The sequence below is a fragment of the Erithacus rubecula genome, assembly GCF_903797595.1.
Source record: "Erithacus rubecula genome assembly, chromosome: 6".
Lineage (NCBI taxonomy): Eukaryota > Metazoa > Chordata > Aves > Passeriformes > Muscicapidae > Erithacus > Erithacus rubecula.
This window is the reverse complement of record NC_136688.1, coordinates 12,641,386-12,712,887: the sequence shown is the minus strand read 5'-3', so window position 1 is coordinate 12,712,887 and position 71,502 is coordinate 12,641,386. Positions and strand designations below refer to the sequence as shown.

At 46.9% G+C, this 71,502-nt stretch overlaps 1 protein-coding gene and 1 long non-coding RNA gene across 2 annotated transcripts; one reads left to right on the top strand and one right to left on the bottom strand.

The window, feature by feature from the left end:
• Positions 1 to 50,436: 50,436 nt before the first annotated feature.
• Positions 50,437 to 51,606, top strand: LOC306803726. The gene is made up of 3 exons (XR_013774678.1): positions 50,437 to 50,524; positions 51,032 to 51,172; positions 51,585 to 51,606. It is a non-coding gene; the product is annotated as an uncharacterized lncRNA (long non-coding RNA).
• Positions 51,607 to 64,258: 12,652 nt separating this feature from the next.
• DHCR7 (7-dehydrocholesterol reductase) lies at positions 64,259 to 71,179 on the bottom strand. Its single transcript, XM_079307979.1, has 7 exons — positions 71,035 to 71,179; positions 69,981 to 70,203; positions 69,331 to 69,421; positions 68,472 to 68,685; positions 67,814 to 68,018; positions 67,166 to 67,297; positions 64,259 to 66,577 (listed from the first exon to the last, which is right to left on the bottom strand). Exons 1-7 carry the CDS (start codon positions 71,130 to 71,132, stop codon positions 66,113 to 66,115), a joined length of 1,428 nt encoding a protein of 475 aa, XP_079164105.1. The 5' UTR covers positions 71,133 to 71,179; the 3' UTR covers positions 64,259 to 66,112.
• Between the last annotated feature and the right edge of the window lie 323 nt (positions 71,180 to 71,502).

Below are 71,502 nucleotides of genomic sequence, written 5' to 3'. Positions count from 1 at the left end.
GGCCAGGCAGAGAGTGAGATCACTGTTACATCCGCCCCAGTGTCCAGCAAACCTCTGAGTTGAGTCTGAGACGGGTTGGCACCTGAGAGAGTCAGAGTACACATCATTTGTGGTCGCTGATCTGAGACATTCATTGTCCAGAAAACCTGTGGTGGTCCTGTGGATCCAAAGCAACCGTCTTTGCGATTTCGCTGATCAACCCTGAGAACAGACGAATAGAAAGGCACCAATTGGGCAATTCGAGTTCCCTTTGGGATAGTGACAGGAGGAGAAGGCGTAGAAACCATGGCATAGATTTGACCTGTGAAATCAGCATCAATGACCCCGGGGTGGACAAAGATTCCCTGGAGGGTGGCACTGGACCGCCCTATGAGCAGGGCACTCAGGCCTTTGCCCAAAGGTCCAGTGGCATCCAGAGGGATCCTGTGTACACCAGTCGAGTCTAAGATGACTGTGGCTGCGGTGTATACATCCACTCCGGCTGACCCCCGGGTGCTGGCTGAGTGCTGGCTGAGGAAGCCTGGGGTACTGTTTCTATCTGAGCGCTGTACCCCCAAGCGCTCCCCTGCCCGTTTCCCTGTCAGGAGGAGGGTTTTTTGATCTGCATTGGTTTGCATAGTGTCCTGGCTTTTTGCACTTGGCACACAAAAAGGTAGGCATTTAGGCTTTCTTGCCTTTAGGTTTTCCCTGTTTATAATATCCACCTCCTGACATCTTTTGATGCTGCCACATGGCAGCTGCCAGGGCAGAGATCTGATGATCTATAGTCCCCACTTTTGAACATGCCTGTATCATGTCAGTTAGTGAGGGATCTCCTGGTAGAGACTGTATAATTTTTGCACAGTCAGCATTGGCATTATCTTTGGCTAGCTGTTTACACAACATCTGCCTGAGAGCATCATCTTCGACCTGTTTCTCTAGGGCTGCAGCCACCTTTTCTACAAATTGTAGGAATGGTTCGTTAGGACCCTGAGTAATCTTCACATATTTTGTTTTAGGAGCTGCAGCTTCTATTGTTTTTATAATTGCTGCGAACCCTATTTTTTGGCATTGCTCAAGAATGGGAGGGGGCCAAGATGCTTGGAGGTCAGGGTTAGAGAAACGAAACGTACCCATCAAAACCTCTCGGCCTATTGCATACCTAGGGTCATCCTGGGGCAGCCCCATATTGTCTGCAGCAGCCCTATCAGCCATTTGCGCCCAGGTGTCCTCAAACACTCTGAACTGCACTGGCTGAAATAGCACCTGTGCTATATGCCTTATATCATAAGGTGCTAACAGGTCTGTATTTAATACTCTAAGAATCTGCATGACCTGGGTGGAACCGAGTCCAAAGCGTGCTACCTTATCTTGTATATCTTGGACAACACGCCAAGCAATTGGGTCATGCCGGTCGAGTTGACCTTGCGCCCCTTTGAAGACGGGAAAAGCCTGAGCCCCTTCCGTCCCCCGGGTGTCCCCATCACTGCTTTGCGACAGGTCATCCCCGGGGGCCGGGTAGGGCCCCGCGGGGTCACCCTGGACGCTTCCCTCCATCTGGAAAACTCCTTTTGTTGGCATTCCCACCTTCTCTAAGAGGTCCCAATCCCCGTTTTGCAATGCCCGCAACCTGACAGCCTCCCAAATTACGCGGGGGTTTCTGCCGCGATTGCTGGCCGAAGGGACACCACGCCTCCGGCGGGGATGTGAAGGGACACCACGCCTCCGGCGGGGGTGTTGTGGTTCGTCGGCGTCTGTGGCGCTGGAGTGGGATGACGAAGGCGGCGACTCCTGCCCCACGGAGGATGTCGCGGCGGTCTCCGATCCCGTTGAGACAGGGCCGGCCGCGGAGGCAGGAGCGGCGACCTTGTTTGGGGCCCGCGCGGCAGGACACGCCCCTAGAGACGAGGAGGATCCCGGCGGCGTCCCGGGAGGGTTGGTGGGGGGACCCGAAGCTTCCGGGATCGTGGGCCGTGACGTCAAGCGTCGCGCAGGGGGTAGCGATAGCCCCGCCCCTGCGGCCGGCTGCCCCTGCCGTCTTTGGTCTGGGGGGGGGCCCGCCGGCAGCCCGGGACCCATTCTCGCTGCCGGGCCATTCGCGGTGCGCCGCGGTTCATCGGGGATGGTGACATAGGGCAAAAACGCCTCCCAGATGGCCGTCGCGATCGCGAACGTGACTTGCTCCACTACCTCCAGTGTAATAGCTGGCATTTGCACTGTCTCTGCCGTTACCGCCCTCCGGGGAAAAGGACGCCGCGCTACCTTGGGGTGCGAGCGGGAGGGGCTGTCCTGACTTCGGGGGGTTCTCGGAGCAGTCATCGGACTCGCCCTCGCTCCGTTCAAATCTCGCCTCATCCTCCACAAAACTCTGATGAATAGTCCCCCAGGTAGTAAGCAGCGGGCACACTGAAACATCTCCTTTATGGAGAGCTGCACACAACAGATTCCCCAGCTCTTTCCAAACGTCCATTGAAAAAACTTCTCCTTCCTCCTCTGAAAAACCGCGCTCCTTTGCCCAAGCTAGCAAGGCAATCAAATCTTTATCTGGGATTTGGATGTCTAAGTCCTCTAGAACATCCCTCCATAATGAGATAATAATTTCCTCTTGTTTGGATAGATTGTTCCCCATTTTAGAACTTTTCGCCTAGCCGCTAGTTTGGAGGAAGGAGGGGGGGAGAAACAAAGTACCTTCTCTCCGCGGAAAGAGGAGCGGTCGCTAGGGCGCTCGCAGTCCGGGGTTGCTCCGCTCCGCGGGGCTGCGGGGCTCCGCGGTCCCAGTTCGCGCTGTCCTGGCGAAAGACGGTCTCGGCTCCCGTGAAGGACGATCTCGGTGGAACCTCCAATTGTCGCTATTCGCGATACGGTCGCGGAGAATAACGACAATGACTCCTCCAGCTAGCAGCAAAGAGAAGCCACTTTATTGTGAAGGCGAACCACTTTTATATTGTGGATCGCTGAAGAAGAGAGGAACGGCCGTCCATTGGATAGTAGAAGAAAACAGAACGTTCTCACGGATCGTGAGAACTGTTTTTCCTTACTTTCTGAAAAACAGCAGGTGCTTAATCTTGTTGTGAATTCCTTCCTGTTTTTCCCGAGGTTTATCACCTTGGGAAGATCCAGGGAGGAACAGGCAAACTGCAGCAGACCCGAGAGAAATTCTCCTTAGCATGAGAAAGGAGAAAAAGGCCTCAGGCCCTTGCAATTTTCAGCCTGTGGCTTCAATGAAGCCCACACGAACAAGCGAGAAGCAGAGCAGCAGAGTGTTCTGCGCAGTGTACTGTGTGTCAGTGAGTGACTCCTGCTAAGAAGGAAGATCAACGTGCATGGTACTCCTAGAAGAAGCAGGGCACACAGAGAGGTGCACTTTTCTCCTAAGCCACCTCTAGCACAGCAGTCTGTCTAGCTTCCTGAAAGAGTAGCTTGCACTCTTTCAAGTCTGCAAAGCGAAAGTGCACTTCAAGCTAAAGAGAAAGCAAGCGCACCACACAGCACTTCTCCCTTTCCACTGTACAGGCCAGTGTGTTCTCTGCATTTCAAAGCCTAACAGCAAGATCCTGTTTAGCACAGGAGGCTGCATGTAGAATTTGCATGTAGTAGCAAAGTTAGCTGTGGTTGATCTTCCTTCTTAGCAGGAGTCACTCACTGACACACAGTACACTGCGCAGAACACTCTGCTGCTCTGCTTCTCGCTTGTTCGCGCTTTGTGTTTTACAGCGATTTCTCTCTACCAGAGGTGAATTGTCTATACTGCTCACTCAGTACACTCTGCTGCTAGCTTCTGCTACTGCCAAAACACGCCTGGCATGTGCACTTTTCTTCTAAAGCCTCAGTTCCATACCAGTCTTCTTTCCTTCTGCTAACACTGCCATACACTCTTGGAAGCCTGCAAGGAGAAGAGCACAGAACTAGGAAGAAGGAAATTCAACTTCCCATAGCTTAGCTGCTGCAATACATACTCTTCATGCAGTTTTCTGTGGCAAATAAGACGCTTGTTAATCCGGCTGCCATATGCAGAGATGACATTGGTATGTTCAGTGCAGGGCCAGGAATGCTGTGTGCTGTGCACGCTTTCTCCTAAGCATTACTTTCACTACTGTGCTGTTCGCTCTGCAGGCTTCAAGGAGTGCACAGCACTCTTCCAAGATGCAGGGCAGATCTGTATGGAACAGAGGGTTTAGAAGAAAAATGCACATGCCAGGCGTGTTTTGGCAGTAGCAGAAGCTAGCAGCAGAGTGTACTGAGTGAGCAGTATAGACAATTCACCTCTGGTAGAGAGAAATCGCTGTAAAACACAAAGCGCGAACAAGCGAGAAGCAGAGCAGCAGAGTGTTCTGCGCAGTGTACTGTGTGTCAGTGAGTGACTCCTGCTAAGAAGGAAGATCAACGTGCATGGTACTCCTAGAAGAAGCAGGGCACACAGAGAGGTGCACTTTTCTCCTAAGCCACCTCTAGCACAGCAGTCTGTCTAGCTTCCTGAAAGAGTAGCTTGCACTCTTTCAAGTCTGCAAAGCGAAAGTGCACTTCAAGCTAAAGAGAAAGCAAGCGCACCACACAGCACTTCTCCCTTTCCACTGTACAGGCCAGTGTGTTCTCTGCATTTCAAAGCCTAACAGCAAGATCCTGTTTAGCACAGGAGGCTGCATGTAGAATTTGCATGTAGTAGCAAAGTTAGCTGTGGTTGATCTTCCTTCTTAGCAGGAGTCACTCACTGACACACAGTACACTGCGCAGAACACTCTGCTGCTCTGCTTCTCGCTTGTTCGCGCTTTGTGTTTTACAGCGATTTCTCTCTACCAGAGGTGAATTGTCTATACTGCTCACTCAGTACACTCTGCTGCTAGCTTCTGCTACTGCCAAAACACGCCTGGCATGTGCACTTTTCTTCTAAAGCCTCAGTTCCATACCAGTCTTCTTTCCTTCTGCTAACACTGCCATACACTCTTGGAAGCCTGCAAGGAGAAGAGCACAGAACTAGGAAGAAGGAAATTCAACTTCCCATAGCTTAGCTGCTGCAATACATACTCTTCATGCAGTTTTCTGTGGCAAATAAGACGCTTGTTAATCCGGCTGCCATATGCAGAGATGACATTGGTATGTTCAGTGCAGGGCCAGGAATGCTGTGTGCTGTGCACGCTTTCTCCTAAGCATTACTTTCACTACTGTGCTGTTCGCTCTGCAGGCTTCAAGGAGTGCACAGCACTCTTCCAAGATGCAGGGCAGATCTGTATGGAACAGAGGGTTTAGAAGAAAAATGCACATGCCAGGCGTGTTTTGGCAGTAGCAGAAGCTAGCAGCAGAGTGTACTGAGTGAGCAGTATAGACAATTCACCTCTGGTAGAGAGAAATCGCTGTAAAACACAAAGCGCGAACAAGCGAGAAGCAGAGCAGCAGAGTGTTCTGCGCAGTGTACTGTGTGTCAGTGAGTGACTCCTGCTAAGAAGGAAGATCAACGTGCATGGTACTCCTAGAAGAAGCAGGGCACACAGAGAGGTGCACTTTTCTCCTAAGCCACCTCTAGCACAGCAGTCTGTCTAGCTTCCTGAAAGAGTAGCTTGCACTCTTTCAAGTCTGCAAAGCGAAAGTGCACTTCAAGCTAAAGAGAAAGCAAGCGCACCACACAGCACTTCTCCCTTTCCACTGTACAGGCCAGTGTGTTCTCTGCATTTCAAAGCCTAACAGCAAGATCCTGTTTAGCACAGGAGGCTGCATGTAGAATTTGCATGTAGTAGCAAAGTTAGCTGTGGTTGATCTTCCTTCTTAGCAGGAGTCACTCACTGACACACAGTACACTGCGCAGAACACTCTGCTGCTCTGCTTCTCGCTTGTTCGCGCTTTGTGTTTTACAGCGATTTCTCTCTACCAGAGGTGAATTGTCTATACTGCTCACTCAGTACACTCTGCTGCTAGCTTCTGCTACTGCCAAAACACGCCTGGCATGTGCACTTTTCTTCTAAAGCCTCAGTTCCATACCAGTCTTCTTTCCTTCTGCTAACACTGCCATACACTCTTGGAAGCCTGCAAGGAGAAGAGCACAGAACTAGGAAGAAGGAAATTCAACTTCCCATAGCTTAGCTGCTGCAATACATACTCTTCATGCAGTTTTCTGTGGCAAATAAGACGCTTGTTAATCCGGCTGCCATATGCAGAGATGACATTGGTATGTTCAGTGCAGGGCCAGGAATGCTGTGTGCTGTGCACGCTTTCTCCTAAGCATTACTTTCACTACTGTGCTGTTCGCTCTGCAGGCTTCAAGGAGTGCACAGCACTCTTCCAAGATGCAGGGCAGATCTGTATGGAACAGAGGGTTTAGAAGAAAAATGCACATGCCAGGCGTGTTTTGGCAGTAGCAGAAGCTAGCAGCAGAGTGTACTGAGTGAGCAGTATAGACAATTCACCTCTGGTAGAGAGAAATCGCTGTAAAACACAAAGCGCGAACAAGCGAGAAGCAGAGCAGCAGAGTGTTCTGCGCAGTGTACTGTGTGTCAGTGAGTGACTCCTGCTAAGAAGGAAGATCAACGTGCATGGTACTCCTAGAAGAAGCAGGGCACACAGAGAGGTGCACTTTTCTCCTAAGCCACCTCTAGCACAGCAGTCTGTCTAGCTTCCTGAAAGAGTAGCTTGCACTCTTTCAAGTCTGCAAAGCGAAAGTGCACTTCAAGCTAAAGAGAAAGCAAGCGCACCACACAGCACTTCTCCCTTTCCACTGTACAGGCCAGTGTGTTCTCTGCATTTCAAAGCCTAACAGCAAGATCCTGTTTAGCACAGGAGGCTGCATGTAGAATTTGCATGTAGTAGCAAAGTTAGCTGTGGTTGATCTTCCTTCTTAGCAGGAGTCACTCACTGACACACAGTACACTGCGCAGAACACTCTGCTGCTCTGCTTCTCGCTTGTTCGCGCTTTGTGTTTTACAGCGATTTCTCTCTACCAGAGGTGAATTGTCTATACTGCTCACTCAGTACACTCTGCTGCTAGCTTCTGCTACTGCCAAAACACGCCTGGCATGTGCACTTTTCTTCTAAAGCCTCAGTTCCATACCAGTCTTCTTTCCTTCTGCTAACACTGCCATACACTCTTGGAAGCCTGCAAGGAGAAGAGCACAGAACTAGGAAGAAGGAAATTCAACTTCCCATAGCTTAGCTGCTGCAATACATACTCTTCATGCAGTTTTCTGTGGCAAATAAGACGCTTGTTAATCCGGCTGCCATATGCAGAGATGACATTGGTATGTTCAGTGCAGGGCCAGGAATGCTGTGTGCTGTGCACGCTTTCTCCTAAGCATTACTTTCACTACTGTGCTGTTCGCTCTGCAGGCTTCAAGGAGTGCACAGCACTCTTCCAAGATGCAGGGCAGATCTGTATGGAACAGAGGGTTTAGAAGAAAAATGCACATGCCAGGCGTGTTTTGGCAGTAGCAGAAGCTAGCAGCAGAGTGTACTGAGTGAGCAGTATAGACAATTCACCTCTGGTAGAGAGAAATCGCTGTAAAACACAAAGCGCGAACAAGCGAGAAGCAGAGCAGCAGAGTGTTCTGCGCAGTGTACTGTGTGTCAGTGAGTGACTCCTGCTAAGAAGGAAGATCAACGTGCATGGTACTCCTAGAAGAAGCAGGGCACACAGAGAGGTGCACTTTTCTCCTAAGCCACCTCTAGCACAGCAGTCTGTCTAGCTTCCTGAAAGAGTAGCTTGCACTCTTTCAAGTCTGCAAAGCGAAAGTGCACTTCAAGCTAAAGAGAAAGCAAGCGCACCACACAGCACTTCTCCCTTTCCACTGTACAGGCCAGTGTGTTCTCTGCATTTCAAAGCCTAACAGCAAGATCCTGTTTAGCACAGGAGGCTGCATGTAGAATTTGCATGTAGTAGCAAAGTTAGCTGTGGTTGATCTTCCTTCTTAGCAGGAGTCACTCACTGACACACAGTACACTGCGCAGAACACTCTGCTGCTCTGCTTCTCGCTTGTTCGCGCTTTGTGTTTTACAGCGATTTCTCTCTACCAGAGGTGAATTGTCTATACTGCTCACTCAGTACACTCTGCTGCTAGCTTCTGCTACTGCCAAAACACGCCTGGCATGTGCACTTTTCTTCTAAAGCCTCAGTTCCATACCAGTCTTCTTTCCTTCTGCTAACACTGCCATACACTCTTGGAAGCCTGCAAGGAGAAGAGCACAGAACTAGGAAGAAGGAAATTCAACTTCCCATAGCTTAGCTGCTGCAATACATACTCTTCATGCAGTTTTCTGTGGCAAATAAGACGCTTGTTAATCCGGCTGCCATATGCAGAGATGACATTGGTATGTTCAGTGCAGGGCCAGGAATGCTGTGTGCTGTGCACGCTTTCTCCTAAGCATTACTTTCACTACTGTGCTGTTCGCTCTGCAGGCTTCAAGGAGTGCACAGCACTCTTCCAAGATGCAGGGCAGATCTGTATGGAACAGAGGGTTTAGAAGAAAAATGCACATGCCAGGCGTGTTTTGGCAGTAGCAGAAGCTAGCAGCAGAGTGTACTGAGTGAGCAGTATAGACAATTCACCTCTGGTAGAGAGAAATCGCTGTAAAACACAAAGCGCGAACAAGCGAGAAGCAGAGCAGCAGAGTGTTCTGCGCAGTGTACTGTGTGTCAGTGAGTGACTCCTGCTAAGAAGGAAGATCAACCACAGCTAACTTTGCTACTACATGCAAATTCTACATGCAGCCTCCTGTGCTAAACAGGATCTTGCTGTTAGGCTTTGAAATGCAGAGAACACACTGGCCTGTACAGTGGAAAGGGAGAAGTGCTGTGTGGTGCCCCTGCTTTCTCCTTAGCTTGAAGTGCACTTTCGCTATGCACAATTGAAAGAGTGCATGGTACTCTTTCAGGAAGCTAGACAGACTGCTGTGCTATAGTTGGCTTAGGCTAAATGTGCACTCCTGTCTGTCTGCCCTGCTTCTTCTAGGACTACCATGCACGTTGATCTTCCTTTTTACCTGGAGTCACTGACAAACTGTACACTGCACAGAGCACTCTGCTGCTCTGCTTCTTCCTTGTTGGCTCTTTGTGTTTTAGAGCGATTTCTTTTTATCAGAAGTGAATTGTCTTCTACTGCTCACTCAGTACACTCTGCGGCTAGCTTCTGCTACTGCCAAAATACGCGTGGCATGTGCATTTTTCTTCTAAACCCTCTGTTTCATACAAGTTTGCCTTGCATCTTGTAATTGTGCTGTAAAGTTCTTGACCCTGCATAGCGAATATCACAGTGCAAGTAATCCTAGCCCATAGAGAAATATATCAGGCAGAATGGCATTTGCGGGCACAGGCTCAGGACAGAATTAGAGCTTCATTTCCCAGTTAAATTAAGATCAGTTCATCATATTTGTAATGTCTATGTATAGGAGGTGTTTGGCAGTCAAAAAAGAACTAGGCTTCAAAGTGGAGGTATCTTTTTTTTGGGTGAGAAGCAGTTCAATATGGAATTTCAGCTGGGAGAATCCCAGTGTAAAGCACAGGCCATGGACACAAAGAGGGGCCTTTTTCCCTTTGAAAAGAAGCACACCCTCCCAGTTTCCTAATAACTTCTGGAGTAAGTGTTTGCGACTCCACTTCTAACCACGCTTCTAAGTGGTGGCATCCTTAGTCTGGGAGAAATCCTGAAGCATATGGACATTGAACAGGCAGAAGCCAAATCTCTATTCCGGGGCCTTGGTCAAAAAACAGGGGCTGGTTTTTCTGTACAATAAAGCTGACTCCATCAATTTTGTCATGTCTATTTAGAGGCGGCTTTTGGCACTCAAAGAATAAGCAGGCTTCTCCCTGGTGGCATCTATAGTCTGCAAGAAATCCTGACCCATAAAGAAATTTAACAGGCAGAAAACCAGTTGTCGGCACAGGGCCCTGGATACAAACATAGCTTTATTTCTCAGTTAAATGAAGGCCAGTTTCCCACTTTTGTAATGTCTATTTAAAGGAGGTGTTTGGCACTCAAAGAACAACCAGGCTTCAAAGTAGAGGCATCTTTAGTCTGGGAGAAAAGCAGTTCAATATGGAATTTCAGCAGGGAGAAACAGGTTACAGGGAGAAGCCTGCTTATTCATTGAGTGCCAAAAGTCTCTTCTAAATAGACATTACAGAATTGATGGAGTCTGCTTTATTGTACAGAAAAATCAGCCTCTGTTTTTTGCCCAAGGCCCCGGAACAGAGATTTGGATTCTGGCTGTTTACTTTCCCTATGCTTCAGGATTCATCCCAGACTAAGGATGCCACCACTTAGAAGCCTGGTTACAAGTGGAGTCACAAACACTTCCTCCAGAAGTTATTAGGAAACTGGGAGGGTGTGTTTCTTTCCAAAGGGAAAAGGGCTGCTGTCTGTGTTGGAACTGAATTTGAACATATTAAATATTTACTTCTTGTAACAATTGATGTAAGGATGCATGAAGGATTTTTTGCTGTGTGGAGAGAGTTTTTGCCATCCAAAAAAACCACATGTTCAAGCCCAGAGGAACAGAAGCATTGGTGTGTTAGTGTTGGGAAGTGGGAATCCTATATTTCTCATTGCCACTTCATCTTGGATTTGTATCATGAGCTTTGTAAACCTCACTCGTGTTTCTTTGAGTGAGAAGGGGATGAAGAAAATTTTTCTCCCATCAGTGACTTTAGGCATTAATGAGTTTTGCCCCTCCTTAGGAGCTGATGTGGTTTGGGTTTTTGTAGTTTTTTTTTCAGGCTTGTACAGAGTTTGTTTTTGTTGCCCTATTACAAGCACCTTTGTTCAAGGCTCCGCTTTGTAACTGCTGTCCACTAGAAGAATCAAATATTAATATGAACTCTGCTTTGGTGTTAGACAGGCAGACATCAATGTAGCTCATAAGTTCAACTCTGTGTAATCAAATCTTTCAACGGAGACCCTGCAAAAATGTTTTTCAAGTGGATTTTCAAAAGTAAATTTGAATGTTTTTGCCGTATAGAAAGAGAATAAAATTTAGTGATGTTTCTTCTCCTCCTGTAGTTGTGGTTTTTGTTGGTCATTTGATATTTGAAAGAAGGGCCAATATATTCTAAATGTGCTTCGCTTGCTAATGAAGAAAACCTCTACAATATAAACTATTAGTACCTGAGTATCATAGAAATGTGGCAGATTTCTGGAGTTACCTGAGTACATCCTGTTAAAGCTCATGAACTTGCATATAGAAACAGTCAGTCCCAGAGCAACTAACTCAAACCTTGGGAGTCTGTCATTTGCCACCTGTTTGGTGCAAAACTACACATGAGCTTTATGGAATAGGAACACATTAGAATGTTCCAGTAGAGTTCACTTACACTAAAAATGATCTATTTTTTTCCTTTAGAAAATACGTTGCCATAGTCTCCTTGGAGCAATGCCAGCACTACAAGGATGACTTCAATGCAGAGTATGAGGAATACAGGAATTTACATTTTCAGATTGACAAGATCAACAAGGATTTCATGCAGTTTTATGAGCAATGGAAGAGTGTCATTCCAGGCTCTGAAGCCTATCAAGTAAAGAAAGATAAAACTGTGAGGAGTGTGCTTCATCCCAGCAATGTTTTGGATTTCCTGGAGCTGTTCAGTGAGACAAAGGGAAACTGCAGAATTGGCATATGTGCTCAGAAACTGCTTGGGCTGGGTCTGATTTTTGTGAGACCCTGCCCAGAAAACCTTGTTTGAGCTGTCTGTGAACAAAGAGTAAGGTGAGGTGTGTCCCCAGCAGAGTCTTGGAGCATGTGCTCCTTCTCTTTCCTATTGAGAGGCTGAATTGCAGATCTTGGGGGATGCTAGGAGCTGGGGATTTGTTTTTGCAAAGCTCTCAGAAGAGTGGTGGTTCACAGAGAAGAAAATCTCTAGAATCAAACTGAGGGCATTTTTAGTGTTTTACCTAGATTTGATTTTGTGGTTGTAGTAAAACATTCTTCATGGGTTTTTTTTCTGTTTGAAGATGCTGCTTCATCGAATCCTGACAGAGTATCAGCAGTTACAGCAGGTATGTGTGACACCAGACCTGCAGGGCCATGGTTACTGCTGAGTCTGGCTCAAGGCTTTTTTAATGCAAAGGACATCAGATTCTAAACTCTGCAGAAATGCCCTAATTCTCTTTTGTTTCTCCTTCACAGGGTAGCCCCAGCTACTCTGAAATGAAGAGCAGGTGCCAGTACCTCCACAAAAAGCTGTCCCATATTCAGAGCTGAATATCTGAATCTGACAAGCAGTAAGTGAAGTCCTGGCACACACATCTGCTTCAGCCATAAAAAATCACTGACGTCTGGATTTTTATCTCAAATTTGAGATTAAGTGTTTAAAATTTTATAAATTAATATTGAGGAGTAGCATTAGAACTGAGGAGTAGATTCTTTGTTAAAAATGTAGGATTAGATCAAAGAAGTTTAGGAAGTTTTAGAAGTAGAAAGAAGTTAGTATTGAACTTGAGCAATAAAGAAATTTCACTGTTGATAACTCCTTTGCTCATTTGGACTTGTATGGTATTTGGAGGGGCTTTCTGCTGGTCAATTCTTTTCTTCAAGCTTCTAGGTTTATCCACTGAAATAAACTTTTCAGTGGAAGGTGGAAACCTCTACTATGTAAGTGTGCACATTGGAAGGAAATGTTGTGGCAAATTGAAATTTTTTGTGATAGGTGTTGGGCTGTTTCTTGAACTTTCTTGTAATTGAAACACTTTGCATTTGGCATAAGAGGCATTATTGAATTTGTGACAATATTCAGGTGTGAAAATACAGAAATCCATTAATACTTTCACAGTCCACGCATCTCCACCAGGTTCTGCAGAATGGCATCAAATAATGCACAGGTATGGAGACAATGAACTGGTGCTGCACTTATTTGTCAGTGAGCAGAGCTGTGGGAGGCAGGAATTCAAGGTGATTTCTGAACAGGATGAAGAAAGGGAAAGACAACTTCCATCTGGAGACAGAGTGGCACTGCTGTGCTGACCCAAGCAGAACTGGGCACAAGTTTCAAATTACTAGGAAAAAAGAGTTTTGTGGAAGGAAACCATGCTATCTAAGCATTAGTGTTCTTTCCACAGCACATAGAGTTTAGAGCATGAATGTACATCAGATGTAAATATTCCTGCAAAGTGTTAGAAAATATCCTTTATCTATGGTTATTTCCACAAATATACCCATGAATGAATAAAAAACCTCCACACCTACGCGTATCATTAAGCAGGATACTCTGTAGATTCTCACATTATCCCTGGCATAATTATCTAGGATACTTCCAAACATTTAAAGATTTTTATTCTCTCTTTGCTTCTTCAAAATTTCCAAAATATAATGTAATTCTCTTTTTAAACTGCATCCTGCTGTGTGATGAAGCAAGCCATCATTTGCTTACTCATCATCATCTTTTCCCTGTCTGTTAAAGTCACTGATGCATTAATTGTTGATCCAAACTTGAAAGAGTTCATGAGGAATTCTGAAGACAAAATTAATGCACTGATTTCAATTGAATTCATGTCCTCTGTGTCTTCATGCTTAAAGACTATTTATTACATGTCAGAATTAAGTCCTGATACTTAATAAAGGGGAAAATATGAAGTATACTGACTAGATGACCATGTTTCAAGAGATCAGTGCATTTTAGTCTTATTTGACCAAATTAGTGATCCAAGGGAGAAAGGACTGGTCAATTATAAGAGTAGAGGTAGGTGAAAAAGATGTCTAGGTGTGGTGCAGATGGAGGCAAAAATTAAGTATGTGGGGAAATTATTCTATATCAGATTATTTTAACATAACATTACTAAATGCATGATCTTCAAACAAACACAAGGGCAACAAATATCATGACATAAGAAATGTTGGTATTCCTTACATTGAAGGAAGGAAGGAAGGGGAGAAGGAAGGCATGGAGATTCCAGGAGTATCTAAAACAAGCACTTTATTCTGGATCACTATGGAATTTTCATTAAGGAAAGACACTAAGTGGAGGGCTCTTCACCCATTTAGTTTTTTACTAACATTCAGTGAAAGAGACTAATTTGAATGCAAAACTTTCATGACAAAACCAGCAGTGTGCTGAGAGATTTTTAAGTCTGGCCCAAAGACAATTCACTGTTGAAAATCCAAGTCTAAAACGTTCCAAATTAAATGACCCTGGATGAAGTAGGAAACACAAGTCCTTCCCTTGAACCTTGACTTGCTTCTTCTAGCTCATTCATGAAAATGGTAAAAGAAGATCCCTCAGAAATCCAAGGAGCAGCAGGGTATATCCCTAAAAGGCATCTGTAGATCTGAAATAACTTCAGAATTAGAGAGATATCAGCGAGCAACTTTTGAGTCAAACTGTTAGGGAAGAACCCTGTTCCAAGGAAATGACATCTTTTCTCAAGGAAGTTGAGCAGCAGGATATCAAGGCTCATGGAGCTGGCAGGGATAAAGCAGACAAAGTGGGACATTTGTAGAAATTAACCCTGTGATTCAGTGATCACAGCAGGATGAAGAACCATTCTATCAGACCCTGGGATTAGTAAGAAATGTAGATGCCTCTGTTTCTTATATTAGGCCAAGTTGTTCCTTGTCAGGTGGCAGCAGCTGCTCAGCAGAAGGCACAGCTTTAACTTGAGCTCATCACATCTGGAGGCAGCCCTAGAAGTGCTCCACACCTCAGCTGGTGCCAGAGCACAGGGACACCCGGACACCCTCTTGAAACCTGTGTGTGCCATGAACTAAAGGCATCTCCCCAGACCAAGCTATCCAATCCAGCACTCAGCACAGATGTCACTGCCAGGGAAGTCTGCATACAGGGAAAAATACAGTCACAAAACCTATTGGGAATTTGATGATATACAGGAAAAATTCAAATTCCAGTACTTTCCTTCATTAATGAGTTTATATACTAGCTCTTTCCCTTAAAATGTAGTTAAATAGTGTGCACTTTCCATAGCAGTACAATTCTTCATGCATTCACAGCTGGCAGAGCTCTCACACAACTTGTCTTTTCTCTTAAGTGAAAGGAAGGGCTTTGTTCAAATGAACTGTGCTGCTTCCTGTGAAAGACACAAAATCAGGGAAATAATAGGTGCAAAGTCATAGATTCTTTAAGGCAGGAAACTCCTATCTAACATAAGGATTGATTACATTTAGCTTCATCAGCACTTAAAATTACAGTAATACAATTATGTTTGTGAAAATAATTTTAATGGTCCCAGAAATTGCACAGTAAAATAAAGCTGAACTCAGATACAAACGTGTTCCTCACCATAAAAATGGCCAAACCAAGGAAAGCTGCCAGTGATATTTTTCTTACGGTGCTGTTTGGCCCAGGTGTGGATAAAATCAGCATCTGTCCTGCTCAGATCATTCTGGCCCGTTGATCCAAGCCTGTCCCAGAGTGTCACGAACAAGGACATGGAAGTTCAGCAGCCCGTGCTCAGTGCCGTGTGCTCCTCTCAGGGCTCCTGAGAGCTCCTCCAGGGACGGGATAAACCCCTGGCAGTGGGGACCAGCTCCTGCTGTGTCAGCCAGGCAGCCTTGGATGGTGCTGGGGCAGCAGCCCACGCAGGGCTCGCTCAGTGTCAGCCCTGGGCACTGTGGGCAGTGCTGAATTCTCAGCAAAGCTCTGCTCAGGCTTTGGAGAAGTGCAGGTGATCTGTTGGATTGATCCTTGCAATCCCCAAATTCAGACTCTGTGGGATTGTCCAGCTGGGTGAGTGAGAGTGATCTTCCCATTTGTCCTGTGGCCTTTTTGGGAATGCTGCCAAGGAGCCTGATGTCTCTTCTTGCCACTTGGAGGCATCTGCACATGCCAGGGAATTGTCAGTGGAACAGGGTTAATCATGGGTTGTAGACTACTGCAAACAGGGTGGTGTCAAAACATCCATGTGGTAATTCCTCTGTGCTAATGGCTGTGTTCCATAGGAAGAGTCCAACATCTGTGAAAAGCTCCTGCACATTCACAGCAGCCTCAGTAACTGTGTTTGTACAAGCATTCCAGAAAAGTGAGTTTGTAATATCTCAGCCAGTCTGAAAATTATTTCAAGGGTTTCTGCAAGCAATCCATGAAACAATCAATCAATATTTTTAAGGTTTAAAGAAAAGCAATTAGAGTAACAATTTGAAACTGTTACATTATGACCACTTACATCTCAAATGAACCTTTGCAATAGAATTTTTGAGGAGACAAACTCCTCACAAACTGGGATAGCTGTATTTTCTCTGTAGAGAGACACAAGCAAGGTTACAACACAATCAATAATTCATGTTTTCTTTGCAGGTTGCATTAAACACAGCCTAAAAACATATGTGATAGGAAATAATTGTAAGTGGAGTTCTTAAGTTACAAATCCAGCAAATGCCTGTTGTACCTGTCTATGCAGCTCTTTTACCTCATGACTCATTCTGCAACCTGCAATAAACAGCTGAATGCTCTCAAGAGCTCCAAGTTGTTCCTCTTACCATCCTGAATGGATGGGCAAAGGTAGCATGAAACCATATAATAGAATTCACAGAATTACTAGGTTGGAAGAGACCTTCAAGATCATCAAGTCCAATGCCCTAACACCTCAACAAGACCATGGCACAAAGTGCCACATCCTGTCTTTTTTTAAACCACATCCAGGGATGGTGACTCCACCACCTTCATGGGCAGAGCATTCCAGTACTTTATCACTCTTTCAATGAAAAACTTTTTCCTAATATCCAGTCTATATCTTCCCTGGCACAGCTCAAGACTGTGTCCTCTTGTTCTGCGTCCTCTTGTTCTGCTGCCTGGTAAAAGAGACCAAACCCACCTGACGACAAAAACCTTTCAGGGAGTTGTAAAGAGTGATAAGGTCACCCCTGAGTCTCCTTTTCTCCCGGCTAAACAACCCCAGCTCCCTCAGCTGTTCCTCATGGGGCTTGTGCTCCAAGCCCCTTATCAGCCTTATTGCCTCCTCCAGACATGCTCAAGCATCTCAACATCCTCCCTAAACTGAGGGGTCCAGAACTGGAGAACATGATTTTAGACAGCGCTCTTTGGGCTGGTATGGTCAAGAACTGCTTTCCTCAGGAACTGATGGATAATCCCTCTCTAAGACTCAAGAATTGTGGGATGAGTAAAGCCTGAATGGACAAACTTGCATTTCACGTGTTATATGCTAATTCTTACAAACATGGTGAATAAAGATGGTAAAAGATACTGGAAAAACATCGTCTCCTGACATGATCTATGATTTGCAGGTATGAAAAAAAGTCAGTTTTCAAAAAGCGAAAAAGAATGTTTGCATTGAGGAATTCCCTAGATCTGCCTGAGAATGTTGCACTTCAGAACAGGCAATGAAGCAAGATATGGATCAAAAAGAAACTTAGCTTAGAGTAGAGAATACAAACACAGAAATACACATGACAACTATTTTTATACACATGACAACCCATTTTATATACTTAAAACTATGACTCAGTAATTTCTAATTCAAGTTGTGCAAGTTTTCATGCATTTTATTCACATTATTTTTAAGTAAGTCTGTACAAATAATGTAAGAAAAAGCATGACATACAGTTAATACCGTCTAAAGAGTGTTGTTAAATACAGGCAGAATCAAATTGTGTAAAACCATGTCAAGCATTTTCTGAAGCAATCTGACTTATCTGCTGATAAGTCTCTGATTGGAAGGAAGAGTAGAAAAACCAGAACAAATGTAAAAAAGACAGGACTGATATAGCAGAACAAGTGGGATGTGGAACAGAGAGCACAGCTGGTCAAGATATTCTGGCCTTGGTAGGGTACAGACCATGGAATAAGAAACCACAACTATGAAGGAAAGAGCTTCATGTGCAGCTATGAGTTTTTTGAAATTATGCGGTTTTGTAAGGCTGCCAAGTAATGGAAAAAATAGGCTGATTCTGTAACTGGGGGAAAATTCTGGCTTGCGGATGTGAGTGCTTGAGAGCTGAAACTGCTTGGGGCTGCAACAGTATATAAGGCTGAGCTATGGGAACAATCAATTACTTCAATGACCAATAACTTCAATAACTTCAACTCTGATTTCAACTCCGACTTCAACTATGTTTTTGTATTTTTGGTTTTTTTGTTTATTTGGGGGTTTTTTTTGCATGGGTTTTGGCTTCCTGTTTGGATTATTTTGGAACTGAGCAGTAACTGCAGTACCAGGAGGGGTCCCGTTGGTGGCTCAGAAGCAGCTCCGTTGTCCATCAGCAATGTGCCCGCTCCTCCTGCACACTGCCACTCCTTCCCCTGCAGTGCCAGCAGGAGCTGCTCCCTGCCGCCAGCAGCTCCTCTGCCTGCAGTCCCTCCCAGGGCTGGCAGAACAAGCTCCCTCTTGCCTTGAGCCAAATGCCTGCCTGCACCTTGGACTGACTTTGCCAGGTCTCTTTTTTCAAATATTTGACTCCCAGACTTCAGCTCCAGCCCATTGGTTATTTCCATCACCAGGTAGTTTTACATGATGAACTGTTGTAGTTTTTAGCTAAGAGGTGAATCATTAACATTGTGGTGCTTTCTTGCACCCAGTGTCCTCTTAGACCAAGAACTGTTCCTACAGCTTAGTTTGTGGCTATTCCTACACCATTTTATTCCACACTATAGAAAATCTATCATTTTCCTTACTAAGTTGAGGCTGCAGCTGAATGCAAACATGTGTGAAAAGAGAATAAATGTCATAATCCCATTACATTTTTCCCCCTCCCCAGCCAGGGTGCTGCCTGAGGGGGTTCTAGACATGGACCACAACTCACAGACAAATAACCTCAGACAGGTTCTATTAGCCACAGATTGACAGACCTGTGAGGAACTGGGTGCCACAGCCTGTCATACACTCACCAAAGCTTAATGATCACTGAAGATATTGAGAAAACATTGATGTGGTCACTCATCATGGAAATGAGAAGTGCCCCAAAGCCAATTGCAGTTTCAAAGGGAAATTTATTACAGATTGTTGCGACTGCGATGCTTCTATACAATGACCAATTTCAAGTCAATGATGGCTACAGAATGGTGCAACTCTGCTGACTCTATAGATAAAGATAGAAATATCCATTTCAGTTTCCATAACCAAGTATGTTCCATGTCACTAAGTACTGCCTACACACACACACACACACACACACACACACACACACACATATTTATGTTTGGCTATAAAGAACCAAAAATCAATAGAATGATCTGAAAATCCACAGAGCAGTTCTACGCTCAGTGGAGTCCCGGAGTTTTCTCAGCAGGCTTTGCAGGGAGTTCTTAGGAAATGTGTGGCTCTGCTGCCATCCCAAATCTACGCTTTCCTTGCCCAGCCTGGGTGCACGTGGGACATGTCCTGGGCATGGCTGGAGATTTTCATGGCAAAAATCCCCCAGCACCATCACCTTTACATCTGCTCATTGCTTTGGATAGCACAAATCACACAATACCCATCTCAGCTGGCAAATGCCATTTCTTGCAGATTGTTACGGCCGCACTGCTGATTGACACATACACAAGAATCTATTTCAGTTGAAAAATGTCATTTATTACAAATTGCTACACACGTGCTGACAATACAGAACTATACAGATCTCAGTTAAGGTTAAAAAAAGAGATTTATTAGATTACTAAAACAATGCTATGCAAAAATATACAAATATCAACTTCAGTTAACAAAACTTAATTTATTGCAAAACACTACAGTAACTCACTATACACAAAGATCACTTAGGTGTTTAACAACTTAATTTATTACATACAAGTGTGCAGTCCATGTAGAAACATGAACATATGTGTTCCCCCTCTAAATAGCCCTACACTAAGAACTCAACAGATAATGTTATACATCTATACTACTCCATACATGTTTCAATAGAATTAAATACATGTGTATGCACATGTATTAAATACATATATAACTATAACAATTTACTGGTCTACATATAAATTATACACTACATACTAAACACTAAATAGATACATAAACCAAACCTATCAATATAAAAATATCACTGCACCAAAAAATATTCGTGCAACTGCATCAATACAAATATATAGCAATACCTCTCCATATAAATGTAAATGCAGTTACACATAGAAATAGATCAATATACATAGAAAAAAAATATAGAATATATACTCCTATGCAAATACCAATATACCCATTTAAACATCATATAACTTATATATATATATATATATATATATATATATATATAACTGATTCAATACAAATAGATATCTACACAAATGAAAACCCAGGAAATACAAGACAGATATAACAACATACACATGTATTCATCATATGTTACATAAGCAACATACTTAGATATATAAATACACATATATGTAATGACAAATATATATATACACATATATACATAGCAAATCCATAAATATAACAGACATATGGAAATATTCCTATACAAACAGCAAACCACATATGAAAATAACCTTATAATTATTCCTCTCTATGCACAAGTTCATGGCTCTTTAAAGAGAGTTCAAAGCAGAAAATCAGATTCCAGCATCCCCATCTTCAAGTCCTCTCCCTCGGTCTCTTTGTCCCGTGCAGAGCAGCTCTCCTGGACAGGAACATCAGATGGGACATTTGGGAAGCAAAGAGAACACTGAGTCAGGAGCAGGGCCTTTCCCTTGGCAGCACCTGCACTTCCATCAGGGAAGAGAAAATCTCGGTGCCTCTCCAGGATTGCTGGAAAGAAGCAGCAGGCCGAGCGGGCCAGGGTGTGGCGAGCGCAGTGCGGCGGGCCTGTCCTGCAGCCCCGGCACAGCTCCCGGGCCTTGTCAGCACAGCTGCCTTGCCCCAGGACAGCCCCTGTGCTGACCGGGGCAGCTGCGCTGAGCAGCCCCAGCACGGGCAGGGCCGCTCCTGCCCCTGTGCCGGGCACTGCCCACGGCCACAGCCCACGGCACCCTCACCCCACCCTGCCTCACCGGCCCTGGGGCCTCACCCAGCCTCTGCATGCCAGCAGCAGCTCCCTGCTCACTGCTCTTGCTTGGGGCCTTTGGCTTCTCCCTGCTGGCTCCTGTCACTCCTCCTGCTGTCTTCAATGTCTTCACTGCAGCTGTGGCAAAAACGGAGCCTCAGGAAATGGTTCCATGCCTGGCAGAGCTACAGTCCTGGACCCCTCTGTGCTCCCTGCTGGCCCCCTCCATCCCCTCAGCCCCGCCATGCTCTCGGCAAACCTCGAGTCCCCTTCAGTTTCTTCAGACCCCCGCAGTCCTCTCACCCCCCTCAGTCCCTTCTGACCCATCCCATCCCCTTGGACTCACCACCCCCTCAGCCTGTGGTACTTGCCTGTCACCTCAGTGCCACCATTGCCCTCTGCTGCCCCACACCCTCAGCCCCAGCTGTGGCCACTGTCCCTTCAGTGTCAGCGCCTCCTCAGCCCCCTCAGTCTCACCGTCCCTCAGCAGCTCCTCAGGGGACACTGCCTGGGGCCACCGCTCCAGGGACACCTGGGGCTGGAACTGCTGCTCCGCCTAGCCCGGCCGCCAGCTCGGACCCAGCACAGGAAGAAGGGACAGAGGGGCACAGGGGAAAAACAAGAGATGGAAAAGGAATCAGAGAGGGGAAACACCTTAAAAATGCAGCCTAGGCCTACACAGCTCAATCTGCGGATATAAACTTCCATATACCTCTAACTAAAGAAATATGCATATTACAAATACAAATATAAATATAAATATAAATATAAATATAAATATAAATATAAATATAAATATAAATATAAATATAAATATATTTAAAATTAACTTTTAATTAATTAAAAATATTAAAATTGATTGCCTATAACTAAAAAAATAACATCTAAATATATATTATTAATACCCTATATATACATAAATGTAAATCTGAAAATCTATAAAAATAACTACATGGATATAAAAATATAACTTTAGAAGTCTCTAAATGTATCTATAAACAGAGGGGTTCTACCTGCCCGATGGTCACAAGCTGTCCCTCGGTCTCTCCTTGGCACGCAGGGCAGCCCTCCTGGCAAGGTAGATCAGATGGAAGCAAAGGGAACACCCAGTCAATATTGGCCTTCGTCCATCTTTCCCTTTGGAAGTAACTGTCCTTCTGTCAAAGACTGTAAGAGATGGCATGGAAGGCAGACTCTCAACTGGGAATTTCAGGACTGCTTTTTAAGAGCTGGAATCCTTCCAATTTTTCAAAACTTCTCAACTTCTGAAGTTTCCCAATAAACTCACAGCACTCGCAGTGCAAATGGCTCCCATGAGAGATTGAAACACACAGTCCCAGCTCCCACAAAGAAGCCCAGCCTTGTTCTTTCTCTGTGCTGACAGAGAGACCTCAGTCCTCACTGAAATGGCTGAAACTGAAGGGTGCTGTGAGCTGAGTTGTGAATCCAAATTGGGATAGCCAGCTTGGTGACACAAATCCCACAAGGTCAGGTTTATTCCTGGCTCTCTTGCCACACCAGAGGACTCTGTGTCAGAGCCTCTGGAGAAGCGTGGAGGGCAGAGCTCAGGGAGGTTGTCTCAGTGCAGGATCTCAACTAAAGGCATGGGAAGCACCAAACCCGCAGACAAGAACTCAACTCTTCTGATCTCCCTGCCTGTCTGTTATGGGCTGATGTTTGGACTGGCTCCTCTCCTTGCTTCCCCCGTGCAGCTGCCGGTCCCTCCCTCGGATGGTTTTATCTAGGCTGGTGTTTTCCGGCTCTCTCTCTCTTGCTGCGCTTCGGTTGTGGGCTGTGTCTTGCTCTCTGCCGTCTGCTCAGCTGTGACCCCCTCCCCTGGCTGCTTTGGCCGTTTTTTCCCTTTTCCCCCAGCTGTTTTGTCTGTGCCCCCGTGTTGGCTTGTCTTGGGTTTGCTTTTGCTTGTCTTGGGCTCGCTTTAGCTTGTCTTGGGCTTGCTTTGGGCCTGCTCCCGGCTGCCCCTCCCCCTCTCTCCCTTCTCCCTGCTCCAGGGATTTGCACCGACTCCGGAGGACAAGGATCTGGACTTCGGGGGCCGCTGCTGGAGGTCGGCTTGGGAGGCTCTGCCACTCTCCCCGGCGAGGACCGGCTGGGTTCGTCTCATCTGGGTTTGGGTTGGGGGAGTGTTTCTTTTGTATTTTTGTTAATAAAAAGTTTTTTCCATTTTCACCACAAGAACAATTCTTTCTGAGCTCATTGAAGGAAGTAATTGTAAAAAAGAAAAGGGGGGGGGGGCCCCTTTGGAGCTCTTTTTTCCCCAAATTTGTCCTAAACTTGGACATACTTTTTGGTGGCCCGTACGGGGATCGAACCCGCGACCTTGGCGTTATCAGCACCAGAAAAAAGTGGAAAAAACTTTTATCTAATACTATGTTGGTTTCAGCTGTCGGCATGGCTAAGTTTCTTAAATCCATAATGTCTTTCGTGGTGGGGACCTGTTTGTATGTCGGCTCGTTAGGTTTCTTTGATGTTTTGATGCCTTTGTGGTCAATGGGTCTGTTTACTCATCCGGAGATAGCTCCGGTGTTGTCTTTGATGCGTAGTTTTTGTATGAAAGGAATATTGACGAAAATGCTCATCGGGCTAGGCTTGGTTGCAATGGCTTACAGGAGATTTATGAGAATGTTGGAATCTGCTTCAGGAATGTATAAATCATGGTTTGTGTTATTTATTAGAGGAGAAGCAGGCAAAGAAGATTTCCTGCCTTTATTTCCTTTCCTCTCCTCTGAATCGGTTACATCTTTATTAGAAAACATTCAGATCTCCCTGATCTCCTTGAGTATTAAGGAAATCATCTTTATGGTAATTAATTTAGTAAGTCTTTGTTGCACCATTTACAGTCTATATAGAATGAAGGCTGAGATTTCTAAAGGGGCTGGGAAGACTCCTGATTTAGGAGTCAAGCTCGGCAGGAGGAATCTTGAGTGGAATGGCAAATGGGAGAAAATGGGCCAGATTTTAAAGGAATTTTCTGACCCCATAATCTGGGAATTCCCAACTGAAAAGATTCAGGATCCAATCGAGGTTGCAAGCTACTTAAAAGGGAAGTGCCAGGATGGTTCTAAAGAGAAAAGGATTATTACAGTGAGCTGGGCCCTAGCACATGCATATCGCACCCTGCTAGGCACTATAGAGCAGGAGACAGAGGAGAGGGAACAGGGAGATAAATTGTCTCCTATCCCAGTTACGCAGGTTGTTGCCAACACCCTAGGCCAAAACCCAGCAACTAAACTGGAGAATAAGCCCCAACCAATGGCTGTGGCTACCAGTACAAGAAGTGGGAAACGCACCAAGAAGACCGATCGGCCGGTGGAGGATGATGATGATGATGATGCTGGAGAGGGACCCTCGACACCTCCTGATGTAAAATTAGGAGTCAAGACAACTGGTGGGAGAGCAGAGACCAATAATGAGTCTTTTTCCCTGAAGGATCTTCGTGGATTAAGAAAAGATTACACCCGGAGACCTGATGAATCTATTATCAGCTGGCTGGTTCGTCTCTGGGATGCGGCAGGTGAGGCCACAGTTTTGGATGGCTCTGAGGCGAGACATTTGGGGTCTCTGTCTCATGATCCTGTTATCGACCAGGGCGTGATGAGAGGGGCTAACCCTCAAAGTCTCTGGGAACGGGTCCTGGATAGTGTGGCACAAAGATATCTGTGTGCAGATGACTTATATGTTCAGCAGACCCGATGGAAAACCATAGAGCAGGGGGTCCAACGCCTCAGGGAAATGGCAGTAACAGAAATTATTTTTTCGGATGATGTAACAACTAGAAATCCAGACCTGGTACCATGCACACCGGTGATGTGGAGAAAGCTCGTGCGGCTTGGGCCACCTGAATATGCGTCTGCCCTAGCAATAATGAAGAGAGATGAGGTGTATGAGACAGTACTCGATATGGCAAAGAAGCTTCGTGCATATGCGGATGCAGTACATGGCCCGACTCATGCTAGGATTGCAGCTGTGGAAACACGCTTGCAAAACTTAGAAGATAAAATAGAGAAAAATCATCGGAGACTCAGGGAGGAGATTAAGGAGGACCTCCTCCAAATTTCAGCTGTACAGATTAGAAACCCTGATATCCAACACAGACGTTACCCCAGTTGGGAGAGAGGGTACACTCCCCGAGCTGAGTTGTGGTTCTTCTTGCGAGATTCTGGAGAGAACATGAGAAGATGGGATGGGAAGCCTACTGCTGTTTTGGCACAACGAGTGCGGGATTTGAAGGAAGAAAAAATTTCCAAAAAGAAAGCCGCTCCTGTTTCTCGCAGCCAAAGTGCCGAATGTGATACTGATAATGACATGTCTGACCCTCTTGAGGGAACTTCTAAGATGTATGCCTCAGAAAAGAAGGAGCAACAGGCTTAGAGGGGCCCTGCCTCTAGCCAGGGGGAGGCAAGGGAGAACCGTGTTTTTTGGACCGTGTGGATTCGATGGCCTGGCACTTCGAAACCACGGAAATATAAAGCTTTAGTGGACACAGGTGCACAGTGTACGATACTTCCATCAAGACACGTAGGAGCAGAATCTGTTTCAATTGCTGGTGTGACAGGTGGATCGCAGGACTTCACCCTGGTGGAAGCGGAAGTAAGTTTAACTGGAAAGGATTGGAAGAAACATTTTATTGCGACTGGTCCAGAGGCCCCATGTATTTTGGGCATAGATTACCTTCGGAGTGGATATTTTAAGGACCCAAAGGGACTAAGATGGGCATTTGGAATTGCAACTGTGATGGCAGAGCGCATCCGGCAATTGAACACCTTGCCTGGACTATCTGAGAATCCAATTACAGTAGGACTTCTGCAGGGAGAAGAACAACAAGTACCAATTGCCACTTCAATAGTGCACCGTCGGCAGTACAGAACAACGAGAGATGCCGTGATTCCTATTCATAAGATGATCCGAGAGCTGGAAAGCCAAGGGGTGGTCAGTAAAACCCACTCACCCTTTAACAGCCCCATTTGGCCTGTGCGTAAATCTGATGGGGAATGGAGACTGACTGTGGACTATCGGGCATTGAATGAAGTGACTCCACCGCTGAGCGCTGCCGTGCCAGACATGCTGGAACTCCAGTACGAGCTAGAGTCCAAGGCAGCAAGGTGGTATGCCACCATTGACATTGCAAATGCATTTTTCTCCATTCCTTTGGCAGCAGAATGCAGGCCTCAATTTGCTTTCACCTGGAGGGGCGTGCAGTACACCTGGAACCGACTACCCCAGGGGTGGAAGCACAGTCCTACCATCTGTCATGGACTGATCCAGGCTGCACTGGAAAAGGGTGAAGCTCCGGAACATCTACAATATATTGATGATATCATCGTATGGGGAAACACAGCAGCGGAAGTGTTTGAGAAAGGAGAAAAAATTATTCAAATTCTCCTGGAAGCCGGCTTCGCCATCAAGAAGAGTAAAGTTAAAGGACCTGCTCGAGAGATTCAGTTCCTGGGAGTGAAATGGCAAGATGGACGGCGTCAGATTCCTACTGATGTTATTAACAAGATTACAGCTATGTCCCCACCTACTAATAAAAAGGAGACACAAGCTTTTCTAGGTGCCATCGGTTTTTGGAGAATGCACATTCCTGAGTACAGCCAGATTGTGAGCCCTCTTTACCTTATTACACGCAAGAAGAATGATTTCCACTGGGGCCCTGAACAGCAGCAAGCCTTTGCTCAGATTAAACAGGAGATTGCCCATGCAGTAGCCCTTGGCCCAGTCAGGAGGGGACCAGATGTGAAGAACGTACTTTACTCAGCAGCTGGGAGCCATGGTTTGTCTTGGAGCCTGTGGCAGAAGGTGCCTGGTGAGACCCGAGGCCGACCCCTGGGATTCTGGAGCAGAAGCTACAGAGGGTCCGAAGCCAACTACACTCCCACAGAGAAGGAAATCTTGGCTGCCTATGAAGGAGTTCAAGCTGCCTCAGAGGTGATTGGCACAGAAGCACAACTTCGCCTGGCACCTCGACTGCCAGTGCTGGGGTGGATGTTTAAAGGAAAGGTTCCCTCTACTCACCATGCCACTGACGCCACATGGAGCAAGTGGATTGCCCTCATCACGCAGCGCGCCCGTATTGGTAACCCAAATCGCCCTGGGATTTTAGAGATAATTACAAACTGGCCAGAAGGTGAAGATTTTGGTCTCTCTGATGAAGAGGAGCAGGAGCAAGTGACCCGGGCTGAAGAAGCTCCACCGTACAACCAGCTGCCAGCAGATGAAACACGCTACGCCCTTTTCACCGACGGTTCCTGCCGCATTGTGGGGATGAACCGGAAGTGGAAAGCTGCCGTATGGAGCCCCACACGACAGGTTGCACAAGCTACCGAAGGAGAAGGTGGATCGAGTCAATTTGCGGAACTCAAAGCTGTTCAGCTGGCCTTGGACATTGCTGAGAGAGAGAAATGGCCAAAGCTCTACCTTTACACTGATTCGTGGATGGTAGCCAATGCTCTGTGGGGTTGGCTGGAAAGGTGGAAAAAGGCTGACTGGCAACGCAGAGGAAAACCAATCTGGGCTGCTGATGAGTGGAAAGACATTGCCACTCGGGTGGAGAAGCTCCCCGTGAAAGTCCGTCATGTGGATGCCCATGTTCCCAAGAGTCGGGCTAATGAAGAACACAGGCACAACAAGCAGGTAGATCAGGCTGCACAGATAGAGGTCTCAAAGATAGACTTAGATTGGGAACATAAGGGAGAGTTGTTCCTGGCTCGATGGGCCCATGATGCCTCAGGCCATCAGGGTAGGGATGCCACCTATAAGTGGGCACGAGACCGAGGGGTGGATCTTACCATGGACAGCATTACCCAAGTCATTCATGACTGTGACACTTGCGCTGCCATCAAGCAGGCCAAGCGGGTAAAACCCCTCTGGTATGGTGGACGGTGGTCCAAATACAAGTATGGAGAGGCCTGGCAGATTGATTACATCACACTGCCTCAGACCCGCCAGGGAAAACGTTATGTGCTGACCATGGTGGAAGCCACCACTGGATGGTTGGAGACTTACCCTGTGTCCCATGCTACTGCCCGCAACACCATCCTGGGCCTGGAAAAGCAGGTCCTTTGGAGGCATGGTACCCCTGAGAGAATTGAGTCAGACAATGGGACGCATTTTAAAAATAAGCTTGTTGACACCTGGGCTAGGGAACATGGTATTGAGTGGGTGTACCATATCCCTTACCATGCACCAGCTGCAGGTAAAGTGGAGAGGTACAATGGATTGTTGAAGACCACATTAAAGGCATTGGGTGGGGGATCTTTAAAAAACTGGGAGCAGCACCTGGCAAAAGCCACTTGGTTAGTCAACACTCGAGGTTCCACCAACCGAGCAGGTCCCGCCCAGTCTGAAGGCCTTAATGTGATAGATGGAGATAAAGTCCCAGTGGCCCATGTTAGAGGGTTGCTAGGAAAGACAGTATGGATTCATCCTGCCTCGAGTACAGGCAAACCCATTCGTGGGATTGCCTTTGCTCAAGGACCAGGATGTACTTGGTGGATAATGCAGAAGGATGGAACAACCTGCTGTGTACCTCAGGGAGATCTGACTATAGGATGAAGTATAGACAAATGTTATTGTTGAGTGTTGCCACCATTGTATACTAGATTCTATGAATAGAAAGAAATGTGTAAGTATTGAAGGTTTAAGCAAGTCAGGAAATTTCCATATCGTGTTTAGTGAGTGTGTATCCCAATCGTGTGTCAATGATCACGATGTGGGATAAGGGGTGGAATGTTATGGGCTGATGTTTGGACTGGCTCCTCTCCTTGCTTCCCCCGTGCAGCTGCCGGTCCCTCCCTCGGATGGTTTTATCTAGGCTGGTGTTTTCCGGCTCTCTCTCTCTTGCTGCGCTTCGGTTGTGGGCTGTGTCTTGCTCTCTGCCGTCTGCTCAGCTGTGACCCCCTCCCCTGGCTGCTTTGGCAGTTTTTTTCCCTTTTCCCCCAGCTGTTTTGTCTGTGCCCCCGTGTTGGCTTGTCTTGGGTTTGCTTTTGCTTGTCTTGGGCTCGCTTTAGCTTGTCTTGGGCTTGCTTTGGGCCTGCTCCCGGCTGCCCCTCCCCCTCTCTCCCTTCTCCCTGCTCCAGGGATTTGCACCGACTCCGGAGGACAAGGATCTGGACTTCGGGGGCCGCTGCTGGAGGTCGGCTTGGGAGGCTCTGCCACTCTCCCCGGCGAGGACCGGCTGGGTTCGTCTCATCTGGGTTTGGGTTGGGGGAGTGTTTCTTTTGTATTTTTGTTAATAAAAAGTTTTTTCCATTTTCACCACAAGAACAATTCTTTCTGAGCTCATTGAAGGAAGTAATTGTAAAAAAGAAAAGGGGGGGGGGGCCCCTTTGGAGCTCTTTTTTCCCCAAATTTGTCCTAAACTTGGACACTGTCAGAGGCAGGCTCAGAGCAGCCCTCTCAGACCACCCTAAACCAGTGTGGGCTCTGTCCTTACCGAGCTCCTAGGGTTGCTAGGAACTGTTCCCAGAGCTCTCAGTGCCAGGCAAACCTCCCTCTGCTGCAGCGTTGTTCACAGGCTCCCCTCCTGAAAACTCAGAGGCAACATTAATATTCCCCTTGAAAGAGAAACAGAAAGAAATAAACCTTTCCCGCCAGTTACACAATACATCCGTGGCTCACATACCTAATCTCTTGTTCATAACAAGAAATCTGGGCCACATACACCTTCAAAATTCAGATTTGACTCCTCCAACACGGTCCAAAAGCTGTCAAAGCTGACAAGGCTGAATGTGGGGGTGACACTGAACACATGGATGGCTGCTAAGGAAGGAGTCCTGGCAGTTCCTGGATCAGGGAGGTGATCCTCCCTCCACAGCCCTGTGCAGAACAGTCTCATTCAGGCTGCAGCTTTGCAGAAAATGCATGGGAACACACATCTCTTCCTATACATATGCCCAACAGAAGGTGATTGAGCTCTGGAACATGCATTTTGCCCAGCTAAGGATTTCCCAGATAGAAACTGGACTGCAGGCACCACGTTACTGAGAGGACAAGAAAACTGCAGCTCCAGCTCAACCCCAAACATGGCTCTGGGAGCACCTACACACATGGCAGGGCTCACACAGCAGCAGCAGCTGCAGCCCAGCCCTTGCTTTGTCTTGGCCTTCCAACACAAAAGAGGCATAGCCCATATCTGCTGCTGCAACAGAGGCACCTCTCACATGCCTCCCCCTGCATGGGACACTTTGCCTTCAGTGCCATTCTCCAAACACTCTTCTCTCTTTCCCATCAAACAAAGACTGGTAGAATACACAAAGCTTTCACTTCCTCATCACAAATGGCCTCGCAGGAGGAATTCTTCCCAGGAAAAGGAGCACTCAAACTTGGCCAACACAGGCTCACAACTGTCATCCTCACTCAGGGGGGAGACTTTCTCATTCCTCTTCTCTTAGAAACCTTACTTTAGCAAGAAAATCCTTCCCTGTCCATTCACAACTGAATTCAAGAAGCCTTTGCTTCTCAGCCAAGTAACAACTTGCAAAAGCTCTCCGTCAGCCCCTTTCATCCCTGTTCAGAAGAGTTACCTGAGCAGAGGGAGACCTTTCAGGCGGGGAGGATGAAAGCATCTCCTCCAGTGTCTCAAGCACCATGTCCAGATCCAGCGGGGGCAATTCCTCTTCCCCAGGAGTATCCCAGAGCCACCTGGGGGCTCTCCATGGTGCATAACCAGCATAGCCAGCTGCAGCACTGGGGGATGAAGTGCCTGGAGTAGCTGCAAGAGTTCAAACACATTGGTCAGACTCCAGAATGTGGCTTTGGGACACAGAGCTCTATGCTGCCTTGGATCAAACATCACAGGAAGCACACAGCAACCACAATTCCAGAAATGTATTCAAATTTCCCAGGGAATTGGGAGAGTGGGCTCTCCCTCTTAAAAGTCTTTCTTCTAAATGACGTGTATGTATATTAAAGGATGGATTCTAAAACTGATCTACACATACACAAAAGCACTTTACAATCACTGCCTTTTCTATCTCCCCATCAGCTTTTGGAGTCGGTGGCTTCACAGTTTCTCATAATAACAGACCACAGAAAGCAGATTCACCCAGGAAAAGCCCACACCTGCAGACACACATCCTAAACTTAAACTGTGAGTTTCTTCTAAAAAGTATCCTTGTGGGTGAGGCCGAATTCTATAGCTGCAGCTGCTCCAGGGATGCACAGAGCTCATGGAATTTTAAAAACATAATTTGAAGGAGAGACAACCTGTAAACTCTCAATACCCTATCAGGGTCCTAGTTTGACTTCATTCCAAAAAGAGTTTACCTGACACAGACCAGCTGTGAACAAAGGTTCATTGCCTTTCCCTTGCACCCCTACAGAGAGGCTGTCTGGAAAATGCAAATAACCCACTCCAAAACTGCAGCAAGGACAGGAAAAGGAGACCGAGATTCATTTTGTTTTCACAGTTCCGCTTCCTAGCACACTTGACATTTCTACCTGATTTGCACTTGAGATGAACCCCTGACAGAGCACTGCAGGAAAATATTTCCAACAGCCAATTTTCATGATTATTCTGAAAAGCAAGGGGAGAAACTCTTCCCCTACCTAATGGCCAGTAGGATGGCAAGTGATGCTGAGGAAATGTGCAGCTGCTGCTCTCTGAAACTGTCACCAAAGTGCTTTGATAGGCCATGGGAACTGGCGGAATGATAGGCTCATGCTGGAATTGAAATGTGTATGTGCCTGGCTCCACTGATGAAGCCCCAAGAGGTCCAGAGGTGACAAACGCTTTCTCAGGATGTTCTGGGGAAGCCTCACGCTCTTGAGCAGCTGCACTCATCCTGGAGGAACCTGGAGGCACCTCTGAATCCCCAGGTGAGGCAGCACTGTTGGCTGGGGTATGCTGCTCTGAAGATTTGCAGCTGCTGCCCTCTCGAAGGGTCCTGCAGGCAGCTTCAGGGTCAATGCGAACCAGTGGAATGGTGAGCTTGCGAAGATTAAATTTGTGGAGGAGTTCCCTTGATGGCTCCACTGGTGAAGCCCCAAAATATCCAGAGGAGGCACAGACTTTCGTGGCAGCTGCTGGGGAAGCCTCAGAATCCTGAGCACCTGCACATCCCCTGCAAGGGCCTGGATGCAGCTCTGAATCCTCCTGAGAGGCAGCAGCAGCAGCAGCGAGGTTCTGGCATGAGGGAGCTGTGCAGCAGTGAGGGAAGAAGAAAGGAAGCAAAAGGAAGGTTAGGTCACTATTGGTCTCTTTGCATGGCCTTGGGCAGTAACTGTACTTCTGCCAAGGAGGATAAAAGCTCCCATCCTCCCAAGCAGAGTGAGAAAGAAGTAATGGAAGAAAAAAACATTTTCTGGGGCCATTCAACACCCAGTTCGTTGTCTGCTTAGTTGTCCCTTGATGTTTCAATTGTCTTGGGAAAACTGTCCTACTGCCATTCCTTGGCTGGAAGCAACTGCCAGAAACCCAATTGCCAGGTCTCTTCCCTTCTATTCCAAAGGACCAGGAGGCTCCCTCCCGCTGGGTCTGACCACGACCGAGCCCTCAGTTCACACGCACTCACGGAGAGCTCCCCAAGCATCCCAGGGCTGGGCAAAGAGCAGCACCAGCCCCGGCGCAGGGCTGGGCCAGCTGCGGACCGAGCGGGCCAGGGTGTGGCGAGCGCAGTGCGGCGGGACTGTCCCGCAGCCCCGGCACAGCCGGCACAGTTCCCGGGCCCTGCCGGCACAGCTGCCTTGCCCCAGGACAGCCCCTGTGCCGGCCGGGGCAGCTGCGCTGAGCAGCCCCAGCACGGGCAGGGCCGCTCCTGTCCCTGTGCCAGCCAGTGCCCACGGCCACAGTCCATGGCACCCTTGGCGCCTGCAGCTCGCAGCCCATCTCACCGGTTCTGGGGGGCTGCCCAGCACAGCAGGCGGGCAGCGGCCGCTCTGTGTGCAGCTGCTGGAAGCGGCTGGGCTGCCGGCTGCGCACCTCCAGCCCCGCCGCCAGCTGCTGCCTGTTGGCCCTGGTCAGGCGCTGGATGTGGAGCAGCAGCTCGGGGCGGTTGCGTACTAAGTTGGCAATCCTGAAGTGGAGCCAGCCGCCGGCATCGCCAGGCACCTTGTGGAAGCCGTAGAGGTTGAGTTGGCGCACGAAGCTGTCGAAGTGCGTGGCTTGGAAGGAGTTCGGGCCCGGCGCCACCCGGGCTGAGCAGCTCCCGCTCCAGCAGGGAGTGGTCGATGGACAGCCCTGGCTGTCCCAGCGCATGGAGCGGACGCAGGGGCTGTTCACCAAGTGCCACAGCTTGGTGGGAAGGTGCTGGCGTTGAGTGTGGTGGGCAGCGGCAGCTCCGCCATGGCGCCGATCGCCGAGTGCGGCCACAACGCCCGCGGCGCATGGCCTGAGGGGGGCGCTGCGCTCGGCCCCGCTCGTGGCCCCGCGCGGGCCGGGCTCGGTTGGGGTCGCGAGCAGAGTTCCCGCTGGGGAGCAGACAAGGCCAGACAGGAGAGGGGAAAGGAAAAGAGACAACTGCACACATTCTTTGGGCCCCTTTCCCAGCCAGCTGGCTGCTCCTGTCTCACTGCCTCTGCCTGTCTGCAGATTTGGCACATTTCTCTTTCTGTGGAGATGGAAGCAGCAGCAGGAAGGGGCACCAATTCTGTCAGCATTTTCATCAGAGCTAAAGTCCTGCCGCCTGGAAGGATGTTGCTTTACCCGAGGGATTAATGGCTTACAGTGATAGTGAACTCACACTGCTGTCTTCACCAAGGGGCTTTGCATTATTCTTTCCTTTTATTCTCTTTGTTTTTCCACAATCAGGGGAGAGTTAGAATGTAAAATCCCTCCCACAGCCAAGTCTTTTCAATATAATCCAACAAATGTGATCTTGCAATGACCTGCTTAGTGTCGCTTGTTCTTTTTATTTCAAATAATCTCTTGAACAGGAAACAGTTTTCAGAGCAGGAAAAAACAGGCCTATTTCTTCCATCTCTTTTAATTCAGGCTGGCTTTTTTTATGTCTTTATATGGTTTAACCATGAGGGCTTATGTGATGGAGCATTTCTATATTTGGTGGAATGGCAGAAGCTCATCCCACACACACAGTGGATATTTTCCTTACATCCAGCTTGTCTTGAGCTCTGGCTGACACTGCCTTCTCTTGCCTCCTTCCAGGTCCTTTGTGAGGAGCCCAGCCCTGTCCCTTCAGTCACTGCCCTGTGGGTGACATGCTGACACAGGGATTGTTGGTCTCATCACATTCTGGAGCAGTCTTCTGGAGTCAGTGTTTTTCAAGGCGCCCTGTCATCTTTTCCTCTGTGTGCTGGCTTTCTCAGAAAAATTGAAACCCACTATCCAGAAAATCTCTTCCCATTTCATCTTACACAGCTTCAGACAGAGCCTGAATTAGAAATGCTCTTCCTCGCTGGGATGGTGTTTGCTGTTCTTTAAACACAGTGTAACAAACCTCAAAAAATTGTCCCAGCAACTGAATTACAATGAAATTTCTAATGAGGAGGCCAAAAGGAGAAGACAGGAGTTCAGAAAAGAAGGGACATCTCTCTTCATGTTGCATGGCCCTTATTTCCCTCATGTCCGTTCATGTGCTGCTTCATCAAGAAAAGCCCCTTTCTTAAGGCCTCCTTTGCATTCTCTGTGGGTCATTGCAGTCAGTTGCTTTCATTGGCTGTTCAGGAAAATTCTCACTAAATAGAATCCCACGTCACACAGTTTTGTAACCTAGTGAGGTCAAACATTTACAGTCCAAATTATATTTTAATCAGTGTTGGGGGTTGAGTGTTTTTCTGTTACTGTGTCAATTGAAAGAATTTTTTCCCATTATCATGCCAATGGAGCTGGCTGGGCTACACCCAGGATATCTGATGAGTCCAGACAAAAGGGGTGGGTGGGAACGGCTCCCGGAGGGGCCTCTGAGGCTTCTGGGAGGGCACTCGGGTTTCCGGCTAGCGGGGAGGAGGACGCCCGGGGATCTTCAGCCACGCGGCGGAGCACAGCAGACCCTCTGTGATCACCTGCCCTGCATCTGCCCCGTTCCAGCCTCCTGCCTCTGCGGACACAGCTGATCACCCGGACACACACGGTGAGCGAGGAGCCGCCGCTCCAGCCCGTTCCCACCGAGACCGGCGTGGCCGCTACCGCCCCACCCCCCTCCCTCCTGCCTCCGTTTCCCGCCTGCCCTTCGGCAGATCCGGGCTGTAGACTAAGCACAGAAACAGCGTGCTTGCATCTAGACGGACTGACACCGAGTTATCTATTTCGTTCTGTTAGCAATTTTAACTGTTATTGTTTTCTGTTTGTACAGTTAGATATATTAGTAAAAGAGCTGTTATTCCCACCCCCTTATCTCTGCCTCAGAGTCCTTGATTCAAACAATTATAATACTTGGAGGGGGGAGTGGAACCAAAGTCTCTATTCCAAAGGGAAATTTCTGCCCTTACTGGCAGACACCTGTCCTTTCAAACCAGGACAGATTTTGGCGCCCAGATGTGGGACAGAGGGCACTGAGTTGAGAGTTAAGACAGGAATAACAGCTCTCTTAAGTGGCAATATGTTGTCTGGTTTGTGTTCCATGTGGTCACAGCCATCTCCCTCCCATTTGCAAGCCCTTATTTGAATTTGGGCCCCCTCACCAAAGTTACTGTAGCTATTATCCGATTAGTTTGGTGGATTGATTATGTCAGGAATTCATGGGTTTTTAATTTTTTCTGGGAAGCGGTTGCATGGATCCGGAGCTATTGTACTCTAACTGTGTGTTTCTGGGGCTATTTCAGTAATGGTACTTACTGTGAGGTAACGAGTGCAAGGGAAATTTTCTCCCAACCCATCACCCAGTTTTTTGAGGCTACCCCACTGGTTCTCAAGGATTTCAGATCTGTTTTAATTGCCAGTGCTATTATACAGTGGCTGGTGTTGCTGATAGGCCTGTTTTACTTAGCATTCAGAAACAAGGGAATATTGGCTTGGACGACAACTCTGATACCTGCCCCAGGGACTAGGGATGCTGCCCCAGAACCTGCCTCTGCCCCAGGGACTAGGGATGTTGCCCCAGAATCTGCCTCTGCCCCAGGGACTAGGGATGCTGCCCCAGAGCCTGCCCCTGGGACTAGGGATGCTGCCCCAGAACCTGCCTCTGCCCCAGGGACTAGAGATGCTGCCCCAGAACCTGCCTCTGCCCCAGGGACTAGGGATGCTGCCCCAGAGCCTGATGCTGTCCCACAGCCCACCGCAGAAATGAGCCACCCAGAGTGGGTGGGGGCTCTAGTGAAGGATATAGGCCAAATGCTGAAAGAGCAGAGTCAGATGTTGAAGGAGCATAGCCAGATGATGAAGGAGTATTTTTCTCCAGCTGGTGAGAAACCCTCCCCCTGCCCTAAAGAGGGAGAGTCAGATGGTGCTGCAGTGGAACCCGTAGATGTTGTATCTGTCCAGGTTCCAGCTGGATCACAGGAGCAGCCACAGCCAGCAGCAGTTGCTCCTGTAATAACTAGGAAATCTAAGATTAAAACGAGGCACTTAGATAATGGGGATCAGCAAGGAGGGTCCTCACAACCAGCAAGGGACCCAGAGGCTGAGATTGTCACCGAGTCCGTCTCATACGATAGTCTCTGTAACCTGCGTAAAGACATTGCTCGGCGGGGCCTTGAGCCCTTTACAACTTGGTTACTCCGGGTCTGGGACCTTATGGGAACAGGTGTGCAACTGGATGGAACTGAGGCCAGGAATTTGGGATCCTTGGCCCAGGATTCAGGTGTGGACCAGATATTCGTAAGGGAGCAAGGCCTCCTTTCCCTCTGGGACCGGCTTTTAATGAGTGTGAGAGAGAAGTTTGTACACAGAGAGAGAATGCAGGAGCACCACCGTAGGATGCGCTGGAAGACTCTTGAGGAAGGGATCCAGCAGCTGAGAGAAGTGGCAGTATTAGAGGTACTCTTTGGGAGGGATGGACAGCATGACAATGACCCTGACAAAGTCAAGTGCACAGGGCAGATGTTATGGAACTTGGCAACCTTGGGTCCATCTCAATATACCACCTACATAGCAATGATTAATGCTGATAACCATCCAGAGACAGTGTGTTCTGTTGCCAACAAACTCAGAAATTTCGAGAGCATGATGAATGGCCCAATGCAGGCTAATGTCTCTGCCGTGGCCAGGGACCTCCAACAGGTCGAAGATAGGATGAGGGATATGAGGGAGGAGATGATGAAGAGAATTGAGGAGGTGAGGAAGATAAGCGTAGCACCAGTACGAGTCACAGGCCCCCAAGTCAGAGCTTCACGTCCCCCAGCTAGGGAGAGAGGGTACACCTCACGAGCTGACCTGTGGTTTTTCCTGCGAGACCATGGGGAAGACATGGGAAAATGGGATGGGAAACCCACTTCTGTCCTGGCAGCACGGGTGCGTCAGCTCAGGGAGGGAAATGCTAACCGAGGGAGCCGCGCTAAAATGAAGGTAGCCTCAACCTCCCACAGGCAAGGTGTAGGGTATTACAGCAAGGAGGATGTTCTGTCAGATCCCCTGGAAGGAACCTCCACTATGTATGCCCAGGAAAGAAATAATAACCAGGGCTAGAGGGGCCCTGCCTCTAGCCAGGGAGAGGCATGGGATGACAGGATCTATTGGATTCTGTGGGTGTGATGGCCTGGCACATCAAAGCCACAGAAACATAATGTGTTAGTTGATACTGGTTCACAATGCACCCTGATACCATCAGAACATGTGGGGAAGGTACCTGTTTCCATTGTTGGGGTGACAGGGGGATCACAGGAATTCACTTTGCTGGAAGCAGAGATTAGCCTGACAGGGAAGGGGTGGCAGAAACATCCAATTGTAACTGGCCCAGGGGCACCGTGCGTTCTAGGCATAGACTTCCTCAGGAACGGCTACTACAAAGACCCAAAGGGGTTCAGGTGGGCTTTTGGAATAGCTGCTGTAGCGACAGAGTGCATTAAGCAGTTGAACACCTTGCCTGGACTGTCAGAAAACCCCTCTGCAGTAGGACTCCTGAAAGTGACAGAGCAACAGGTGCCAATTGCCACCATGACAGTGCACCGCCGGCAGTACCAGACAAATCGAGATGCTGTGATCCCCATCCACAAAATGATCTGTGATCTAGAGAGCCAAGGGGTGGTCAGCAAGAGCCACTCACCCTTTAACAGTCCTATCTGGCCTGTGCAGAAATCTGATGGAGAATGGAGACTGACTGTGGACTATCGGGCATTGAATGAAGTGACTCCACTGCTGAGCGCTGCCATGCCGGACATGCTGGAACTCCAGTACGAGCTGGAGTCCAAGGCAGCAAGGTGGTATGCCACCATTGACATTGCAAATGCATTCTTCTCCATTCCTTTGGCAGCAGAGTGCAGGCCTCAGTTTGCTTTCACCTGGAGGGGCGTGCAGTACACCTGGAACCGACTGCCCCAGGGGTGGAAGCACAGCCCCACCATCTGCCACGGACTGATCCAGGCTGCACTGGAGAAGGGTGAGGCTCCAGAACATTTGCAGTACATTGATGATGTCATTGTGTGGGGGAACACAGCAATGGAGGTATTCAAGAAAGGAGAGAAGATCATCCAGATTTTGCTGGGAGCCGGTTTTGCCATTAAAAAGAGCAAAGTCAAAGGACCTGCCCGAGAGATCCAGTTCCTGGGAGTGAAGTGGCAGGATGGACGGCACCAGATCCCCACTGAGGTCATCAATAAGATCACTGCAATGTCTCCACCAACAAGCAAGAAGGAGACACAAGCTTTTCTAGGTGCTATCGGCTTTTGGAGAATGCACGTCCCTGAGTACAGCCAGATTGTGAGCCCTCTCTACCAGATCACTCGCAAGAAGAACGATTTCCATTGGGGCCCTGAACAACAGCAAGCCTTCGCCCAGATCAAACAGGAAATCTCTCATGCAGTGGCCCTTGGCCCAGTCAGGACAGGACCAGAGGTAAAGAATGTGCTTTACTCTGCAGCTGGGAACCATGGTCTGTCCTGGAGCCTTTGGCAGAAGGTGCCTGGTGAGACCCGAGGCTGACCCCTGGGATTCTGGAGCAGAAGTTACAAAGGATCTGAAGCCAACTACACTCCCACAGAGAAGGAAATCTTGGCTGCAGATGAGGGAGTTCAAGCTGCCTCAGAGGTGATTGGCACAGAAGCACAGCTTCTCCTGGCACCCCGACTGCCAGTGCTAGGGTGGATGTTCAAAGGAAAGGTTCCCTCTACTCACCTGGCACCCCGACTGCCAGTGCTGGGGTGGATGTTCAAAGCAAAGGTTCCCTCTACTCACCACGCCACCGACGCCACATGGAGCAAGTGGATTGCCCTCATCACGCAGCATGCCCGTATTGGCAACCCGAATCACCCTGGGATTTTGGAGATAATTACGAACTGGCCAGAAGGTGAAGATTTTGGTTTCGCTGATGAAGAGGAGCAGAAGCAAGTGACCCAGGCTGAAGAAGCTCCACCGTACAACCAGCTGCCAGCAGATGAAACACGCTACGCCCTTTTCACCGACGGTTCCTGCCCCATTGTGGAGATGAACCGAAAGTGGAAAGCTGCCGTATGGAGCCCCACATGACAGGTTGCACAAGCTACCGACGGAGAAGGTGGATCGAGTCAACTTGCTGAACTCAAAGCTGTTCAGCTGGCCTTGGACATTGCTGAGAGAGAGAAATGGCCAAAGCTCTACCTTTACACTGATTTGTGGATGGTAGCCAATGCTCTGTGGGGTTGGCTGGAAAGGTGGAAAAAGACTGACTGGCAATGTAGAGGAAAACCAATCTGGGCTGCTGATGAGTGGAAAGACATTGCCACTCGGGTAGAGAAGCTCCCCGTGAAAGTCCGTCATGTGGATGCCCATGTTCCCAAGAGTCGGGCTAATGAAGAATATAGGCACAACAAGCAAGTAGATCAGGCTGCACAGATAGAGGTCTCAAAGATAGACTTAGATTGGGAACACAAGAGAGAAGTGTTCCTGGCTCGATGGGCCCACGATGCCTCAGGCCATCAGGGCAGAGACGCCATCTATAAGTGGGCACGAGACCGAGGGGTGGATCTAACCATGGATAGCATCTCTCAGGTTATTCATGACTGTGACACATGCGCTGCCATCAAACAGGCCAAGCGGGTGATGCCCCTCTGGTATGGGTGGCAATGGTCCAAATACAAGTATGGAGAGGCCTGGCAGATTGACTATATCACACTGCCTCAAACCCGCCAGGGCAAGCACTACATGCTGACCATGGTAGAAGCCATCACCGGATGGTTGGAGACCTACGCTGTGCCCCACGCCACTGCTCGGAACACCATCCTGGGCCTGGAAAAGCAAGTCCTCTGGAGGCATGGTACCCCTGAAAGAATTGAGTCAGACAATGGGACTCATTTCAAAAATAGCCTTATAAACACCTGGGCTAAAGAACACAGCATCGAGTGGGTGTACCATATTCCCTACCATGCACCAGTGGCTGGGAAAGTCGAACGGTGTAATGGTCTGCTTAAAACCACCTTAAAGGCACTTGGTGGGGGGACTTTCAAGAACTGGGAGATCAATCTACCAAAGGCCACATGGTTAGTGAATACCCGAGGTTCCACTAACCGAGCAGGCCCTGCCCAGTCAGAGCCCTTGGGAGCAGCAGATGGAGATAAGGTTCCAGTGGTACACCTGAGAGGCATGTTAGGAAAAACTGTCTGGGTGAACTCTGCTTCCAGCAAAGACAATCCTGTTCGTGGGGTGGTTTTCGCTCAAGGACCAGGTTGCACTTGGTGGGTGATGCAAAAGGATGGAGAGACCAGATGCATACCCCAAGGGAACCTTGTTCTAGGGTGTACTATCTATGATACTGTGCCTATAACTACATGTATGTATATAATTTAAAGGTTTCAATATGATGTAGCATGTTGGCATGGAAAAAATTGGGGGTGGATAATGTTGGGGGTTGAGTGTTTTTTCTATTACTGTGTCAATTGAAAGAATTTTTCCCATTATCATGCCAATGGAGCTGGCCGGGCTACACCCAGGGTGTCTGATGAGTCCAGACAAAAGGGGTGGGTGGGAACGGCTCCCGGAGGGGCCTCTGAGGCTTCTGGGAGGGCACTCGGGTTTCCGGCTAGCGGGGAGGAGGACGCGCGGCATCGTCAGCCCACGCGGCCGGAGCACAGCAGAGCCAGACCCTCTGTGATCACCTTCCCTGCATCTGCCCCGTTCCAGCCTCCTGCCTCTGCGGACACAGCTGATCACCCGGAAACACACGGTGAGCGAGGAGCCGCCACTCCAGCCTGTTCCCACCGAGACCGGCGTGGCCGCTATTGCCCCACCCCCCTCCCTCCTGCCTCCGTTCCCGCCTGTCCTTCGGCAGATCCGGGCTGTGGACTAAGCACAGAAACAGCGTGCTTGCATCTAGACGGACTGACACCGAGTTATCTATTTCGTTCTGTTAGCAATTTTAACTATTATTGTTCTCTGCTTGTACAGTTAGATATATTAGTAAAAGAGCTGTTATTCCCACCCCCTTATCTCTGCCTCAGAGTCCTTGATTCAAACAATTATAATACTTGGGGAGGGGAGTGGAACCAAAGTCTCTATTCCAAAGTGAAACTTCTGCCCTTACTGGCAGACACCTGTCCTTTCAAACCAGGACATCCAGACAGCATCAATTTTAAGGCTCAGCATTCTCAAGAACCACATTCTCTTTAGGGATGCGCTTAGTTCCTGAGTCACAGGAATTCTTCTGTCTTCCCTGACACGTGGGAGATGTAAGAAAAAGCCCATAAAATTCTTGCTGCTTACAAATATTCATGGAAAATAAAGCCTTGTGTTTAGAACAGTCACATGAGGAGGAAAACTGGTGTTTCAGGGGCTTTTGAAATTCCTGCAGAGAAATGCCAAGAACTGCAGTGTTTAAGGCTTATAAAATAGATCAAAAATGACATGATCACAAGTGCAATTTTTTCTCTGCACTGTGTTTGGCAATATATCTAGATCTTCTAGGCAGAAGAAAAGTCTTGTTGATTACATCAAAGATTCCTCGCTAGGAACAGACCTTCAAGAACCATATGGGTTTGCTTGAAAAAGCTTTAGTAAGTATTTTTTGCCCTCATCTTCAATAGCACTCTTCTGTGTCCTACAGAGGACTTCTGTGTCCCAGTTGACAGGAACTGGCAGGGCACAAATCCTCCATGGAAGAGAAGAGCTGCACCTGCCTTCTCCAGAGCCTGTCTCTGCAGAGACTGATGGCCCAAGGCTGTCACTGCCAAGTGACATCAGTTCAGAGATCAATGCAGCTTCAAGTCTCTGTTCCACAAGAGCAGCCCTGGGCTCCTTGAGCAGAGCTGCAAAGGAGCAGGAGAGCTCCTGGTGAAGGTCTGACAGCTCTTGTCTGGTTTTTGAGCAGCTCTCAGTGTAGTTCTGCTGGTATTGTCAGTCCCGGGCCAGCTGTGACTGCAGCAGGGACACCTGGAAGAGGCACAAGGCCCAGCTCAGACAAGCCCATGCTGGCAGCAGCATCCGCAGCCCCACGGTACCGGCTGTCGGGGCACACACAGCCTCCAACTCCAGCCCTCACCAACACTCTGCCCTTGGGGAAGGGAAAGGAACAGGCTCCCAGACTGCCCCTGAACAGAGCTCAGATGATCAACAAGTCTAGTTCATGGCAGAAAAACCTTTCCCATGTACATCCCTCAGCCACCACAGCTCTATTAGAGTTCTGACAGCATGGAGGAACCCAACTCTGATTTCCAAAGCACACATTTGTGACACTGACCCATTTCTGTGCCTCAGCAAGAGGGCTGTTGCTCCCCTGAGCTACTGGAGGACTCTTTACTTGAACTGTGGGACAGCCAGCCCAGGTGTGAGGGGAATTTAGTGTTTGGGGATTGTGGTGCTTTCTTGAGGCATTTTAACACCCCAAGCCCCATTTTATACCTCTCAATTTCAAAATTGTACCTTAATTTTAACTTGTTTGTATTTATTCATCTTTATTATGCTTCTATTCCATTTTACTTATTTTCAAGGGATTCTTAAAAGGGTTTGGGGGATTTTTTCGGGGATTTCTTGGTTTTGCCAGTTTTTAACACACAATGCACCTTTTCAACCCTCCATTGTTTAAATGTAACTAAAATATAGCCTTAAATATTTCATACTTATTCAAATTTATTCCATCTTTGTCCGTTTAATTGAAATGTTGAGGAGATTTTCAGGATTTTTTTGGGTTACTTGGAGTACCTGCCCAGCCAATCCCTGAGGGGAGTTTGGCTGAGGCGGGAACTGCTCCCGTCCCGCCCCCGTCCCATCCAGCCAATTCCTGAGGGGAGTTTGGCTGAGGCGGGAACTGCTCCCGCCTCGCCCCTGTCCCATCCAGCCAATTCCTGAGGGGAGTTTGGCTGAGGCGGGAACTGCTCCCGCCTCGCCCCCGTCCCATCCAGCCAATCCCTGAGGGGGGATCGGCATAGGCGGGAACTTCTCCCCCCCCCCACCTTGCCGATCACTCCCGCCCCTCCCCTGCCTCGCTTCCACTGCCCCCTCGTGACTCTGAATTTTCCCCAGCTGCCCCAGTCTGGACTGGTTTATACTGGTTTATTCTTTCCCCTCCCTAGGTAGATGACCTCCAGTGCCCCCCGTTCCCCAGAGCATAAAATTCACATCGCTAGAGGTTTGTGTCCATAAAGGAGGCAGTGGAGTCCTGTAAAAGTCCCTTGATTCGAACAAAGGGAGAGAGTCCATGAGGCGTGTGTCCAGTGGGGTCTCTCTCAATTAGTTAGAGCAAGTAGCCTTCTTTTCTCCTCATTTCCCGGCCGCATTTTCTTATTCACTTTCCCCATTGGCTGAGGTATTTGGAAGGTACTTGGGACATCCCGATCTGCCTATCCATGCCCCGCTTAGTGTGTACCCTCCGTCAAGCACAGGATGCATGATCATTACAACTAGCTAAATCAATTTATATTTTCTGTAAACTTTACTAATTGACATGGACTGCTCTTCAGCCAGGTTCATGCTAAACTCCTGAACTTTGTGTAGAAGAACAAAGACTTCATAGGACTGTGAGAGAGGAGGTGATGTTTTGCTGAAGCCAAAAGGTTCTTCTCCCCTCCCTCCCCCATGCCACTGGTACTCACACACGGCCATAGCCTGAGGGGACACCCTGGTGGCCTTCAGGTGGGAGCTGGTGAGGGTGTCCTGACCAAGAGCCTGCAGGGCTTCAGCCCCTTCAGGGGAGGCTGGGAGGAGCTGTACCCCCGAAATGGCCCCCGCAGCCCCTCAGCCATGCGGCTGCACTGGTGGATGACTAGCTGTATGCATTTGGAGGTGGGAAGGGGTCTCAGGACATCCAGGGCGGCTTCTGGAGGAGCTTTGTGGGGGTTACAGTGGCTGGGGAGCTTCAGGGCATCTTGGGGAAACAGGGGCAATTTGGATTGGGGGAGAATATGGGAGGGCTAGGGATCAAGGTTTTCTGTGTCTTTAGAGGTGGGGAGGGGACTGGGGGGCTGATTTTGGGGCCCACTCTGATTATTGGGTACCCACCCCACCCCACCCCAGCAAAGGGCCAATGGTCTTTATCTTCTCCTGTCCAGGAGGGAGGTGGGCTTTGAAAATCCCACCGTATTTGTGGGGAGTCCCTTTGTCACCAAAACAGCAGGAAAACAAAACAAAACAAAACAAAAAATTTAAAAAAAAAAACCTCAAAACAAAACAAAAAAAGCTTCTTCAACAGCATTTTTTGTGGTAGAGAATCCAAGTCATTACCTTATTCTGGCCAGAATGTTGTTCTCACCAGAATGTGCAACAAATCATTTCATCCACACATTGTCCAGGTGTGCAGAGAAAATAATTCCATCACTCATGAATTTTACTAGATTTTTCAGATACTTACACAGTCAAAACCCATCGAAATGCATCGTGCAATGTACACTGGTCCCACATTGTGCAGTTCTCAGTATTTGGTTGCCTATTCATTACAGATCTCTTCACCTCTGATGCTAATTAGATTCTGATTCTTATCTCTTTTCCCAGACCAGTGATGTCTGGAGTTGATTGTTGTTAATGATTGTCAATGGTCATTATCTCTTGTGTATCTTTTGTGCTACTCCCAGTCTGCTGAGTTGTTAAGCTTGTCAGACCTCACCTGCTGGACCAGTGCCTAAAAAGAAAGTTAAATTCCCTTTCCCCGTGCCAAGGGCAAACAAAACTGGCTAAGTTACATAACAATTTTAACCTTTGTAGCATTTCCAACACCTTCCTGATTTTGGGGTCTCTCCTGATTTTGGGTTTTCCCTGTGATTTTGGAGATCCCTTAATTTCGGCAATCTCCCCAAGACATACATCCCAGGACGTGTTCTCTTATCTGAGGAGGCTCAAGGTCCCAGCTTCTTTGGCAGAGGTATTGTCCTGATATTGGGGTCTTCCAACAAGATTTTGGGATGCCCCCTGGTTTTGGAGCTCCCTTAATTTTCAGGCATCCCCTGATTTTGTGGACCATGCAATATGTGTTCTCCTCCCACCAGGAGGGGCTGGGCAGGTCTTGGGGGTCTCTCCTCCCATCTAGGGAGGCCTGGGGCATCTGGGGGTCCCATCTACTAATGTAGGTGTTCCCCCTAATGTTGTGACCCCCCGATTTCTGGGTCCCCTCCCCAGGCCGCACATCCCAGGACATTTTCTCCTCGGAGCTGCTCTAGTTCCACTGTGGGGGGGCCGAGGGAGCGCTTGGGATTTTGGGGGCAGGGAGGAAGCCCCCCACCCACTGCCAGCTGCTCCATGGTTTTGTGCCCCCCTCCCACGCCCTTCTCATCTATGGTGGATACCAGCCTTCTACTGCCTCATACAGGATCATCCTTGGGGAGGGTATTGGGAGCTCTGAAAGGGAATATAGGGGGAGATATGTGGGGAATATGGGGGGACAGAGTCCTGAAGGTCTCTGGGTAGCCCTCAACAGGGGGACAGGAGGTGAGTTATGGGGTCCTGTGAGAGCTCCTGGCTTCTCTGGGGACAGTTATTGGGCTGCCCCTCACCTGACCCACACTTTGCTCATTCCTGCCACACCCTTCCCCTCACCCTTCTACCCTGCATGGTCCCTGCTCTGCACTGTCCCTCACCTGCCCCACCTCTGCCACACCATCTCACCTGCACAGGTCCAGTGTCTGGGTGAACTGTACCGACTTACTCCACATGGATTGGCACCAGTGCAGGGCAGGGCTATGGGGGGTCTGGGAACCCCGAGAATGGCTTCTCCTGAGCCACCATCATTGGAGACTACTGATGCCCAAAACTGAACAAGAATATAAAACTCTAGAGTTGACCCAGCTACAGAGCAGGTATCTGTTTATTCAGCTCTGGTAGTGAGGGGAATCTCTCTGCCAAAACCTCACCCCATCTTTTTTAGGTTTCAGTTAAATTTTAAAAGTTCTTCTTTGCAACGTCTCATTTACAATATATTAGTAGCATACTCATATTTGCATAAAGCTGTGTCATGATTTTAAAGCAGTTTGTTGCTTTCACACGTGTCACTTCCTACTGAGGTGGCCACCAGCCTTCTTGGGAGAAACAAAAGTCTCTCTTTAAAAATTTTAAAAATATAATGAGGGATAAGAGGGACAGTAAACAGCAATGGGTGCTTGGAAAATTGCCAGAGGCATGCCAGTTAGCCTAAAACCATTTTTATATGCTTTTTCATTACATTGGTTAAATGCGTATTCAAGACAATCATATATATTCATACATTCCCCTCAGTTCAAATTTTGTGGGAAATCCTTTGCTCGGTTCGACCCTTGACCTGTCTTCTAAAAATACATGTCATACTGCAGTGAAATTTATATCTTTTATGTCCTCACAAGGCCCTCAGTTCTGTGTTTTGATAATTCTTGATAACCGGAGTGTCATATATTCCTCTTTGTATTCTTCCTTTCAATGTTTTTTTCATGGTTCTTCTCAATGTTATCTTATCATACAGATAAGATACTCCACAAGTAAAAGATGCAGCACAAACAAGATTTGAAAATGCCAAGCGAGACGTAATTATACTGAAATGAGAACTGGTGTGATTTTTTGCAAGGCTGGAGCTGTGGGAGATGGTAGGACATGAGGTTGTGTGCAGCATGTCCTCCGTGTCTTCTGCATTGAATTTGGGGTGGGGAAAAGGTGAACGGGGCTATCTTTGGGACCAGGAATGACCCCTCTGATAGGAAGCCAGACAGAAACATCAGCTTTCAGCTGAGATTTGTGTGCTGCTGTTTTGCTCTGTTTTTCTAAGACGTAGCTCAGAGTATCTTCCCCTTTTGCTTTGTACTGGTGGGTTTTCATGGCCAAAGTGAGTTTAAAAGACTTTTCCTTGTGGGCTTGGGGAGGGTGCAGCAGGAATGCTGATACAAAAGAGAAAAATCTTTTTAAACCTCATCTGGAGTGTTTCTGAACAGTAAGCCAGACATGTCTTCTAGGCTGTGTTCTAAGTCACTTCCTGGGAAGCTGTGGCTGCCCTGGGGCAGAGTGGCCCAGGGGAGCAGCAGCCAAATGCTTTGAGAGTGCGTGAGCCCATCAGTTTCTGCCTCTTGCCACACAGGTGTTGCAGGGCAAATGTGAAGCTCTTTGCTCTTTCTTTCTGTGCAAATGCTACTGAAAGAGCAGGAGAGGAGTGCTCTATCAGAGGCACTGCTCCAAACTCAGAGAGAGCTCAGCCAAGCCTGCCAGCAGATCCAGCAGCTCAGGCAGGAGTTGAAAGAGCAGCAAGAGAAGGATCAGGCAAGTCTGAGTAGGCAGGGAACATTGAGTGCAGGGCAATGACAAGGGCACAAGAGGCAGCTCCTGGGACTGAGGAGGCAAGGGCTGCTTCAGGCCCTGGGACCACAGAGCCTGGCATGCTCCAGAGCTCATCCCCAGGAAGGAGGGCTTGCAGAGGAAGCAGAGCTGGCTAGAGAGGTCAAAAGAAGTAGCTGAAAGTGTGGGATTTTGAGACAGTGTGGAAAGTAGAAAAAGCTGAGCATGAGGGCAGGTCCCAGGAAGTTGCCCTGCATTTTATTGTCAGATCATCAAGGCAGAGCTGCAAGCTGAGCTGCAGGAAGCTCGAAGTAAAATCCAGGCAGCACAGAGGAGGCACAGGGAAGAGCTACAAGGTGTCAGGCAGGAAATGAATGTCCTCCTTGAGCAGAGGGAGGCTCTACAAAAGCAGGTGAGCAAAACAGCAGTAGGACCACATTCATCCAGAGAGGGATCAGTGGCCTTCTTCCTTTTCCATGACAGAGCAGCAGTTGATCGGGTGATCCCTGGGGCTGCCTGGCCCTGTGCTCTGCAGGGCAGCTGTTCTGAAAGACACTCAGTGCTCTGCTGAATCTCAGCTGCTGACTTGGACAGCTGGGCTAGCGCTCGTTTCCTGTCTGTTTTTTGCTTTTTTGTCTTTTCTCCTTAGTTGCTCTCCCTACTGCCTGCTCTGCTGCCTCAGGAGCAGGCCTGTCCCTGAGGCTCTGTGCGTCCATCTTGCAGATCCGGGCCCTGCAGAACACAGTGCTGGACATGGAGGCTGCCCAGGCAACTCGAGAGAAGGAGTTGCTGCAGGAGCTGGAGGAGTCCCGAGCAGGAAAACACTGCTTGAAGGCCTCTGTGCATGTGCTGGAGACTGAAGTGTCCCAGCTGCGTGTGAGACTCCAGAGATGTGATGACAAAGGTCTTGCCTTGGACAGACAGTGTAACACCTCAGAGCTGGAGCTGAGGAAGGCAAAGGCTCACATGCACAAACTCAGAGCCCACAATCAGGAGCTGCAGAGGAAGTTGGAGGAAAGTGAGCAAGGTACAACTTCTGCTCTCCCACCCGTTGCCCCCATCCTGTCTTGCCAGTGAGGATCTCTGATGGCACACAGAGGAAAAGTGCCCAGAGATGGCAGAGGGGAAGGAAACATCCATCAGGAGATTTATCCATTGTAGTGCCAGTGCAAGCTTCTTTATCAAGAAAGATGCCATGGCTGGCAGTGTGATCTTGCTGGGCTGTGGCACAGTTGGTGCCTTTCAGGTGCCATGTCTGTGCTAAGGCGCTGTAGCTGGATGCCTCAGCTCAATTCCCCCAAACTCCAGCCCCTGATAGAGCTTCCAGGCTACTGATCCCTCTGGAGCAGGGCTGCACAGGCATGCCCGCTCCTTTGTCTCTCTTGGATTGCTCACTCTGCACAAGCCCAAGAGCAAACCCTCTTTCCTGTTTCTCTGAATCTTGCTCCTTTCATTCCTGCTTTTATCTTTGCCGAGAAGTTTCCTTCATATCTATCAGTTTTGCCTCCTTTAAGGGCTTAGGACCTGGCAAACACAGGCAGGCAGAGGAGAAAGTGCTGTTGTATCTGCAGGGTGCACATCAGTTTGCTTTGCCCTTGCCCTCTCTCTTCCCCTTCCTCTTCATGCTGCACACTGGTGGAAGGAAGAACTCAAGCATGCCTCTCAAGAAATTGCCCTGCAGAAAGAGGCCGCTGAAAGGCAGGAGGAAGCTGCTACTCTTCATCAGGAGGTGGCATCTCTGCAGGGGAAATTGAAGAGTCTGGAGAAGGAAAGGAAGGATATGCTGGTGAGATTGGCAGATGCCACAAAAGGCCATTACCTAGCTCAGTTTGGACCTGGTGTTGATAGTTCTAAGGAGCAACTTTTTCCCTTTTAACTTTTCTAATTACTTTCTCCTCAAAAAGGAGGAAAGGATGTTGTAGTCGTGTCAAAGCCACTGAATGCTAAAACTGCTGATTTCCTCCATGATGGAGTTCTGTGCCTTAGAAGCTTTAGTTCTCAATGTCCACACTGTCTCTGTTGACATTGCATGGTTTGGGCAATTCCTCGTGTGATAAGTCATGTTCAGATTTCTAAATATGTGAATCTGGCAGAAGGGGTGAGAAGACCAAGTTTGCTGTTCATGGAAAGGTGTTTGGCCTTGGCCATCTGAGAGCAGCCAGTGGGGAGAGAAGAGAGGAAAGCCAAGTGCTGATGCAGAGAAGGACATGTACCTGCAAGGGGAGACCTGGTCCTGAGTGGCAGCAGAGAATGACAGCCTGATCTGGCCATTGCTTCCCTAAGAGAGGGCAGTGGGGCTCTTGGGATGGTGCCATAGAAACTCTAGACAGGAGAGGTGGAAAACTACTGCTGTTGCCCCAACCCCAGGGAATGGAATGCTGGGGGTGTTTGCTCTTCCCTTCTTCCCTGCTGGAGAGCACACCCTCGTGGCACTGCCTAAATCCTGCTTAGCATGCACTTGAAATCCTGGCTGCAGTTCTGGCAGCTCCTCCCCAAAGGAACACTGAAGTAGAGCTGCAAGTGGTCGAGGAAAGGCAGGAAGGGAGCTGGGAGTGGCTGAGCAAGCTGGGAAAGATGCAGCATCAAGGGGGGCCCAGCAAAGGTCTGCAGCATCCTGAGAGGCAGAGAGAGAGGGACAGCCCGTGCCTGTCCCTGGCACAGGAGTCCAGATCTGGTATGAGAAGCAAACTGAGAGAGGGAACGAGTGACCCCTTTTTCTCCCTGTTTTGCAGCATGAACGGGCATTGTACCAGCAGCAGATGAGAGATCTGGAAAAGAAGAATGAAATGCATGCAGCTGAGATGAGAAATCATGGGGAAAACAGTCAACAATTGGAAGTGGATTGGGAAGGCATTCAGGAAGGGATAGAGCATGGGACTGCTGCTTTGAAGAAATGGATAGACAATGCTCAAGGCCTTGAGGGCTGCACTGAACAAGAGTGAAATGTCCAAAGGGACTCTGAAGAAACATTTGGACATTTTGAAGGGAAAAACTTGTATCCAGGTATGCTCTGGCATTGCCCTTCAGTCCACTGCAGCATCCCTGAATTATTCCAATGATGCTTCCCATAAAAAATTGGGAGCTCTTATCTCTGTCAGTCCAGGCCTGCTTGGGCAAAGCATCCTGGGCTGCAGCAGGCAGCCTTGTCTGTGTGCCTGGCTCTATTCAGAGAGCATTGACTGCCAGATTGTCTCCTGGCATGCCTGGAATGACTGATACAGCTCTGGAGTTTGGTGTTCAAATCATCTCCTGGCCAAAAACTGGGCATGGGGAGCTGCTTCTCCTGTGCCCTGGCAAGGGGAGGCAAAAGTGGGGATTTGAATTAGGTGTGAGAAGTAATGGAGCAGGTGAGCAAAGTGATGAACTAAACTGAGCTGAGTTTTCTACCGAGAAATCTGAACAGCAGCTGCACTGCTGGTACTTCGAGGATGCTTCCAGTGATGGAGATTTCTGAGGTACAGCTTGTGTGGTGTTTGAAATAAGGCAATCATCCCCTCTCAGTATCCCCAGCCGGCTTTTAAAGCAGAAGTGGAGCAGCTGTTCCTTATGTCAGATGCCAGCCTGGAATCTGAGCAACCGGTTGCATCAGCAGAAAAGGAGAAGACAGAGTCGCCTGAATGGAGCATCGAGGCCAGGAGAACTGGTGAGCAGGTAAAATGGTCTTTGGCTGCCTCTGCAAAGCCTCAGGCTCCTCTGGATTACAAGTGCCCGGTGTCTGGAAAGAGGAGTTGGAGGAGTTTCAAGGTGTCATCCGTGCGTTCTGCCCCTGTGCTTGGTTGCCCACATTGTTCCCTGCTCCCATGTGGAATGCTCTGAAGTTTGAGAGAGGGAGAGTGTGCTCCCTTCCCCTGGGCTGGCTTTGCATGAGCTTGCTGTTCAAATCGGCTTCAGGCCAAAAGCTGGGCATGGGGGTGATGAAATAAACTGAGCAGAGTTTTGTAGCGAGGGCTGAACATCAGCTGCAGTGCTGGTGCTTTGAGGATCCTTCCCAATACTGAGATTGCTGAAGAACATCTTGTGTGGTGTTTGAACGAAGGGAATCATCTCCTCTCTGAATACCCAGCAGGCTGCTGGAGCAGAAGGGAAGCAGCTGTCAGAGCACTCCAGCAAGGCCATGGTATGTGTGCGCAGTGTGGCTGCAACATCAGCAGAAGTCAAGACAGAGAAGCGTGAAGCAACCACTGAGCCCAGGAGGACTGACAAGGTAAAATGGGCTTTCAGGGCCTGTGCAGAGCCTCAGGCTCCTCTGGAGCAGGGCACGTTAGCCCAGGCAGCACTTGGGAGTACTCTGCTTGTTTTCTTGCCTCTCCCTGTCCCTGCTGTGGGCTCAGCTTTTTGTTTGTTCTCTCTGTTTTGGCAGCCCATGGCTTTCACAAAGGCACCTTCACTCCACTACCTCCCTCCCTGGCCCCGTGTCCCCGGACACACACTGGCCTCTCTTGCACAACTGCCAGCGAGAGCTTTGTGCCCCCAGTGTTGTCTGGTGCAATTCAGGGTCTGAATAGAGATCTCCTTGCCTTGATGTCCAGAGGTCCTTTTGCTCCACGTTTGCTGACAGGCTTCTGTGGCCCTCTCTCATGTCAAATGTGCAGGTGGAACCTGAAGGGAGAAGAATCAGAAGTTTTAGGAGAGTGTTCCCCCCAGACTACTTTTCATTGCCTTTCCGCGAGTCTGCCCAGGAAAATACATCTACTTCTGAAAGTGAGGAGTCCTCCAGTAGCATCTGGAGAAATGGGTCAGTGCCCCAAATGTGTGCTTTTGAAATCAGTGTCGGGTTCCAAAATGCTGCCAGAACTCTAATAGAGCTGTGGTGGCTGAGGGATATACGTGGGAAGGGTTTTCCTGCCACAAACTGGACTTGTTGATCATCTGAGCTCTGTTCAGGGGCAGTCTGGGAGCCTGTTCCTTTTCCCTTCCCCAAAGACAGAGTGTTGGTGAGGGCTGGAGTTGGAGGCTGTGTGTGCCCCGACAGCCGGTACCATGGGGCTGTGGATGCTGCTGCCAGCGTGGGCTTGTCTGAGCTGGGCCTTGTGCCTCTTCCAGGTGTCCCTGCTGCAGTCACAGCTGGCCTGGGCCTGACAGAACAACCTGGAGATCTGAGCAGGGAGCAGGCTGGAGACACTCCCACTGAGTTACAACGTGCAGAAAGGACCACCTTGCTTCCTAAACTTCACAGAAAGGAGCCAGGGAGCAGCTGAATGCCGTCTTAGACTTAATCAATAATTTATAGGATAGTATAGGTGTTAATCAAATGTTTATAGGATAGTATAGATATAATTGAAGCTTTATACAGTTGTGTTCCATAGGATGAGGGATACATTTATAGATAAATAAAGTGTTTATTATGATCACAATAAAACTCAAAGATCTTTGTCAGAATTACTTACTACTCGGTACAGAGGAGTATAACTTCTGGTATAGTGCATTGTATTTCCAACAACACTGAAGCAATTCTATCCAAACCAATTCTTAATGAAAGATTGATAGATTGATTTATAAGAGTACCAAGCCCTCTTTCATCTCTGCACAGGGAAAGACACAGAAGTGCATCTAAATTTAAGAAGAAAGCGTGCACACCACACAGCATTTCTCCCTTTCCACTGCACACACCAATGTCTCTCCGCATCACGGAGCCTAACAGCAAGTGTCATGTTTACGACAGAAGGCTGCATGACAGTCTGGTAGGTAGCAGCAAAGCTAGCAGACAGTGATCTTCCCTAGTTCCAGGAGTCACTGACAACTGGGGTGCTGCACAGAGCACTCTAGCGCTCTGAGGTTTCCTTGTTGGTGCTTTGTGTTTTGCAGCGATTTCTCTATAACGGACCTTAAGTGATGGCTACTGCTCACACAGAACACACTGCAGCAAGGTCTAGCTACTACCAAAATACGCCTGGGATGTGGATTTTTCTTCTAAATCTTCTGTTCCACACCATTCTGCTTTCCTTCTTGTAAGAGTGCCATACACTCTTTCAACTCTGCATAGTGAACACCACAGCAGTGTAACTAAAGCTAGGGAGAAAGCGTGCACACCACACAGCATTTGTCCCTTTCCACTGCACATAGAGATGTGTTCTCTGCATCTCGGAGCCTAAGGGCAAGTGTCATGTTTACGACAGAAGGCTGCATGTCTGATTGGTAAGTAGTAGTAAAGCTAGCAGACGTTGATCTTCTCTTGTTCCCGGAGTCACTGACAAGTGGGGTGCTGCGCAGAGCACTCTAGCTCTCTGTGGCTTCCTCTTTCTCGCTTAGTGTCCTGAAGCGACTTCTCGCTAATGGAGTTGAACTGACATCTACCGCACCCATAGAACACACTGCAGCTGGGTTTTGCTACTGCCAAAACACTGCCAGGATGTGTACTTTTTCTTAACCTCGTGGTGCCCATTAGTTTGCTCTTGTTTTTAAAAGAGGGCCATACACTCCTTCAACTCTGCACAGCGAAAAGCACGGAAGTGTACCTAAAGCTAATAAGAAAGCATGCACACCACACAGCATTTCTCCCCTTGCACTGAATGTACCAATGTGCTCTCCGAAGTTTGTTCACAAGCGGCGTCAGCTGAGGTCACTCTTGCTCCATGAGAAAGCAGCTGCCAGCTATTGACCATGTCAAAAAATTGTGCTAAACTTCTCCCTGCACTTTCACTGTTGCAAAGCTTTTCATAACCAAAGGCTCTAAGGTTCTAAATGCACGTGTTCTCCAAAAGGCTTTGAAACAGCCAACAGTTGTCAGTGATTAGTGGCAAGAAGGAAGTCCAACATCCGATAGCTTACCTGCATCAAGACATACCCTTCATGCAGCCTTCTGTGGTAAATATGACACTTGCTGTTATGCTTCGAGATACAGAGAAGATATTAGTGTGTGCAGTGGAAGGGGAGAAATGCTGTGTCATGCCATGCTTTCTCCTCAGCTTCAAGTACACTTCCGTGCTTTTTGCTATGCAGACTTGAAAGAGTGCATGGTACTCTTACAGGAAGCATGGCAGACCGATATGGTACACAGGGTTTAGAAGGAAATTGCACGTCTCAGGCGACTTTAGGCAGTAGAGAAACCTAGCAGCAGAAAGTTCTGTGTAAGCAGTAGGAGACACTTCACCTCTATAAGAGACAAATGGTTGAAGGACACAAAGTGAGAACAAGGAAGCAGCAGAGCACCAGAGTGCTCTGGGCAGTGTACCGTTTGTCAGGGAAAGGTGATAAGAAGGAAGATCAATGTCTGATAACTTTGCTACTACCTACGTAATTGACATGCAATGTAATTAAACATGTAACATGTAACTAAAGCTAAGGATAAAGCGTGCACACCACACAGCATTTCTCCCTTTCCACTGCATATAGAGATGCGTTCTCGGCATCTCAGGTATGTATGACAGAAGGCTGCAAGTCGAATAGGTATGTTGTAACAAAGGTAGCTGACGGTCATCTTCCTTCATGCCACTAGTCACTGACAAAATGTACGCCGCGCAGAGCACTCTGCTGCTCTACGTCTTCCTTGTTCGCGCTTTGTGTTTTACAGCAATTTCCCTCTAAAGGAGGTGAAGTGTCGTCTACTGCTCGCACAGTACACTCTTCTGCTAGCTTTTGCTACTGCCAAAATAAGCCTGGCGCGTGCACTTTTCTTCTAAACCCTCTGTTCCATACCAGTCTGCCTTTCTTACGGTAAGACTGCCATACACTCCATGAACCCTGCAAGGTGAATAGCATAGAAGTGGTAAGAAGGAAATTCAAAGTCCCATAGCTTTGCTGCTACAATACATACTCTCCATGCAGTTTTCTGTGGCAAATAGGACACTTGTTATCCGGCTGCCATATGCAGAGATGACATTGGTATGTTCAGTGCAAGGCGAGGTGCAAGGCGTGCTGTGCACGCTTTCTCCTAAGCATTAGTTTCACTACTGTGCTGTTCGCTATGCAGGCTTCCAAGAGTGCACAGCACTCTTCCAAGATGCAGGGCAGACTGGTATGGAACAGAGGGTTTAGAAGAAAAATGCATGTGCCAGGCATGTTTTGGCAGCAGCAAAACCTAGCAGCAGAGTGTTCTGTGAGAGCAGTAGGCGTCAGTTCAGCTCTGTTAGAGAGAAACCGCTTCAGGACACAAAGCATAAACAAGGAAGAAGCACAGCACCAGAGTGCTCTGCGCACCCTACCGATGGTTACTGACTCCTGGTAAGAAGGAAGATCAATGTGCATGGTACTCATAGAAGAAGCAGGGCAGACGGAGAGGGGCACTTTTCTTCCAAGCCACCTATACCACACCAGTCTGTCTAGTTTCCTGTACGAGTGACAAGTACTCTTTCAACTCTGCATAGTGAAAGGTACAGAAGTGTACTTTAAGCTAAGGAAAAAACAAGCACACCACACAGCATTTCTCCCTTTCCACTGCACACGCCAGTGTGTTCTCTGCATCTCGGAGCCTAACAGCAAGGTGTTTGCCACAGGAAGATGACAACTAGTACGGTTCACAGAGCATTCTGCTGCTCTGAGGCTTCGTTTTTGGTGCTTTGTATCCTGCGGCTATTTCTCTCTAATGGAGTTGAAGTGTCGTCTACTGCTCACATAGTACACTCTGCAGCTAGTTTTGGTACTGCCAAAAGAAGCCTGGCACGTGCACTTTTCTTCGAAGTCTTAGGACTACTTATCTATTTTTCTCCTACATAATAGCAGAGATGATAGAATTGTGTGCCAAGATAGCGGAGGTTTTCAGTTCAAAAGAGAGAAAGCTAGGATTGGCAAACTCAAAAACTTCAGTAGCTGTAAGGAGGCCACAGATGTCAGCAGAATTGCTTCAACATGTCATCTGCTTCCAGTGTAAGAAGGTAGGACTATTCAGCAGGGACTGTCCTCAATGCCAGCAAGAAAAGAAAAAAAATCAAAAAGAAGAAGCAACCAATAAACAAAAAAAACTAGGATCAGAGCGCAGAGCCGCCTTGGGGGCTCCACCATGGGGAAAGCCTCTCTCTTAACAAAAAAGGGGGAGGAAGGGAAGCAGGTTGCAGGACAGCAGAAGAATAAAAATGAATATTGTAGTAAAGAGATGCAAAACCCTAAAGGAAATGAAAAACAATTGCCTAACAAAGTTTGCAGCCTCACGGTGTTTCAGACTGTGAAAGTCTTTCTTTTCAGTTCTACCCGTTGGAGAGTCTTTAGTGTGGACCTGCCAAATGACTCATGAGACCTAACAATAAATCACATAGGACTGGAGAGTTATTATTTTGTTATTGGGGACACTGCACACACACCCATGGAGATTGAGGTGGCTCTCATGACCATCAAGGGAAGTGTAACTCACCTCATTCTCCTGGTGCGCTGCCCTCACCTCCCTTCTATTTGGCCAAGTAGCAAATTATCATCCAGGCCATTCCCTTTCCAGTGGAGGTCTCAGGCAAAATCGCAGAAGGGAATCTTAAAGCAGACTCCCTTACCATCCCAATAGAAAGGGTATGCCTCCCAGACATCTTCAAACAGTCAAAGCTCAGTCACGAGCAATACCATCAGAATGTGCCAAGTCTGATCAGTCATTTCCAGCTAACATGTAGTCAGGCTTGAGCCACTGTGGCTACCTGTCCCACTTACCAGCTCCTGGCCAGACCATCACTGGGTATTGGGGTTAACCCCTCAGGCTTTGGGAGCTGCAAAGTGTAGCAGACAGACATTACACACATTCCCAGTTTTAGTCGCCCTGAATTTGTACACATAAGCATTGACATATTCAAGCACAGTTTATGCCTCTGCCCACACAGAAGAAAGGGCTGTGCATGCCAAACAACACCTAGTGCAAGACTTTTCAGTGCTGGGGATCCCTAGGGAAATTAAGACTGACAACAGTATAGCATATGCATCCAAGGAGTTCCTAGAGGTTGCCCAGCAGTGGGGAGTGGAACATAAAACCACCATCCCCCATTCCCCCACAGGTCAAGCTGTGATTGAGTGTGCCTACCAGATGCTCAAACAGGTCCTGGTTAGACAGAGCAGTTCAACTGTGTGGATGTCTCCACAGCAAAAGCTCTGCAAAATCATGTTTACAATTAATTTTCTAAATTGTTTGTTTGAAAATATGAGTCCTCCGGTGGTACATGACTTTAACAGCAGTAATCAGTTTAGGTTGTCTCAGCATCCTCCAGTTCTAATTAAGGATCCAGAAACTTGGGAGACTAAGGGTCCTTATGAACTCATTACCTGGAACGATGACTACATGTGCATACATGTGCTCACAGGCCCGCATTGGATAGCCCAAAAGTGAGTAAAACCTTTCCTCCCCAAAAATCCAGATCCAGCAGAAGGGGATGAAAAGCAAGTAGCTGCTGCTTCTAAAAGAAGACGCTGCCACAAAGAAGAGAGAAAACCTTCTTAAGATCTGGCTACATTCTGGCAGACACACTGAGTTTTAATATGCTTTAAAAAGTGTTTGTTTTTCCTTTTAGAAAAAACCTGCCTCCCACTCAACCTAACAATGAGCCCTATCCAAGTTGTCATCCTGCTTGCACTGAGCAGTCTGACAGCCCTGTGGATCGTCCCTCAGCCACACCAAAACATCTGGGTGACCCTGGCACAGACGCTCCAACAAGAAAATATATGCCTGTCCACTGCAGCAGGAAGAGATCCTATGCCTTACTTGCCTGGTAGGGATTCCATTGCAAGCTGGAGAATATCCAGCCAGCTTTGACACACCTATGCTTAACCCAGGTCCCAAGTCATGCAACATCCAATAATGTGGAAATTGTTGTCAGCGAGTTGTAATGATTAAGAACTCTATGGAGGAGTGGTTACCAAATTTGCCCAAAGCAGCACAGAACTCCAAGAATTAGAGCTATTAGGTTCCTCCCTGGCACCATACTGCATTCATTTTACCTTCAGCCCATTATCAGCACTAAAGCCTTTAAAACATACTGCAATATCGAGAGGAATTCACTGCCAAAAAGTGGTGTAATACTCTGAGCCATGTTACAGCAGACAATTCCTACCATTCACATCCCAAAAACCTCCCTAGGAGTCTGTTCCTAATTTATGGAGATCAGGCAAGGGCAGGAGTCCCTTCTCAGCTATTAGGAGGGCCATGTACCATCGGGCGGTTGTCCCTATCAGCACCCAACCAAACCTTAATTGGGAGTGGATTCATAAAAACAATTCAGCCAACAAAATTCAAAAGAGAGCTGCTGACAATTTGGACCCAAACTATGATTCCAAAGCTTTTCATTGGGTCAAGTCAAAAAGAGTTGCTGTGTCCCTATCCTTCCATGGCTCGCTGCAGCCAAAGCCCTAGGTGAATTGGGCCACTTAGAGTGTTGGGTGGTCAAACAGCCAAACTTAACATCCACTGCCATCAGTTCCCTCCTAGAAGATGAGTAGATTACCAGGCAAGCCACACTCCAAAATTGTGCAGCCATAGACTTCTTCCTACCGCTGCATGGATACAAGTGCCAGGAATTTGAAGGACTTTGCTCCCTAAACTTAAATGCAAAAGCTCCCAACATCCATGCTGTAGATGCTAGGAATAGTCAGGGAAAAAGAGCCATGTGAGCTTTCCCAAGCTACTCAAAGGACAACAGAAGGGAAAGAATTAATAACAAAGTCTAACATCTGATGTTGTGCACAGGAGAGTACATGGGAAATGTGATGTTTTGGTAAAAGCATGTGTGTAAGATGGAAGGTGTTTCCTTCCTTGGACCAATGAGCTTTAATTCTACTCTTGGTTCTGCTATCCAGTCTATAAAAGTGTGTCTAATTCTTCAATAAGTTGCTTCTTCTTCTGCCTTCTGAGAAAGTCTGTGTTGCTGTATCCTTTCACGGCTCCTAGCCTTATAGCAACATTTGGAGGTTTCACTGAGATTGCACTCGACCGAGATTTGAACTTGAGCGAGATTGCATTCGAGTGATCACTGACATGCATAGCACCGGGATAAATCTGTGTGCTGGGAGACTGCTGAAATCAGGATAGATCCTCTGAGGTCTGTTAGAACCAGGGCTACAGCTGAGCTAGGTTAACTCCGGCCAGAGCTGAGTTGTGAGAAGATTGTGCATCCCAGAAGACCAGGACAGCAGAACCTGGGGCCAGAAACAGCGCCATCTACAAAGCTGCAGACCCCTCCTCCTGGCTGCAGTGGGCCAGGAGATACACAGAATACATTGGGCTATCCCCTCCCTCGTCAAGAGAGGTACTGTGTTTTCTGTCCTCCTTTGAGAGGATCAATTTTATTAGTACACGAGCATTTAGCTCAGGAGTTTATTGGCTCGTTTCAGTACGGCAAACCCCCTGGCTTAGTTGCTAGGAGGATCAGAGCTCTCTATAAAGATGGGAGCCAACTATTTAAGAAACAGGAAACTGTACTTCCCCCGAGTTTAAAATTCCCCGCCACCTCCTGTTCTCTCTCTTTTTCCCCTGGAAGTTGTTCGGCAATAAACTGTGGGACCGTAGTCCCAGAAGAAAGAACCTCCTTGTCTTTTACCTTTGTCCTTGTCGGCTCTCTTCATCTCCTGCAGTTAGAAGCTAGCCAAACAGGACTGGAGAGAGAAGAAACCAACAAAAAGGGACCCTAGGATAGCTGGATGCACTCTGGTGGGCTCAACCTCCCTCATTGAGGCAGGGAAAGAGCTTGAGGAGGCTCCTGCTGCAGAGGAAGGAGCGGCAGGGACAGGGAGGATGAAGTGACCGCAGCAAATATAAGTAAGGAGGGGATGAGGGTATTGGTGGGGAAAAGGATGACACAAGAGCTCTCTCATCATTAGCTCACTAATGATGGCCAGGGATAGCTCAACACATTCCTCCTACGTATCTGTATCTCTTATACAGAGGAAGCCCCGGCTAACATCCAGAAAAAACTGTGCTGTGGATCCAAGGCATCAGAATCAGGATCTGTGTGGAGAGTGTCCCTCACAGGAGGCACGGGAATCGAACTGAGCAGGCTGGGGCAGGAGGGTCAGGCCAAGCAGAAAAGGGGGACCCTCTGTCCATGCCAAGACCCAGGGCAGCCCTATTCCAGGAACTGTGCAGGGAGCAGATCCCTGAGCTGCTGCATATTTGCACTGCCCTCGCTCAGCCAGGAACCTCCTCATTGCCTAGGGGGAGCTGGTGGCAGTGGGGAATGGGAGAGGGAAAGAAGTGGAACACAAGGATCTGTCCTACACCTGCATGGACTCCAATGGCATGTTCACAGGCTGCACCAAATGGCTGCCCTGTTGGCATCAGAGCCAGACACCTTCATCAACATCCTGATTTAATGCTCCAAAAAACAAAAAACAAAAAAAAAAACAAAAAAAAACAAAAAAGAAAAGGAAAAAATAAAAAGGATTCAAATAAATAAATAAAACAAAGAAAGTTATAAAAAATAAGAAGAATGACTGAGAGTAAGACCCAGAGAAGGAGGAAGGAGAAGAAAAACAGGAAGCTGAAGACAAACAAGAAGGAGGAAGAAGAAGATGGAGAGAAATGAGCAAGAGGATCAAAGCCCAGGATTGAGCAGTAATGCCTACCAGAAGTGCTCAGCACCCTCTGCCAGATGCCCAGTCAATCCCACCAGGGATCAGCCTCTCCTGACCAGCTTCCTCAGTTGTTAGACTCAGCAGGACATTCTGTGGTCTGTAATATCCCTCTGTGCAGTCCAGGTTGGCTGACCTGGACATAGTCCCTCTAGGCTCTTTGCCACCTCCTTTTTAGTAGAACATGGGACCCTGCAGAGTCCTTGAGGAGGGCAAGCCTGCATTAGCAGCAACCAAACTCTCAACCTGTGATCCACAGCATTCCCATTCTGCATCCAAACCCAGCACTGTGCCAGTTTCTGGGAAGAAAGAAATTCCAGTCAAACCCAAAATAGTGGAACACTCAGAGAGTTCTCTGTGGAAATCCCAATTTATTTAACATCAATACTCCTAAGATTAGACCTCCCTCCTTAAACAAATTCCTGGTAGTCAGAGGTCATCTCAGTGGAGCTTCCTAGAGATGGAGGAACCTCTTGGGTTTCATGCTGCCAAGCATGGTGTGTTCCCTGCAGGAACAGTCACAGCATTGTGGGAGCCGTGGGCTGACAACTGGTGGCTCCAACATGCTGCTGGGACACTTCCCTCTAGGAACATCTTCTTGAAGAGGGCTGGGCTCCCCTTTTTACTTCCAAGCATTTCCTAGCAATCTGTATTCTCAGGGACGAGCAGGTTCACTGACACCTATGACTCTGAGGGAGAAGGCACACCTGTCCAAAGGGTTTCCTCCCTCTCCAGTGTGGGGGCTCTCATTGAGGCTCTGGATAGAATATCCAGGAATATCCAAAGTTTGGAATCCATCCTCATTCTTTTTCTTCACTGCTGATGCCTAAAGTGCCCTAGAGAAGAGAAGATCTGCCTTTGATCCTGGAGAATCTGTGTCCAGCACCACACCATCTCATGTTGCACCACCACATCATCCTGGGAGCCAAAGACTGGGAACTGGCAGCTCCAGGACAATTACTGCTGACCTGTGGCTTCTGGGAGTTCCTTACTATTGGTGTTTTTTTTCTATATCCTGCTTAAACAGGAAAGTTTTGTAACTTGACTCCTCTCTGACAGCTTTAAATACATCTACTCTTCTTTAACTCTTTTACAGTGGACAAAAAGTTTGTTTAAGCTCTTTCTCAAAATCTTTGTTGTGACTATACCTCATAACTCTCGCAACTCTTATTAGTTCATAACCTAGACTATATACCATCTTTGTCTGGACTAGAATTTTAAAATATACATTACAATTCTTAATTTCCTCTAGCTACAAGATGCAACCACACATATTTGCTATTTTTTATTTCTGAAAAAAATATGCTTTTTTTTCTCTGTTTTATATTTTTACCTCTGAACTCGTCTTTTCCTATTTTCACTTTCTCTGCTCAGGAGAGTTTTTCTGTGATTTATTCTCCAATCATTCCATACTACTTTACAGAGATGTTGCAACATATTAGATATTATTAGATATTATTAGATATTTTTTGCTGTTTTAATTTCTACTATGGATGATAAAAAATGTATTTTACATTGCCTTGGACTGCAAAATTTTTTTACATTTTTTAGGGAAAATATATTACAAAATGTTTGGATAGCATAATCCAAAAAACCAGTTTCATTACCTGTCCAGTAGATCTGTATCCATAATCTAAAAATAAAGTAAGCTCTTGATTTGACACACACATTTATACTTTTGCAATCCTGTATGAAAGAAATTAGAAAAAATATGCTATTACAGTTTTATTTTCAACTGCACATCACTTTGACCTCGAGTGAAGACTTCGCATTATTGAAGAGAACCAATTTAGGCAGTGTACCTCTAGGTTACCACATGATCAGAACCTTAGCCTGGCAAATAACTAAGAGCAGAAAAGAGTTTGGCTGCCACTGTGAGATAACAGCACATTCTCCTGCTGTCATTCCCACTGTCAGAGTAAAACTGGAACTGAGCAATCCCATTCCATCACAACCACCCTTATGCTGTAAGGGTGGAGTCCTGATCTCAGAAACGCCAGAGGTGGCAGAGGTTTTCCATGTATGAAGGCAACCCCCCATCCCAGAGGTATTGCAAGTTCCCCTCTCCTCACTCCATTCCATCTGTAAATTGAACACAGACAATCCATAAAGGTTATGCACTACAACACTGGGATATATTTTGTTCCTCAGGTAGATCTAAAGCAATGTGGAAGCTGCTCAGCCTCTTGTGCCCTCTTCAAGTGAGCATTTGTAACTTTTCTTCCTACAACAATCCAATCAAACTACTGCTCCAAGTAGTTACTGGAAGATTTTGCTGTATTTTCCCATTATGTTTTATTTAACCCAAGTTCAATAAATACCATTTTGAAAATATTGACAGTTGTGTATTTGAAATTCCCAGCATACTACAGAGATTGGATAAGTGATTTTCAAGCTCGATAGGTGATAATGACCACAGAATATCAACAAATAGGAAATACAGGACAAAAGTTAATCCAATACACACCCCTCAAAATCCTAATTTTTGTTTTGTTTTCTGGAAGAAACAAATTTAACAACACTGCCATGCATACAACAGAGTGACCCAGGCATGATTCCAGATTCCAGTTTTCAAGGGTGACATGAACAGGACACTGCTTGGATCAGGATGAAATTTACAGAATAGAGTGGTTTTTTAATTGGTCTTGAAGGGGCAATTTCTTCCACAAAACATCCAAGATTTCTCAGGGAACAGTAAGGACCCTACTGTGCTGTGCAAGGCTACCATGATTTAAGAGTCCAGATTATCTTGCAATATTTAAATAACCTTGGCATTAACAGCAAACGGGCAGTGCAATTTCCAAGGCTACATAAGAAAAGGATGTGTGTAGATCCAGCTCTGAGACAAAGCCCAGCTACAAGATACATTTGTTTTCTAGGTTTGCAGAAAGACTTTTTCTCCTGCCCAGGCCATCCTCTCCTGGATAACTGCTACACAACCATATCACACCAACACAACTCATCCAAACTACCATGAAGATCAGTGCATTCAGCTGCTTCTACAAAACATCAAATTTACACTTTCCATTTACTCTAAAAATGAACAGCATATTTATATGAAATAATTTAAAAAAAAAAAAAGACTTTTAGCTTGAACATCATTACCAAGCTTGTTACAAGCTGCACAGTTCATACTATGATCCCTCATTCTTTTTATTTGGTTCACCTCAGAAAAGAGAATTCCAAGGAGCTCTTGAAGATAGATATTTTGAAGAGCTCCTTTTGTATCCTTCAGTCATTCTGAAAGATAACTATGTAACAATAAATAGCTGAAGAAAAATTAGCAGTATTTTATTTGTCCCGAATCTAAGTTTAAAACCTTAAATTTTTATAAACATGATTTTAAACAAATTATAGGGAAGGAAGTTTTCCACCCACACTGATGAAGTGGATGTGGCCTTCCCCACGGCTGCAGTCTCTCCAAGGCTGTAACTGCCAGGGGTTTATCCACAGCCATGGCTCTGAGGTGCTCCAACACAACCCCATGCACAGGCACTGATGTTTCCTGGGGCACCTGCTGAGCATGGCCTAATCCACAGCCACAGATGCTTCAGGTATTATTCTTGGGCCACAGTCCCTTCTTGGGCACAGATATGACCACAGATGCTCTGAGAGGTTCCTGCTCTGCCATGGTCTTATTCCCAGCCACTGATGCCTGAGGGTGTCCTGTTTCCATCTGGGCTTATCCACAGGTCACAGTTCCCTTGACTCAAGCTCACACTGCAGTTCCAGCAGCACAGAAACAGCAGCGATTCCCTAGCCACCTGCCATCCCAAGTGAGTCACAGGGCTGCCATCCAAGTGTCCCCAGGAACAGCACAGAGAGGAGAAGCACCACAGCCAGCAGCAAAATCAAAAGGAACCCCCTAATGAGCCCCATGGCAAGCACAGGAGCTTGACAACCCAACAGCTATAAATCCAACCCAGAACACTCCAGCCAAAGCTGCTGTTAACTCAAACCCTTTGAGTTCCATGTCAGGCACCAAAATGGACTGTCATGGCTTAACCTCAGCTGGCAACTCAGCCCCAGACAGCTGTTTGTTCACTGTCCCAAAGTGGGATGTGGAGGGAATCAGGAAAAGGAGAAAACTCATGGTTTGAGATAAACACAGTTGAATAGGTAAAGGAAAAACTGCACATAAACAAAGCAAAATAAGGGATCTACTCCTCACTTGTCACCTGCAGGCAGATGTTCAGCCATCTCCAGGAAAGCAGGGCTCCATCACATGTAACGGTGACTGTAACGGAATGACAAGTACTCCTGACATCCCCCACTTCCTTCTTCCTCCAGCTTTATGTGCTGAGCACGATGCCACATGGCCTGAGATATTCCTTGGGTCAGTTGGGATCAGCTGTCCTGCCCATGTCCCCCCTCCCCACTCTTTGTGCTCACCCAGCCCAATCCCTGGTGAGTGGGGTGAGGATGCAGAATAGGCCTTGATGCTGTGTAAACACTGCTCAGCAGTAGTGAAAACACCCCTGTGTTATCAGTACTGTCTCAGCTCAAATCCAAAACTATGCCCATAACAGCTACTATGAAAAAAATTAATTCTACTCCAGCCCAACCAGCTCAGCTCAGTAGCTTCACAAAGTCTGGTTTCAGTAGCAAAACAAAACTCAGTTTTGTTTTTGAACAGGTCATGTTCCCTACCGTATTGAAAATTGCACTAATTTCTAACAATTTTCACTTTTATTTTAGATTATAACAGTTATTTCAGACCAGCTTCTGTAGTTCAGTATTTCCACCATTCATCTCTTAACAAGCAACCAACAATCAAATCTTCCTTGCAGTTTTTCCCAATTGTAGGTTCTGATGGTCACAAGCAACTGCATCAGAAAACTTATTTCCTAATGAGATGACAGAACTCTTTGAAGCAGTGCTTCCAGAACTCTGCTACTATCAAGGGTAAGGCCACCTCCCAGCTTTGGGATTTCTCAGGCATCTCAATACATGCATCTTTTCTTAAGCTCCAAGTTAATTTGGAAATGGGGAGATTCAGAAAGGTATTCCAATTAAAAGAATCTTCTAAAAAATGGGGCAGTTCAGTGACTTACTTCAGTTACTTTAAACATGGCATGTCTGCATGTTTCTTCTTTTTCCTTTCCCCTGCATCTCGCATTAGCCTTAAAATATTCCGGGTAGCAGCCGGTAAGGCACTGCAGCAGTGTAGCGCTTCCAGTCCTTCCCATACTTGCTGCTACAACGGTGCTCATCCCTAAGGCAGCGGTGGGTGAGCAGAATGGTCATATAAATGATGTAGAAGTATGGCAGGACATGCTTAAAGCCACAAGCCAGGCAGTAGGCCAGCGAGCCCATCAGGTCTCCTGTGTAGTTGAAATGACGTGCCCAGCCCCAAAATCCAGAAGTCATCAGCTTGCTGTAGTATTTGCTGCCATCCATGGATGTGTAGGAGCACTCGATGTACTCTGGCTTCTTCCCCCAGATCCTGCAGTTGCCACTGGTCCGACGGAAGAGGTCCTTCTGGTGGTTGGTCATTCTGAAGATGTAATAACCCAGCAAGCCAAACATCAAGATCCCTATGGCATGAGTTGTGTACAGCTGAACAGGATGGTAAACCAAATACAGACCCTGGGGAGCACAAAAATAATCAGCCATTTACTACCAACAGAGGCTTAGTATGCCAGACAAATTCCTTGACTACAGTGACCTGCAACAGACCAAGAAGACCAACAGAAGGAGTAGAAAAATGTACTGCAATAGTAAAACTGCACAAAACTTTCAGAAAACTCTGAATCCTAGATTTTCTTTCTCTCTTTCTCTCTCCAAAACTGCACTTCTTTGTGAAACAAGAAGAGAGGAGATGCAAGGATGCAAACCAGACAGAAGGAAAAACCCAAGGAACAAAACCCAACAAACCACTACTAACCAAAAGACCCTCAACAAGCAGGAGTAAAAAAGAAAGGAAACTGAAAGGATTTAGAAAAGTATGCAGACACAATCGAATGTGGCAGAAAGAGCCACAAAAGAAGGGCAGGAGAAGAAATGTGTCAAATTCATACACTCACAAGAAGCTTTCCTACAAAAGAATTGTTACAAAGAATGTTGCAATAATTTCTCAACAGTCCAACAATATAGAAACGCTAAAGGTACAAATTAACCAAGTTTCTGGAGAGTTTCATCCCTGTTAGCCCAAATACACAGTGTACACTTTGTTACCTGCAAAGTATAGAGGTAAGGCAACCAAACACAGTCTCCCCAGCCCAAATACCATCCAAAATGATCATGGCAGATATCAATGGTTTTCAAGTACCAGGCTTCATTCCAAAAGAAGTCCAGAACATAAATACCCTGCAACAAAATAATTTTACATTAATAACAGAGCACTGTCATCAGTTACCCTGCTTAACAGCATCAGCTTAATGTCCATGCTGCCTTGTGATGTGATCTCAAATTCATTGGTGTTTTTATGTTAGCACTTCAAAACCAGACATTTCTGAACATAGTTAAGAAGAACTCTCACATAAATACAACCTACCTGGATACACAGTATCTATCTCTCTAGACAGAGACACTAATAGGATGACTAAGGCAAGCGTACAATTCAAGGACAAACGTTTAGGAAGTGAACTCACAACTGACCACTCTGATCTCTCTTCAGCTTAGAGTCACAGGGTTACAAAGAAGAGAGATAAAGCTTCCATTTACACAGATCAGGGAATAAATCCAAAGAAGTCCCATCACTGAATGAGCTTGTTTCAGGCCAGGAAAAATGCCTCAGTTTCATTTCCAGGGAAGGAAATTTTTTCCAACTTTCATACTAGCTTATTTTCAAACTGGTTTCTTCAACTCTTCCTTTGAATTTACCTGGAGGACATTGACAAGGATCATGGAGTTCGTCACTTGACCATACAGCTCCTGTTGTTTGGCAGCAAAGGAAAGGTTGATAAGAGTCCAGGCCACAATCCCAGGGCGCCCATTGAAGAACAGCTTGAAATCAAACCACTTCCCTATTCGAGGGTTAAATTCAATCCCCATCATGTAGTCATAAAAGAAGTTTCCAGTGAATTTGCTGTAAAACATTTAAAAAATTAGAAATGGACAGAGTTATATACAAATACAGATAATTGCTACTCTGACTACACAATTCAGATTAATTTGATGTAGTGATAATAAAAATCGAACGCTGTGCAAGGTAACACAAACTTACATGACCAAAGTATTACATTAATAGACATAAATTATAGAATTTCAGAGGTGCCTGGGTTTACTCTTGGAAACGCTTCTGAATAGTCTAACCATTTTTAGAACGGGTGTATCTGTGACACTGAAGCTGACACACATGGTGTGCAGCATGACACACACAGGATAGTGCTGGTGAAGCAAAGAACCACTGCTATTCATTGGCCTAGCTCTCTGTGCTAGTGAAATATACTCTATTATTCAATTTATATATCCAATTTTTATTTAACAATTTTAATCTCTGATACCTAGCATGATTCTCTCATCATTAAAATTTACATACCAGTCTTTGGCATTTGTAGGGAAAAAGTAGCCTTTAATCATTGCAAACGTGGACACTGCATATCCCAAGATATTGGCACACCACAGGAGAGGAATCCAGTTGTCAAAAATGATGGTAGGTGAGAAGAAGTGGAAGAAATAAGCATTTGCAAACCAAAGCACATGGGTAATGATCCAGGCCTGAAGTCCGTTGATTTCGTATTTATTTATGACACCTAAAATATGAAGAAAAAATGGAGTGTTAATAACTCTGCATTACTACAGCTTTTAATTAATATGGATATGCACAGAATATACAGAAGCTCAATCAAGTCTTCATGAGATGACCTCTCTCTCCTCATCCTCCCAATAAAATACCTTGAGGCACTTTTCTGAAAGATCCATTAGACTCTGCTGTACCCATTAGGCTTTGTTAGGCTGAGTTTTTCTCCTCAAAAATCTGAATTCAAATGCTTCCCAAAACTGACTAGAGTAACAAGCCACCAGTAACAGTTTACATCACACATTTTGTCCAAGTCCCTTGGGTTAATGGGGCTTGAGCAGGTAAAAGTATCTTGTCAAATACCAGCAATAGTCCACTGACAATTTTAAGTGCCAAAATTATCAACCAATACTTTTGTATTGCTGGAGTGGTGCCTACCAGATAAAAAGTTTTACAAATTATAAGAGATACAAATGTTCTAACTTATTCTAAAAGATTACCTGGATTATTTTCTAGTTTTGTTTGAACTGAACATGTGACAAAGGTGAGACTATTTACATGCACGTTTCCTCAGGTTACACATGGGTTATTAAAGAAGCAGAAATACTATCATTTCAGAAGATTGCATAGTGTGCCTGTATTCCAAGGAAGACCTTACCAGCAGGGGTGACAGCACCTTCTTGTACACCTCCCACATATCCAGGGAGAAATTTATGGCAGAAATCAGGAATGAACAAGTACAAAACAACCTAAAATAGAATGTATTCACAATAAATACAGACAAGACAAAACCCCTTAGAACATTATCCCTAACATACATATACCAAATATAACATTTTTCTCAAGTTTCTAGTATGTATTGGGTAAGCCAATATGGCAATATTTAGCTGCTGTGATTTTAAACTAGAAATACATCTAAGCTATTCTACAACTCTAAAGATGTATTTCATGTAAGGCTGTAATCCTTTTTTGGTGGAAAGGCAGGACAGTTGATAACTACATCCAGGTCTTCATCCTTTTATTTTCTTTTTTTTCTTGTATGTTAATTTAAAACAAATGGGTACCATTGTTATATAGCCACTTTTTGTTACAAACCTCATAAAGGAGTATGTCACACAAAGAATATTTGTGTATATTCCCTACATGCTTATTTTCCAAGTTCATTTGGATTCCAAAACACCTTGGAAATTGTGAAACACCAAAGAGTAAATGCCAGTGCAACATTCCACCATCCTTTGTGCAAAAGGATTCATCCAGTGTTGTGGGGGAAACCAGACACTACATCCAGATCATAACTCAATAATGTACCTGGAAAGTGACCCAAAGGGCATAGATGGCAGCAGCTCTATAGGTCAGTGTGGGAGTGCTGTTCCAGATGTCAGACAGATGCTTATTCCCTGTCAACAAGTCCAGGAGTGGATCAGCCAGAGAACATTGGTACTGCGCACAGGACATGATGAAGTAATATACAATCAGTGGTGCAAACATGAGCAGGAAAAGGATGCTTGCCAAGGAAAACCAGTCCACCTCCCTGTAATCCAAAACAGAGCATTTTGTTTCCCCGGGTTTCAGATAGATGAAAACATCAGACAATTTTTGCAGTGGACCTTCTAGACCTAGCTGGATGAAAACTGAAAATGCATTCAAGGCATGGACATCTTTGGATGTCAAACAATAAACTCAGTACAGAACATACTTTGTCACAAGCCTCTCTAAGACTTCACCAGTTGATCAGTGCAAGAGATTAGATAAAATCTCCCCTCGAAAAACCAGATTATGATTACTGATTTAACGTTTTTTGGTGGCAATCTAACTGGTGCAGTATTCAGTTGAAAGTGATAATGGAATCCCAAGAACATTATGCAAAGCTTGGAAACTTGGAAAAGACAGACCTTGTACAGCCATACATTGCACTTTCTGTTCCACGATTGCTGTTCCCAGCTGCAGTACAATGCCCTGCCCATCTCATTGAGAACTAGTACATGAGTCATAAATCTTGCTACAGCAGGACTTGTCAGCTGGGAATGCCATGGATACCAGGATATCAGTTTTCCAAATTTCAGGAAACATTTCTTTCCTTGAAGGAACCAGAAAATGTACCAATTTTTATGATTTGCTTTTCTTTTTTGCAAGGAGTGTGATTTATCTCAAATCATCTGGCCAACTCTCTGCCTTAAAAAACTTGAAGAACTCTTCTTCAGCACCTGTTGCTACAGCAAATTATCCATAAGCTTTGCAGAGCAGGGCAACATAAAAATCTGTTATTAAGAGAGGGAAGTTTAAAAAGAATACAGCATCTAGAAGAGTAAGAATGAAGCAATTGGAAATACAAGGACTACTTGAAGTCATGGACTTCTCTCACCATGCTCTTCCCCACTGGCCTTGAGATGTTTTAGTATCATTTTGGATGTTTTGGTGTTTTCTTCCTTCAGTGGGTTTTTCTCCATTATGGGTTTCCATAATGTCCTGTAGGAAAGAAAATATGAATCCTATTACTCCAGCTTGTTCTCAGTAAGTCTTACATATCTACAAGAGAATGAAAAACAAAAGTTGCTAAAATCTGTTATATAGACTTCAGACCACAAAAAATTTGAGGTAGAGGACAGGAAGCAAGAATTTTTCACCAATTAATTCCCTATGAAGTTATATTCAGCAAAACATAATCAAAACACTGATGCTGGAGTCAATGAGTTGGAGGTCTCTCTGAATTCTTCAGGGAGAAATCAGAGTGCAGGGACTGAGTTAAATCCTTTGGATGGATTGAAGTATATTAAGCCACTCACACATAAAGTAGAAGTTTAAGCAGAAGTGTAAGTTATAGGATAAGTAA

What these genes read in the sequence shown, in the direction of transcription:
- DHCR7 (XM_079307979.1), bottom strand. Translation starts at nt 71,132, where the DNA reads ATGGAAACCCATAATGGAGAAAAACCCACTGAAGGAAGAAAACACCAA. An exon ending in CCCTTTGGGTCACTTTCCAG is followed by an intron (nt 69,422 to 69,980) that starts GTACATTATTGA and finishes ATTCTATTTTAG; the next exon opens with GTTGTTTTGTACTTGTTCAT. An exon ending in CCTACAAATGCCAAAGACTG is followed by an intron (nt 68,019 to 68,471) that starts GTATGTAAATTT and finishes AATGTTTTACAG; the next exon opens with CAAATTCACTGGAAACTTCT.